The sequence below is a fragment of the Arachis hypogaea genome, chromosome 8, assembly GCF_003086295.3.
Source record: "Arachis hypogaea cultivar Tifrunner chromosome 8, arahy.Tifrunner.gnm2.J5K5, whole genome shotgun sequence".
Taxonomy (NCBI): Eukaryota; Viridiplantae; Streptophyta; class Magnoliopsida; order Fabales; family Fabaceae; genus Arachis; species Arachis hypogaea.
This window is the reverse complement of record NC_092043.1, coordinates 5870043-5941952: the sequence shown is the minus strand read 5'-3', so window position 1 is coordinate 5941952 and position 71910 is coordinate 5870043. Positions and strand designations below refer to the sequence as shown.

The following is a 71910-nucleotide window of genomic DNA, read 5'->3' as shown; positions in this document are numbered from 1 at the left end:
TTGTTTGTTTCTCCTCATCAATGGTTGGACACTGCTTGGTGCTCAACTTAAAATGTGGAGCAAAAGAACCAGCAACACATTTGGCATCATTCATGCCAAACCTTTGAAGCACCTTCTTTATGTACTTCTCCTGTGACAAATAAAGCTTCTTAGAATCTCTATCACGAGTAATAGTCATGCCCAAAATCTGTTTGGCAGGACCCAAGTCCTTCATAGCAAATAACTTGCTCAACTGATTCTTCAACTCATTAATCCTCAAAGCATTCTTGCCCACAATCAAAATATCATCCACATAAAGTAAAAGAGTGATAAAATCATCATCAAAAAATTTTTGCACAAATACACAATGATCTGAAGTTATCTTACGTTAACCATGCTTCCCCATAACAGATTCAAACTTCTTGTACCACTGTTTTGGAGTTTGCTTCAACCCATTAAGACTCTTCTTAAGCTTGCACACAAAATCTTCCTTTCCTTTAATAACAAAGCCATCCGGTTGCTCAATGTAGATCTCCTTATCTAAATCACCATGAGAAAAAGCTGTCTTCACATCCATTTGCTCAATCTCCAAATCAAGAGACGCTGCTAATCCAAGCACAGCACGAATGGATGACATCCTCACAACAGAAGAAAAGATCTCCTCGTAATCAATACCTTTTTTCTGGCTAAAGCCTCTAACAACCAATCTAGCTTTATACCGAGGCTTAGAACTGTATTCTTCATTCCTAATTCTGAATACCCATTTGTTCTTCAAAACTTGCATACCCTTTGGTAGCTTCACCAACTCATAGGTATCATTCTCAAGCAAGGACTTTATTTCTTCTTGCATAGCTTTAAGCCATTGAGCTTTGCTTTCATCTTCAACAGCCTCTCCAAAGCATTCAGGTTCTCCCCCATCAGTCAACAAAACAAACTCATGTGGAGAATACCTTTGTTGTAGACCTTCTGAGTGCATTTGCAGGAATTTTCAAAGCTGGTTGTTCATCTTGATCATCATCACCAACTTCATCAAGTATCGGATCAACTGTTCCATTTTCACCTGCACCTGTATCATGCTCATTATTTTGACCTTCAACTCTACCATCTTCTACCATAGGCATAGAGGAAGTAATATCCAAGTCAGAAAAATCATCACTAGGCTGAACCATTGGTTTCTCCACATTATCAATATCCTTCAATGTTTGGTCTTCAATAAAGACAACATCTCTACTTCGAATCACCTTCTTGCTAACAGGATCATAAAACCTGTAACCAAACTCATCTATGCCATAGCCAATAAAAATACATTACCTAGTCTTTACATCAAGCTTAGATCTCTCATCTTTGGGAATATGAACAAAAGCTTTACATCCGAAGACTCTTAAATGATCATAAGAAACATCTTTACCTGACCATACCTTTTCTGGCACTTCAAATTGCAAGGAAACACATGGTGTCCGGTTCAAGACATGAACAACAGTGCTCAAAGCTTCACCCTAAAAGGATTTTGCCAATCCAGACCGTAACAATAAGCACCTAACTCTTTCAACCAGTGTTCTGTTCATCCTTTTAGCCAAGCCATTTCAACTAAGGAGTCTTCGGATGTCTTATACCATGCTCTTTACAATAAGCATCAAATGGACCTGAGTACTCATCACCATTGTCAGTATGAATGCATTTCAACTTCTTCCCAGTTTCTCTTTCAACAGAAGTTTGAAATTGCTTCAACACATTCAAAACTTGATCTTTGGTCTTCAAAGTGTAAACCCATAATTTCCTAGAATGATCATCAATAAAAGTTACAAAATAGATAGACCCTCCAAGTGTTCTTGTCTTCATCGGCCCACATACATCAGAAAGCACCAAGTCAAGTATCTCCGACTTCCTTGAAGGTGGATGGCTTGATGAGCGGATAATTTATACGCTTTTTGGCATTGTTTTTAAGTAGTTTTTAGTATGTTCTAGCTACTTTTTATTATATTTTTATTAGTTTTTAAGAAAAATTCACATTTATGGATTTTACTATGAGTTTGTGTATTTATCTGTGATTTCAGGTATTTTTTGGCTGAAATTGAGGGACCTGAGCAAAAATCTGATTCAGAGGCTGAAAAAAGACTGCAGATGCTGTTGGATTCTGACCTCCCTGCACTCGAAATAGATTTTCTGGAGCTACAAAAGCCCAATTGGCGCGCTCTCAATTGCGTTGGAAAGTAGACATCTTGGGCTTTCCAGCAATATATAATAGTCTATACTTTACTCCAATTTTGATGACAAAAACTGGCGTTCAAACTCCAACTTTCTACCCTATTCTGGCGTTAAACGCCAGAAACAGGATAAAAGCCGGAGTTAAACGCCCAAACTGGCATAAAAGCTGGCATTTAACTCCAAGAAAAGTCTCTACACATGAAAGCTTCAATGCTCAGCCCAAGCACACACCAAGTGGGCCCGGAAGTGGATTTCTGCATCATTTACTTATTTTTGTAATCCTAGTAACTAGTTTAGTATAAATAGGACTTTTTACTATTATACTGATATCTTTTGGATCATCTTTGATCTGAGGATCAATCTTGGGAACGTTTTTCCTTAGACTTGGAGGCTGGCCACTCGGCCATGCCTAGACTATTTTTACTTGTGTATTTTCAACGGTGGAGTTTCTACACACCATAGATTAAGGTGTGGAGCTCTGCTATTCCTCGAGTATTAATGTAAAGTATTATTGTTCTTCTATTCAATACAAGATTATTCTTATTCTAAGATATTCATTCGCGCACAAGAACATGATGAATGTGATGATCAAGTGACAGTCATCACCATTCTCACTTATGAATGCGTGCCTGACAAACACTTCCGTTCTACATGAAAACAAGCTTGAATGCATATCTCTTGGGTCTCTAATCAACGATTCATATCGTTTCCCCTCTGACAATGGGGCATCTGAATCCGAGATTAGAATCTTCGTGATATATGCTAGAATCAATTGGCAGCATTCCTGAGATCCGGAAAGTCTAAACCTTGTCTGTGGTATTCCGAGTAGGATCTGAGAAGGGATGACTGTGACGAGCTTCAAACTCATGACTGTTGGGCGTAGTAATAGACGCAAAAGGATCATTGGATCCTATTCCAACACAAGTGAGAACCAACAGCTGATTAGCCATGCGGTAGCTATGCCTAGTATTTTTCATCCGAGACGAGAAATCTGACAGTTGATTAGCCGTACAGAAACCGTAGAGGACCATTTTCACTGAGAGGATGGGATGTAGCCATTGACAACGGTGATCCCCAACATACAGCTTGCCATGGAAAGGATTAGGAATGATTGAATGAAGACAGTAGAAAAGCAGAGATTCAGAAGGAATAACGTATCTCCATACGCTTATCTGAAATTCCCACCAATGAATTACATAAGTATCTCTATCTTTATTTTATGTTTATTTATCTTTTAATTATCAAAACTCTATAACCATTTGAATCTGCCTGACTGAGATTTACAAGATGACCATAGCTTGCTTCAAGCCGACAATCTCCGTAGGATCGACCCTTACTCACGTAAGGTATTACTTGGACGACCCAGTGCACTTGCTGGCCAGCTATGCGAAGTTGTGAAGAGACGTGTGAATCTTGGTATTGTGCACCAAGTTTTTGGAGTCATGCCAAGGGATAATAATTTCGTGCACCATGGCTCTTAAAAGAAACCCTGTTTTGTTTCCCAGCAAAGCAATGGTTGCACTTTTGTAAAGCAACCTTACAACCAGATAAAAGATTCCTCTTGGATAACATATTCATGCCCTTCTCACTCATATGACATAATCTCTTATGCCATAAATCAGTTTCATCAACAAAATCAGTAGCATAACAATATCTTTCACAATCTTTGCTTGAGTTAAATAAAGAGTAGAGTATCGAGTACCTCTAGCAACAACCATAGAATCCTTGGTGAGCTTCCAACTATCACGAGAGAAGGAGCTATCTAAGTCTTCATCACACAACTTACCAACAGAAAGTAAGTTCAACCGAATATCTGGAACATGCTTCACATGCTTCAAAGTCAACTTGGTACCGTTGTAGGTTTCTAGGAAAACCTGTCCAACACCAGCACATTTTGCAATACCTTGATGAGCCATTTTCACATCACTAAAATCACTAGGAGTATAAGATGTAAACAAATCCCTTCTAGATGTAACATGAATAGAAGCACCACTATCAATCACTCAACTAGTGCTATTATCAACAAGGTTAACAGATTCAAACTCTTCAACAACAAGAAAATCATCATGAGTTATATTAACCTTGTCTTTCTTGTTACCATCATCTTTATTTGTGCTCTTGTCTCTACTTGCCTTGGCTTTCTCCTTCTTTAGCTGCTAACAAAATTTCTTCACATGTCCCTTTTGACCAAAATGATGACACTCAATATTCTTATACTTTCCTCGAGACTTGCTTCTGTTTTGATCTCTACCTTTAGGACCTCGACTTTTGTTTCTCCCCTTAGACTCAGAAACAAGAACATCTGAATGTGTAGTTGATGTACCTTGTGACTTTCTTCTCATCTCTTCATTCAAAATACTGCTCTTGGCAAGATCCATAGAGATTACACCATCAGGAGTATAATTAGACAATGACATTCTGAGAATTTTCCACGAGTCTGGTAAGGAGCCAAGAAGTAACAATCTTTGAACCTCTTCATCAAACTTGATACCCATGGAAGATAACTGATTCATAATTGCTAAGAAATTATTCAAGTGATCTGTCATTGACGTCCCATCTGTATATTTCAAAGCCAACAACTGCTTGATAAAAATATCTTGTTATTTCCAGTTTTTCGAGCATACAACTATTTAAGCTTAATCCAAAGGGTCCAAGCATGTGTCTCTCCAATAATATGGTTCAACACATTATCGTCAACCCACTGCCTAATATATCCACAGACTTGTCTATGCAACAAAGTCCAATCATCATCAGATTTATCATTAGCCTTCTCTGTACCAAAAACTGGTTGATGAAAATTTTTGACATAAAGCAAATCTTCCATCTTTGACTTCCACAAATCATAACTAGGACCATTAAGAGTGATCATCCTACTAGTATTATTATTAACTTCCATTGTTAACAGAATTACTAGTCCAAAAAAATACCAACAAGCTCTGATGTCAGTATGAAAGAGTCTAGCAGCAGAAACGACACAAATGTCCAACACAAGAATAATATGAAAGCACTCACAATATAATATAGCAGCAGCTATCAACAAGCTAATATAGCAAGTAAAGCAATAATAAGAACACAGCAAGATTTTAACGTGGAAAACCCCCTCAATGTGAGAGGTAAAAACCACGGGTAAGCACAAAAATATGCATATAACCAGCCAAAACATCAAAGCACCAAAGCTCATAAATGAGAAGCAAGAAGATGAAATATACCCAAAAAATAGAGTTGCTGTCGATGCTAATTTCTCCCTTTTTATATCTCCAATTAAAATCTTCACCGTTCAGACTGAAGAACAAGATGTGACAAATCTATAGTCTAAAGTTCACATCGATCCAACGGTAAAACAATGAGAAATTGCCGCTCAAAGATTGCTGCTCTGTGTAAAAACAGAAAACCTAATTTGTCTCTTGCAAAGTCAATTTCTCCCACTCCAAACCTCCAATCAACATCTCCACCAACCTGAATGAAGAACAAGATGAGAGTAACTCACAGTTCAAATTTCAAGCCGATCTAACGGTGAACAAATGCAAAACTGCCATTTGAAATTTACTGCTTTAGACAAAAACAAAAATTCTGTTTTTCCTCTTCTCTTTCTCTTTAATGGCTACACTCTCTCTTAAAAAACCTCCAAAATCTGAATTAGAATTGTATACTAAAATACAAGAATACTTCCAAAAAATTAAACTTAGATCTCAAAAAAGAAAAAACACCCAACAAAAATTTGTTTTAATAAATAATACTAAAATTATTCATAATTTAATCATAAAAAATATTTAATTTTATTATTCTTTTGTATCGAAATATTTTAATATGTGCGTAATTTACATTAATATTACGGCACTGCAAGATTATATATACTCTGGATAAACACAATATTTTTTTACGGTCCTATCAATTATTGTTGCACGTATATAAGGTTGTATTTGTTTTTTAAAATATGATAAGATAAAATACTGAAAATAGAATAGGACAAGACATTGATAGATAGAGACACAAAATTTTGTATTTTTATATTCTATTTAGTAATAAATTAGAATAGATTATAAAAATTTAATTTATTCACATTTTTTTTATTCAAAAAATTTGAGATAAAAAATATAATAATAAAAAATATAATTATAAAAAATTAACAAAAATAATAAAAAAATAATAAATAAATTATATTTTTTGTTAGTATTTTTATATCTTTTTGTTAAAATGAACATAAAATATACTATTTTAATATCTCTGAATACATTATCTTTATTTATGTCTCTTTTATCAAACACAATTTTATATTTTTATGTCTATCTCAATATTCTATCTATGTAAACAAACACACCTGATGTAAATTTTCCTTTTGACGTCGTGGATGTCCTTTAGGTTGTAATTCTTCTATAATGTACTGTCACGGCTATATATACATATATTAATTAATCGTTTGGATTTATATACTGTTGCGTGCTTATAATGTAAGTTAAGCATGTTTTAGTTTTTTTTTCTTATATATACAATGATGCTCATAAATTAATTATTAGTATTATTCGATATGGTGTTATATACGTCTCCCTCTTTTGTTAAATAAAAGGGGTATTATTAAATTACAATTATTTTAGATTTAATTGTGTGAGCTATTAATTTAGTATAAAATTAATTAATTATTTCTTTTAGAATATAAAAATTATTGTGTATGTTATTTATGTGAATATAATCTACTTAAAAAAAATTATATTTAACCAAGTTATATATACACATTAATAATATTTAAATAATAAAAAATAATATTCATTATTTATGTAAATAATAATCGATCAAAGAAAATTTATTATTTGACTAAATAATAAATATTACACATTTTTATTTATTTTTTATTAATTATGCGGTTAATAATTGACCTAAAGAAAGGTTATTGTTTTGACTAATTAATAAAAAATATATACAATAATAAATAAGTTGAAAAGTTTAAGTTTTCATGTGCGCGTTTAATCGATCCAAAGAAAAGATTAATGTGTGATAGAAATTTTTGGCAATATTTAATTATTGTAACGAGAGTATCACTTACAGACTTATAGTTAATTTTTCTATCCAAAGATTGAAAATTAATGTTGTTCTAGATATCTTAATATGGACTTTTTTCATTATTTAAGTAATATTTACTGCATGTTTTTTATTCTAATCCAGTAAGTATGGGTTCAACTATTAATATTTCTACACAAGTTAGCAGTATTCCTATGATGAATGGTTCAAACTTTAAGGTTTGGAAGGATAATGTGGAGATTGTCCTTAGTTGTATAGATCTGAATATAACTCTTCGAGAAGAGAAACCCACCTCCACTTTAGAAAACCTCAATGAGGTTAAAATAGAGAAGTGGGAGAGATCCAATCGAATAAGCATTATGATTATGAAACGTTTAATTCCTGAGGCGTTTTGGGACTCAATTATTTAGGTAAAGATGCCAAAAAAATTCTACAAGATGTTGAAAAAATTCTTTGTTAAGAATGAAAAGGCGGAGGCAAGTAATCTTTTGAGTAAACTTGTCTCCATGTGGTATAAAAGTAAAGGGAATATAAGGGAGTACATTATGAAAATGTCTCATCTTGCTTCTAAATTGAAAGCACTAAAGTTAGAGTTGTCTGAGGATTACTCGTGCATTTCATTTTGATCTCTCTTCCTGCACACTTTAGGCAATTCAAAGTGAGTTATAACACTCTGAAAGACACTTGGTCCCTAAATAAACTTATATCTCACTGTGTACAAGAAGAAAAGAGGCTACAGCGAGATAAGACTGAAAGTGCTCATATGGTTTCATCTTTTGAGCATAAAAGAAAGCGTGATACTATTGCGGATACGCCTTCTCAGCAAAAAAAAAAAAAGGCTAAGAAACAGGATGAAGGTTCAACCTGTTTCTTCTGTAAGAAGGTGGGACACATAAAAAAGGATTGTACCAAATATGTCACTTGGCGTGTAAAGAAAGGTATGATTCTTATTTTTGCTTGTTCTGAAGCTAGTTTAAGTTATGCACCTATTGATAGTTGGTGGATAGATACTGCTGCTACTACTCATGTAAGTGTTACTATGTAGAGTTGCTTGTGGAGCTGGCCTCCAAGTGATGCTGAAAGATACATCTATGTGGCAGATGGTAATATAGTTGCAGTCGAAGTTATAGGAACATTTAGATTATGTTCCACGAGTGGATTTTACTTGGATTTATTTGAGATATTTTATGTACCGTCGTTTAGGCAGAATTTAGTTTCTGTTTCTTGTTTGAACAAATCAGGTTATTTTTTGTTCGTTTGGAAATAATAAAGTCAGTCTCTTTTATAATTTGAATAATATTTGCTCTGGTCATTTGATGGATAATCTATATAAGCTTGATTTAAATTCCTATAATAATAAAATACTGCAAATAGGTACAAAACGAAAACTAAATGAGAATTCGGCATCATTATGGCACAAACGCCTAGGTGATATCTCTAAACAGAGAATTCAGAGGCCCTTGTCGCATAGGATTCTTGGACCCCTAAATTTGGTGGGCTTTGAAATCTGCATTGAGTGCATAAAGGAAAAAAGGACGAACGAAAGAAAATTAAGTGCCGAAAGAGCTAAAGATGTCTTAGAACTGATACATATTGATATGTGTGGCCCATTCTCTATTGTCTCTTGGAATGGACAATGGCATTTATTATGTTCATAGATGATTACTCTCGATATGGGTATCTATATTTAATTCGTAAAAAGTTTCAAGCCTTGGATGTTTTCAAGTCTTTCAAAGCTATAGTTGAACTTTATCTTGAGAAGAAAATTAAAGCTATCAAATTTGATCCTCGTGATGAATACTATGAAAGATATGACGGTTCAGATGAGCAACATCTTGAGCCTTTTATACTTTTTCTAGAGGAGTGCAGTATTGTTCCACAATACACCATGCCAGCTAAACCTAGCATGAATGGTGTTGTCGAGCGAAAGAACTGAATTCTTAAGGACATGGTGAGAAGTATGATTAGTCATTCTTTCTTGCCTGAATCACTCTGGAGAGAAGTCTTAAAGACTGCAATGTACATCCTTAATAGAGTGCCAAGCAAAGTATTTAACAAAATTTCTTATGAAATTTGGACTGAAAAGTGACTCAGTATAAAGTATTTACACATTTGGGGATGTCCAGCTGAGCCGTGACATTATTGGCCGCATAAAAGAAAATTGGACTCAAGAACAATTAGTTGCTACTTTGTTGGTTATGCTGAACGTTCACCGGGGTACAAGTTTTACAATCTTGCATCAAAATCTATTTTTAAAACAAAATATGCAAAAAATTTTTAGGACATTAAGTTTGGGAGAAGAATATATTAGAAATGTTGCTTTTGATGAGGATTCTGTAACTGACAATGATCATATCTTTATACCTATTATTGTTCAAGATACAATTATAGTACAATAGAACAATAAAAATTCTACTGTGGATCTAGTTACAGTACAAAAAAAAACAATAAAAATATTGTTGTTGCTCAAGATACTACTATAATATAGGAGAATAATGAGAATCCTCCTCAACCCCGACTCATACAGCAAGCTCAACAACTTTAAGAAGTGTCATTAAGGAGATTTAACAAAGAAAGGAGAAATGCAATTTCAGATGAATATGTAGTCTATTTCCAAGAACACGAGGATAGCATTGATTTAACAGAAAATGATCCAACTAATTTTCTTGAAGCCATGCAAAGTTCTAACTCTTAAAAATGGATCGATTCCATGAAAAAATAGATAAAGTCTATGAAAGACAATGGCGTTTGAGATCTCATAGAATTAGCTGAAGGTGTGAAATCAATTGGTTGTAAATGGATATTTAAAACCAAAAGGGATTCTAAGGGTAATGTCGAGATATATAAAGTTCGTCTAGTCGCTAAAGGCTTTACTCAAAAGGAAGGCATAGACTATAAAGAGACTTTCTCTCTGATATCATTGAATGACTCTTTTAGAACCATAATGGCACTAGTAGCTCATTTTGACTTGGAGCTACATCAGATGGATGTAAAGACAATGTTTTTTATTGGTAAAATTGATAAAACGATATATATGGTACAATCAGAAAATTTTGTATCAGGCGATTCAAAATCTATGGTTTGTACATTAAAGAAATCCATCTATGATCTCAAACAAGTTTTTCGTCAATGGTATCACAAGTTTCATCAAGTCATTACCTCGTATGGTTTTAAAGTAAATATTATATATGAATGTATATACTACAAGTTTAGTGGGAGTAAATATGAAAAGTTGCAAACCAATGGATACATTCGTAACTAAGGGTGACAAGTTCAGTCTCAAACAATATCCAAAAAATGATCTTGATAGGACAATAATGCATGATAAACCTTATGCATTAGTACTAGGGAGCTTAATGTATGCTCAAATCTACACATATCCCGATATATCATTCATAGTGGGAGTATTGGGTAGATACTTGAGCAATCTTAGCATAGATCATTGGATAGCTATTAAACGCGTAATACGTTATCTAAAGAGAACAAAAGATTACATGTTTACTTATCGGAGATCATAAAATTTGGAGATCATTAGATATTCTGATTTCGATTTTGCAAGATGCCAAGACATTAGACGTTCTACTTTAGGCTGTGTCTTCATGTTGGCTGGAGGAGCTATTGCATGAAATTCTAACAAATAGACTCTTGTAGCTTCCTCAACAATGGAGGCAGAGTACGTTGCTTGCTTTGACGAATCCAAACATGGCATATGGTTGCGAAACTTTGTCATTGAGCTTCGTATAGTAGATGACATTGAAAGGCCATTGAAGATATTTTGTGACAATAAGTCAGCAGTACTATACTTCAACAACAATAAGAACTTGACAAAATCGAAGTACATAGACATCAAGTTCTTAGTTGTCAAGGAGAAAGTTCAAGAAAAACAAATTTTCATAGAACATATAGGAACAGAATATGTGCTAGCAGACCTATTAACCAAGGAATTGATCCCTAAAGTCTTTCATGAGCACTACTCAGATGAGTGTCAATATTTGTGATGCCTTTATTTAGTGGGAGTTTATTTTCTGCTATATGTTCTATGACAAATATTGAATTATCTTTCTGCAAAATTAAGTTGATAGTTGATTTTATGTTATGTGCAACGTATCTTACAATATTTATTTTGTATTTGATCTCAATAAGTTTTAAAGTTAGACCAGCTGGAAATAAACATGCACTAGATCACTTGGCATGTAATTTCCATATTACTCATTCAAATTTGATCTATGTCGTTAAATATATTAGTATGGTGAGCATCGTGGTTCAGTCATGACACTAATGTGATAAAAGTTACAGTAATTCCATAACTAATATATGAGACGAACCAGATTATTAAAGTAATAAGAGAAATAACATCCTGATGCGCGTATAAAGTTTATAAGATGTGATTGTCTCAGAAAATAATATATGTATAGTTCAAGTGGGAGATTGTTGGGAAATTATTTAATTATTTAATTTGTTTATGAGCAATAATACATATATTAATTATAATAACAAATTATACTATTTTAAATTAAATGACTTATATAATGATGATCTCATTTATTATTATAACTACTAAATTGAATAAGTAATAATTAATTTTGATTTGAAATTAAATGAGAATAAAACTAAATACTATCTTTTGACTTTATATACTATTTTTATTTGGACTTTAGAATTTAATAAATGCTATGCTCAAATATAAGTAGTAACTTCAAAATTTTGATCTTCAACACAGCAAAATTATCTCTGCAACTCTTTTTCTATCAGAGGAGTTACAATTTAACTCTATAAAAATATAAAAAATTTTAATTAAAAAAGACTGAGATAACTATTCAATCATTTTTATAAATACAAATATATTTTTATATTTTTTTAATAATTTAATATGAATGATCTGAATTATAAAATAATTTATTTTAACATATATATTATGAAAATGATTTTGATGTATTATAATATTTTACGCAATTATTTAAATGCTACTATTTATTCTGTTAAAAAAAATTGTTATATGAAAATACTAGAGCAAATATTATGTATAAATTAATAATCAACTGTGTTACATATATATAAATAATTAGCTACTAGATTAGTCATTTGAAAAAAATATAATATAAAATATATACATATATATAAATAATTAGCTACTAGATTAGTCATTTAAAAAAATATAATATAAAATATATATTAAAAATAAATTAAACAAAATATAGATATTTATATATAAATACATAATAATTAACTTTTTAAATAATATTTTTTGTTAGCAATAATAGTCATTTGCTTCATTCCTTTGTATGTAGTCAATAATCTTATTTTTATTTTTTCTAGGAGTGGAGCTAAATAAAATATTAAAGGAGAGTCAAAAATATTTACACAATAAAATAAAATTAAAATAAAATTTTAAGAGAGGACTAAACTGAAATTTACATATAATTTACATATAAAAAATTAAAATTAAGGGGGGCGATTACCCCTTTCTTTATAAGTAGTTCCGCTCTTGATTTTTTTTCTACAAAAATAAAAGAAAAATCATATATAATTAATTAATTTTTTTATTTTTGTTTACATTGACTACAAAACTGCCGGTTGTAGTCGTTTAGCATGCATGAGCTACTGAGTTAGTAATTATTTTGAAATAACCATCGCATCAAAGTTAAATGGTAAAATAACATAACATTCTGTATTTACTATTTAATTCATATGTAGATTACGCTTCTCAAATTGAATTGATGCAGCCGTCTCCTCTAATTCTGTCGTCGCACGTAAAATTCTACGCATTTGAGGTGGTTGCATTTTAGATCCATGTCCCCCAAACACGAACGTGGCGCTTCATTGTAATACGTTGCATTTTACAGATTTTTGTCACTTTTCACTATCTAAATTTTCAAAGGATATATAAAATATCTTTTTAAGCAGACAATAAATTATTCAGAAAAGCTATGCATACAAGTCCTAATGACTTATATGGTTTACAAGTTTATTAACAAATAAAATCTCAAAATGCGCTTCAAGAGTTACGTTGTATACACGCGTTATATAGAGATCCCGCGTATATCTAACTACCAAATTTAAAAGATTTGTTTCCTTTTTCGTTTTCGTTATTTGTAGATTTGCTCGTTCTTCTTCTCGCGAAACTTCTCCTGGTTTCTTCGATCGTTCTTTTCCTCTCCTTTCTCACTCGTTTTTTCTTCATCATTTACGTTAGTTCCTCTCTCTATAACTCCAGCTTCGTTTTCTATTTGATTTTTTGTTTTCTGAAATCAAAGTTTGAACTCGTTTTGAAGATAATGGATGATTCAACCTCAGATTGTCAGCTGAATCCAGGCGAAGTGGACTATGAATTTGAATCTAACGAAGTTCTTGAGGTTTGATTTACATAGGATTACTATGAATTTTGTTGCAGTAATTTGTATAGCATTGTGTAGGTGAATAATTCGTGAACATTGACTGTCAAAATAATGCATGAAGATAAATCTGTGGATTGAATGTAATGTATTAGTTTTGATTAATTTTCTGGAATTTATAGCAGACAATCAGGTGTAGATCAGAACTTTTTTGGGTGTATTTTTGAGGGAAGTGTGAGTTTATTTACAGTTTACTGGTTTTTCTATTATTTTAACTGAGTTGTTGTGGTTCGGGTGTATTATATCAGACACAATTGTGTGTGTTTCTAGTTTTTGACATGGTGTATTCTGCAGCCTGTGTATTTACAGTTTATGACTTTTATTGTCATTTTAGTTGAGTTGTTGCGGTTCGGGTATATTATATTAGATATGATTGGGTGTATTTTTTGTTTTTAACATGGTGTATTCTGCAGCCTCTCTCTGTTGTTGATGACCAGTTTGTTCTCAAGGTTGGAATGACCTTTACCACCCTTGAAGATGCTGAAAAAGTTTACAGGAACTACGCCAAGACTGCAGGGTTTTCTACAAAAGTTCGGAGCACAAATAGGAAGGGAAACGAGATTAAGAACCAATTGATTACATGTAGCAGAGAGGAAAAACGGAAATCTAAAATATCTCAAACAGCATAGGGAACTAAGCATGTCCATTCGTCGTACAATAGAGAATAACGAGGAGGCTGGTATTAGACTAAGCAAAACTTACCAATCATTTGTTGTGGCTGCCGGGGGTCATCGCGAGTTAAATTTTATTGAAAAGGATGTGAGGAATTACATTACGAGAGAAGTGCGAGAAGCGTGGGTGTGCTTAAAGACTCATTTGATAGGAATTGAAATGATTTTCTACTGAATTTTAGTCTTGTGGACAACAAGTGGCTTTCAGGTAATGTTTGTTTAAAATCTGCAGCAGAGGTGTAAATTTAATTTTTTTCGGGTGTATTTATAGTCTGTGTTTGGGTGTATTCTGTAGATCTCTATGAAGACCATCATATATGGGTTCCAATCTATCTGGATCACCACTTCTGGACAGGGATGAGAAGCATACAAAGGAGTGAGAACATGCATTCTTTTGGGTGTAAAAGCAGTGTTCTTTTGGGTGTATTTCTGAATTTTCTTGTATTTCACATTTTACATATATATACATATATATACTTCAGAATCTTGTTTTTATGTTATAAAATACTTTTTTTTTTTACAACGGCTTAAGGGTTTTAGGTATTAGGGTTTAGGGTTTTAGGGTTTACGATTTAGGTTTTAGGGTTTACGGGTTAGGGGTTAGGGTTTAGGTTTTAAGTGTTTAGGGTTCAGGATTTTAGGGATAAAGCATCAGAGGGATAGATTTTTTGGTGTATATTCAACTTTCTTTGGGTGTAAAAAATGGCAGGTTATGGGTGTATATTTGGTTTGATGTTTTCCTTCATATTATAGTACCTGTATTTCATACATTTTGAATACAACAGAGAGAGTGTAATTATTAAAAGAAATTTTATAATAAACTGGATTATAATTGGAAAATTTTTACAGCATGTGTTCAATTGTTACAGGACTATATAACATTTACATTAATCAGTGTCAATATCCTTAGAATTTATCTGACAATTTGGTGATGCACCCTTAGCGGCGGGATGTGCATCAAGCCACCAAATCCCAAATCCCTCACAATTATTTTCTTCTCCTCACTCATGTTTCTGAATTTATCACTTAAGAGATGTGTTGCACACTTAAAGTCTTTGGTTTGCTGTAAACAAAAAAAAATTATAGTCAGATATATTTCTATATATAAAACTGATTTCATGTAAGACATATATTTGTTCTTACATTTCTTTCAGGTTGGTTTCTCGCTGCCATTTTCTCTGAAATGAAAAATACACCCAAAGATATCAGTAAGATACACCCATATATATGAGTCAGATACACCCATTGATAACAGTAAGATACACCCATAGATATGATTCAAATACACCCATATATATAAGTCAGATACACCCATAGATATGATTCAGATACACCTATATATATCAGTCAGGTATCACTCAAACATGCATCAATATCAAACAACATTACAAGGTCAAGCAATATACACCCATGGACAAGCAAATATAAGCAAGTGCTGACTATTACAGTATATCAGTTCAGAAATATACACCCAACATTTTATGCCATATACACCCAACAAATTACTCCATATACACCCACCAAACTATGGAATATACCCCCAAAAATCAGTTACCAGGAGAACTAGAACAACAAGAACAATAACACCTACAAGAACGAAGAAGAACAGTCTAACATAGAAGCAAGAATAACAATAAAACCTAGAACATTATAAACTGTAAAATGAGACGTAGAGCAAGAAGAACAATAAAACGTACAACAACGTAGAAGAACAGTAAAACCTAGTTCGAAATCTGGAAAATATACAGGAATGGTAATGTAACGTACCTTGAGTATTATAGCTTTGTTTTCTCTGGAGATTCTTGATCGAGAGTTTTATGGTGTGTTTATGGAGTTTTCGAATGTTAGCGACGAGATGTATATCTTGAGTTTCGAATGTTGCTCGAAAATAGAAGGGTTGCGTTTTCTCTAAATGGCTTTGAGAAGTGGAAGAAGTGGAAGAGTCTGCCATCAAGGGGCGGTTTACGCGAAAAGAAGCGTAACAGTTTGAGTGGGAGCGCGTGAATGTTACGCTCCATTCAATATAATTAGTGCGCGTGTGGAATGTTTGTGGGCTGGGAACTTGTAACACTTGTAAGGCCTTATTACTTGTATTTGTAGCAGGCCCGTAAATTATTTATTGTTTAAATATTTATCTAAGTATATGAATTTGATTAACTAAGAGTTAAGATTTTTTTTAACTGGTCAAAATGTATCAAAATGAAATTCATTTTTAAATAATAAATAATAATAACGTTGATTTTTTATTTAAGATTTTTAATATTTTCCACATTAACAAAGGAAGAAAACATTCAATTCCCGTTCAACGTGTTCGTCTTCTAGAGAGTATATTATTCAAATAGAAGATTTTCAGTATCTAAAAATTCCAAAATTAATTTTATTGGCACACCTTACCTAATTTACCTTACCGCCTAGAAGGCTAAGAATAAGAAGTGAGAATCCTTCGCAAGCAACAATGAAAAATAAAAGAACGGTATTAAATGGCGGCCATGAGCATGACCCCCCTGCTGCCATTCGTCAACGAGCAATCCATACCCCCTTTCCCATCATCAATGCCCATCGTGCTATGTATCCATGGACTATATTTAACTATTTATTCGTTTTTTAGAATTTAATTCCTATTCCTATTTATAGCAAGTGATAAAAATAATTATTATATATTATTTAAATAGTAATTTGAATAAATAAATCTCCATTTGTAATCTCTAATAGCAGGCTAATATTTCTCTTTTCTTTTACTTTTCTTTTTAGTTTATGATAATGATTCACACTCTTAATTTTTATTCATTTATTATTTTATTGACTAATTTAATTGGTTTTGAATTTTTTTTTTAAAGGGTTATCTATTGAAAAGTTTTAAAATATTTCAATTTGTTTTATTTAATCATGTCATATATACACTTAAAATTAGTCACTAATTAACTATTACTTACAAAAATACGTATTGATTATTCAATTTTATTGTTCTAGTAACTGATTTTTATTAAAAGTATGTATAAATTAATATATATAATAATTAATTTAGTATCTGATTTTTAATTTACATAAATTATATTTGTTTTTTATTATATAGTAATTTTTAGTATTACAAAGAATTTATAATTGATATAAAAAGAAAATATTAATGGAAAAATCCAATTTTAATAAGGAGTGATGAGGCTTCCACCCACTTTCACAAGGCTTATCTGAAACGAGTATAAATTTCTTCCGTCTATATATATAAAGTTTACACAACAACCTCACAAAGCTAGAGCTCTTGCCTCTTGGTAGTTGGTATTGGTAGTAACAACCCCCAACCTCAAGACAGAAACGAAACGAAAGCGATAAAGAATTGAATCTCATCAATGGAAGTGGCAGTAGCAAGTCCCAGCCCTCCAGGGAGTCCATCAATGATGGATCACTTCGATTTCAATGGCGCAAGGATCTCACCATATCTCAGTGCTCCTTCTTCGCCCCGCCGTTTCGGTGAATACTATAACTTGAGTGCTCCAACCAGCCCTTCCAGGCTTCGCGAGTTTTACTCCGATTTCGATTACTTCACCTCCGCCGCGCCTTCTCCGAGTCTCAACGGCGGCGCTGCTGAGCACGACGACGGTTTTGCGTTTTTTGTTAGCGGTGAGTCGGTGAAGTCCCCTCGCTCGGCGGAAGAGCTCTTCCACGGCGGGAAAATCAAGCCTATGAGGGTGGATGAGTTATTGGAATCTTCTAGAAGCCCGCTCCTACAGCACCAACCGAAGCTGTCTCCGATTGCGCAAGGGAAGAAGGCGATCCGGGAGGCTCTGTCTCCTCGAAAGAAGAGGGATTCCGGCAACGGCAACGGCAACGAGGCGTTTGAGGAGAGAAGGGGAAGAGATCGGACACCCGCAGCGGTTTCTTCTTCGAGTCGGAGAGTGTCGCGGTCGCACTCTCCTTACAGAGTATCCCACTACACGTGGGAAGAAGAGCTCCACCATCATCAGCAATTACAACAAGTGCAGGGTAATAGCAACAAGGAGGATCTGAAATCGGCGGCTTCTCTTTCTTCTTCTTCTTCTTCCTCTTCTTCGAAGAGCTCGAAGAGGTGGAGGTTGAGGGATTTGTTGCTTTTCCGAAGCGCCTCGGAAGGGAGAGGTACCACCAAGGATCCTTTCAGGAAGTACCCTCTTTTCTTCAAGAAGCCCGAAGAAACAGCGAAAGCTTCTTCTTCTTCTTCTTCTTCTTCGAGCTTCAGAAATTCTGAGATGCCACCAAAGTCGAGAAGGAAAGAAGCAGTTTCGGCACATGAGTTGCACTACGCTAGAAAGAAGGCTGAGTCTCAGGATTTGAAGAAGAGAACCTTCTTGCCTTACAAACAGGGCATTTTGGGCAGGTTGGCTGGTTTCGGATCTCCAGCCAGATAGAGATAGATACATACATACATACATACATAGATGCATGCATCATGTTCTGAAAGAATTGAATTCTTTCTTTCTTTTTCTTCTTAGTATTCTTTTGTTTAAATTTTAATATATTGTTTTTTTTTTTGTATCTATGGTCGTGGCTTTCAAGCTTTGTAAACAGAATCGATCTTCTTTTCTTCTTTCAATTGTAATGAAAGACGAGCACAGCATCTTCAATGCTAATCATAACTTCTTCAAATGTATCAAACATTATTTCAACATTCGAATTACTACCGGTGAGTATTTTGTAGAGACAAGCTCATGTGCCACTAATAATGGCGAAGACAGGACAATATGTATGTAATTGCATATATGGGGGCCAGGGCCTAACGACATTATCTGTATTTTGAAAAACGATGCACCACATTCAATTTAAACATAATGACAATGCTTTGTTAGTTTAGACTTCGAGTTTCAAGAAAAGGACAATTCCAAATTACCAACACACCCTTCAAATTGTATGAAAATGGAATGAGATCAGATTAAGGGAATTTTTTGGATGTTGTTCAAGCTGGTTAGTTAAGGTTGTAGTTCTTACTACTAATGTTATAAAAAAAGTCTTTGCTCACCTGCCGCTTCCTACATAATGTCTATCTAATAAGTCATACTTTTAACACATGGGCGTGGCCTTCTCTCTTGGCATTTTCTTCTTTTTGGTCACAACTTGCAAGGCTTTGCCCTTTCTTATGTGCCAAATTCAATAATGCATCATCAAATATCTCTCTCTCCTCTCTCTTGAATCACATGACAAAAGAGAATAATGTTTGCAAAATAATTTGAACTTTCCTCGGAGCACTATATGTAGTATTGTAGTCTATCAATAAATCTTGCAAACGATTAAAAAGAAAATAGCTGATAAATGAAACAATAATTCTTTACTCTCTTTTCAGCTCTCTCTACTTTTTTTTTCCCTGTAATTTTCTTAGCAGGACTGGTATTTCTTACATGTGAAGGTAACTATATATTTAGTGCACGTGAAGTATTTTTTATATTTGATCTTATCCTCACTAGTACATGTGAATATGTTTATCCCCTTGTTCATGTATCGAATGATTTGAATCGAATACATATGGAAAAGGCGGAAATCCAACATTCAATTTGCAACTTTATTATAGAAGGTTAACATAAATCAATTCATACATTACTTATAATATTTGTGTTACGTTGGATAACCGGAAATTAGTGGGTTGAACTTGCTGGGTTGGCCCAATCGTCTGAAGGAGGAAGTCTAAGACTTGCTTGGCGTCAGGGAGCCTCCGTTCGACTACTGTATATGAAAGAAAGAGAGATGGTACCTGCAAAGACACTCCGATGCTTAAGTCAGTAGAGGCCTAGGCAGGTTTTTGAGAGTATTAGAATTTAGAGATACCTGAGAGGTGTCAGTGTATTTATACTGGTGAACCAATAACCACCGTTGAAGTAGTTCCACTTTTTAAGGAGGATAACCGTCCTTTTATCTTAGGAAAGTTGAGATATGGCTCCTGGAAGTGGATTGAGAGATTTTAGGGGCTGTTACTCATTTGAATAAGTATTATCTGCCAGCTAACCTTCGATCCCAACTTTCTCGGAGTGAAGTTTGTGTTAGATCCGACCTCCTTGGAGGAGGTCGGTTACGAGTGGAGGCCAACCTATGGGTTGGGCCCTTTATAATCTATTTGGACCTGGTCTTTAGTGTTGGACCAGGGTATGAACAGTGCCCCTACTCGAGTCCGATCTCTTTTGTTACTGAGTTGGATTCGAGTATTTGAACTCGGGCTTGTAGTCGATATGGTGAGGAACCGACGTGATTTTTCGAAACCGACGTGATTCAAGTTTCTCGACAGTCGCGCCTAATCAAACGTCGCGTCGTTAGAGGTTTTGTATTTACACGTGGGGAGCAGTTACATTGGTAACGGCACATCTCTTTAATGACCACGATGATTTACCATTATGCCCCCGGCGTGTTTATAAATACTTTTCCCTCTCTTTCATTGTTTCGTTTCTGAAAACTTTTTCACTTACACTCTCTGTTCGAAAGAAAGCTTCTTCCTTCTTCGAGTGCTTTAGTTGCGCCTGATCCTCTCCGAAAGTAAAGGTCTGTTCTTCTCCTCTTTTATTATCGAATGCTTTATTTCGCCATTTTTAGAGTAGTGTTCGTGGTGAGTCTAACTGTAAGTCTAGTGACTCTATTTCGAGGGGCTTGCTTTGATCTTTTTTTTAGGGACCCTGTGTTTGATCTTCTTTTATTTTTTCTTTGTAGGTCTCGTTGTCTTTTTACCTACTTCTTTTTCTACAAAAGATGTCTTCTCTCGAGTCCCTTTCACGGTGGGTGGATGTCACTGTCCTAGGAGAAGAACCTTCTGTAGACACTGACTACATTAATGATCTCCGTACCCATCATAAGATTTGTGTTTTTGTTGAAGATGAGCCAAAATACGAGTTGATTGTCTCAGATCCTGAAGACTGGGTTTGTTTTAGGAGGGCTACCAACGATGATCCCTATTTCTTTTTTATGTATGAGAGCCTTTTTACTCGTCTAGGGGTGTGTTTGCCTTTTTCTGATTTTGAGGTAGCGGTTTTGAACCACTGTCGGGTTGCTCCTACTCAACTTCACCCCAATTCTTGGGGTTTTATGAAAATTTATCAGTTTGTCAATCGAGAATTGGACTTCCTGACTTCTCTGAAGATCTTTTTCTATCTTTTTCATATGACTAAGCCCTTCGGTGGGCAAAATAAACAACAGTGAATTTTCTTCCGGGCCATTCAAGATCGAAAAATTTTCAACCTTTTTGATGAGTCTTTTCATAATTTTAAAAGTTTTTTCCTTAAAGTTAAGGCCGTAGCGGGTCACCATCCCTTTTTTCTGGACAGGAATTCTTTTCCTCGTTTTTCCCTTTATTGGTTAGAGGCCTCTCCTATGGATAAATATGGCTTGGATGACCTGGACGAGGTCGAGGAGGCTATTGTGGTGTTCCTCCGAGAAGTTTGCGGGAGGGCCCCTTATCTGGACACGAAGAAGTTCCTCCAAGGGTCTCTAAGATTTGTTCGGGCCCATTTGTTGTTGGCCTTTGATAATTCCCGACTTGGTTTTGGTTGCTTCCAATTTTGAGATCTCTTCGAGTTACTATTTTCGACTTCTTTTGATTTGTGGATTAATTCTTTATTTTCTTCTTTTTCAGAAATGGTGAATAAAGCTTCTAACTCCTCTAACCAGAAGGTCCAAGATGCCAGGAAGAGGTCTCGGGCTCGAGTTGACGGTGCCAGGGCTGCTGGTACTCTTCCTCCTCCTCCTCCTCCTCCTCCTCGTCGCAACTTGGGGACCTCCTCTCGTCCCCTTACGGTATCTTTTTCCTCTACCTCTTCTCTTCCTTCTCCTCCGCCCCGATCTTCTCCTGAACCCGAGAAAAAGAAGCGCAAGACTTCAAAGTTTGGTTCTTTTTCTGGGGAAGCCAATTTTGATGGCCCCAAGTTTGTTCAGAATCATGTCTATTCTTACACTCAGATTAATATGGATGATGCTTCCGTTTGAAACCATCTTAATTGCTTAGTTCAAGGGAGTATTCGTGCGGCGGGGGTATGTACGAAACTCCTTGATATTTTGGAGAAGACTCCCCTTAGCTCTTTGGGTTCTGCCCAAAAGATGGAAGAGCTTGAGGGGAGAATTTTCCTTTATCAAGAGAAGGAGAAGAGGCTGAAGGGGGAGGTCGCCGAGTTGAAGGAGGAGAAGGATCGACTTCGGGAGAGGGAGAAGAAATTGATGGGCCAGTGCGCCATGGCGGAAGGCCTTAAGGAGAAGGCAGAGCAGAACTATATCAGGCTCTTTGGGGAGAACCTTGACTTAAAGAAAAAGCTGGCAGGGTGTCGGGAGGCTTTCCAAGATTTGGAGGACTCAGTGGCTGAGGGTGCGGAGGAGGCCTGGAGGGTCTTTAAGGAACAAGTCGGAGTTATTGCTCCCGACTTGGACCTTTCTCCTTTAGACCTTGACAAGATTGTAGTGGATGAGGCTATTGTCTTTCCTCTCTGACCTGAGACTGATTCAAATTTGAAGACTAGGGGACAGAGAATAATGGAGTATCCTCCGCGACAAAGGGGTCTTCCGAGTTCTTCGGGGGTTCGCCCTCAAGGTCTTGAACAACCTACTCCGTCCTCCCTTGTTGTTGCTCCAACTTCTCTCCCTGCTGACCCTCTTTCTGGTGGCGATGGTCCTTCTTCTGGTGGTGTTGATCCTCCTTTCAATTGATATTTGGTTACTGGGGCCCGGCCTGTAGGCTCCTTGTTTTTTAAACAATTTTATATTTTGTTTGCTGTTGTGGTGGTTGGTTCCTGACATTTTCTGGCCTTTTATGGCCTTTAACAAAAAATGCCTTTAATTTTTGTTCCCCCCTTTTTTGGATAAGGGGTTTAAATTATCTCTGGTGTGTGTATGCTTTTTTGTTCTTGCTTTTAGGTTTTTTTCGAAAAATTAAAACCTTTTTGATCTTTTTGCTGAAAGCCTCTTATTTATGGACAGGCTGTGTCTAAGTTATCTTTGACTTTGTGAAGACTTGAGATAGTTTCTACCTTTTTTGATGGCTTTCTTTTATCCCTTTTTGTATTCCTTGTGAACTCAAATTTTCTTATTTGAATTGTGAGTAACTTAGGTTATTTTTGCGATGCATTTCATTTTTCTGGGTTTTACGACTTATTAGTCGTTATCCTTCCGAGTTATATGACCAGCTTTTATAGTCTATTTACACCGACTTGTACCTTGTCATTTTATCCTGACGACCAGTTAGGTCGGTCATGAGATTTTCACGTTTTGTCGAGCTTAAGTTGGCGCGTTTCGTAGGAAAAATAATAATAAAATTTATAAAGAGATATGAAAAAGGAAAGATCTTTTATTTATTTGTATAGGTACCTTTTGCTACTAAGGGGTTTAAGAATTGTTGCCCTTAGTTTCCACTTTGATGCCTCATTAAAATCCCCTTCAAGAAAACCTTTTTTTTTTTTTGGGAAAAAACCATAAAGTCGGGAAAAAAGAGTACACCAGGGAGTGGAGTTCGCTTTTAATTGTAGTACCTTTTCATATTACAAGCATGCCACGACCTAGGTAATTCGGTGCCGTTCAAGTCGGTCACCTTGTAGTAGCCTTTTCCTAGGACCTCACTAATTTTATATGGTCCTTTCCAGTTGGCAGCAAACTTTCCATCTCCAGATTTGTTAACTCCAATGTCGTTTCTGATTAGGATCAAATCATTTGGAGCAAAGCTTCTTCGAATGACTTTCTTGTTGTATCTGTTCGTCATTCTTTGCTTCAGCGCTGCTTCTTTTATCTGGGCCTGTTCTCGGATTTCAGGGAGTAGCTCAAATTCTTGTTTGTGTCCTTGTACGTTGCCAACTTCGTCGTAGAAGCTCACCCTTGGACTTTGCTCGTTGATTTCAACTGGTATCATGACTTCTATGCCATAAGCAAGTCAGAAGGGTGTTTCTCCTGTGGCAGACTGAGGTGTAGTCCGATAAGCCCATAGTACTTGAGGGAATTCTTCAGCCCATGCTCCCTTAGCTTCTTGTAATCTTTTCTTCAGTCCAGCCAGTATGACCTTGTTAGCCGCCTCGGCTTGCCCATTTGCATGTGGGTGTTCTACCGAGGTAAACTGGTGCTTGATCTTCAGGCTGGCTACCAGGTTTCTGAAGGTGGAGTCGGTGAACTGAGTCCCATTATCCATGGTGATGGAGTGGGGTACCCCATACCTAGTGATAATATTTTGTAGAGGAATTTCTAACTTCTCTGGGCTGTGATGGTGGCTAATGGTTCTGCTTCTATCCACTTCGTGAAGTAGTCTACTCCCACTATTAGATATTTCACTTGTCCAGGTGCCTGGGGAAAGGGTCCTAGTAGCTCCAATCCCCATTTTGCAAAGGGGCATGGAGAAGTTATGCTAATGAGATCCTCGAGGGGAGCAACGTGGAAGTTCGCATGCATCTGGCAAGGCTGACACCTTTTTACGAACTCGGTGGCATCTTTTTGCAAGGTCGGCCAGTAGAATCCTACTCAGATAACTTTCCTAGTTAATGACCTTGCTCCTAGATGATTTTCGCAGATACCATTATGGACCTCTTCTAAGACTTATGTTGTCCTTGAGGTCGGGACGCATTTTAACAATGGTGTGGATATCTCCCTTTTATAGAGGATATTTTTCACCAGAGTGTAGTGTTGTGCTTCCCTCTGAATTTTTTTGGCCTCTTTTTCCTCTTTGGGTAGGATGTCGAATTTCATGTATTCGATTAGTGGGTTCATCCATCCGAGGTCTAATCCAGATACTTCAAGGACGTCCTGTTTGGCCTCTATTTTTGAGATAGAGGGCTCCTGGAGAGTTTCTTGTATCAGGCTTCTATTGTTCCCTCCTGGCTTGGTACTAGCTAGGTTGGAGAGGGCGTCTGCTCTGCTATTGAGATCCCGAGTAATGTGTTTAACTTCGGTCTCTACAAAATGCCTAAGATGCTCCAAGATTTTGTCTAGGTACTGATGAGCGGATATTTTATACGCTTTTTGGAGGTAATTTCATGTAGATTTTAGTATGTTTTAGTTAGTTTTTAGTAGATTTTTATTATTTTTTAGGAAAAAGTCATATTTCTGGACTTTACTATGAGTTTGTGTGTTTTTCTATGATTTCAAGTATTTTCTGGCTGAAATTGAGGGAGCTGTGCAAAAATCTGATTCATGCTGAATAAGGACTGCTGATGTTGTTAGATTCTGACCTCCCTGCACTCGGAATGGATTTTTTGGAGCTACAGGAGTCCAATTGGCGAGCTCTCAATTGGGTTGGAAAGTCGACATCCAGGACTTTCCAGCAATATATAATAGTTCATACTTTGCGCAAAGATAGACGACGTAAACTGGCGTTCAACGCCAGTTCCATGTTGCAGTCTGGCGTTCAGCGCCAGAAACAGGTTACAAGTTGGAGTTCAACGCCAGAAATAGGTTACAACCTGGCGTTCGACTCCAGAAACAGCCCAGGCACGTGAGAAGATTAAGTCTCAGCCCCAACACACACCAAGTGGGCCCCAGAAATGGATTTCTGCACTATTCATCTTAGTTTACTTTCAATTGAGCTTCCGAGATCCTTTCAATTGAGATTGAGAAGTCGGAATTCTCACTGCGGTGACCAAACAGCTTCCAAGATCCTTTCAATTGAGCTTGACACCAATCCTTGCACCTCAAATTGAAGTGCGAAACCTCATTGAATCTTGCATACCAGCTCTGAGTGCGAGTCATTTCTCGTTTGCTTTTAAAGCCGCAAAGAGCTCTAAGCTGGCCATCTGTCTCAAGTAAACCATATTCAAGTGGAAAAGTAAAGATGAAAGTCAAGAATTTTACCCACTAGAAGTTCGTATTGGGTGGTAATGGCCGTGGGATAGGTGTTTCCGGTGGTTCTGCAAGACTTACTCCCTTGTGGTCTTCAGTGAATTCCTCCACTTCTTGGCAATTTTCTTCCACTTCAACTATGTCTTGATCAAGGTCACCGGTATCTTCTTCATCACTCGAGTCATAATTGGGAGGTTGAGAGAAGTCGACCTCTGTATCATCTTCATATTCACTTGGGGAAGATTCTTCTGTCGCAAAGAATTCACTTGCGGATGCAAGAGCATTACTAGAAGAACTTGAGTGGTGACTATCATCATCAAGAAAACATGAGTCTTGGGTCATTCCATCCAGTTCCTCATAAGATACCTGCCTTGCGGATTGTACACTATCCTTCTTAGCATTAATTGTAACGTCCTTGACGGAATTCTCCACAACTCTGGCTTCCTGCGGAGGTTCAGCATCTCCTAAATCTTCAACTAACTCTTCTTCTTCTACAATGACAGCGTCCTCTACTTGTTTCAGTATGAAGTTATGCTCTATGTTATCCACTGGAGCTTCTTGTGTCTTCTTCACAATACATTCTTCATTAGATTCCCCACATGATGCCATGGGAGTCTGTTGAGTGTCCAAACGTCTGGAAGATAATTGATTTATCGCTTGCTCCAATTGATGAAAGGTTGCATTGAACTGGTTTACTGATTCCTCGAAGCGAACCTGTGATTCTTGGCTTGATGGATATGGACATGGTGCATAAGGGAGTGGTGGTTCTTGGGAGTAATTGGATTGGCGTTGGGGTGAATAAGGATCATGTGGTAGTGAATGGTGAAAAGAAGCTTGTGAGTGTAGTGGTTCGAAGTTATGTCGAGAGGATGGTCTCTAAGCACAGGGTGGGGCTTGTTGGTAGTTACAAGGCGGTCCACCAAATCTATCAATTGGGCATGCATTGTAAAATGGTCTTTGTCCATGATATCTAGGAGGACGTTGTTGCCTAAAGGGGTGATCAGATCCTCTTGGCTCCATCCATCTTTGATTGCTTAGACCTTGATGCATAGTCCTGTTATAGCTTCCATTCCTTGCAAAAAAATTAGAACCAAACTCAAAGCGAGATGCGTGAGAATTCATAGTAGCTATCAGAAATAAGAGGGAAGAGAGAAAACAAATAAACAAGTAAAAGAAAAATATTTACAATAACCAATAATAAGGCACACGTTTGCAATTCCCCGGCAACGGCGCCATTTTGACGTCAGGATTTTTGCTAGTAAAAAATTTTATAAAGTCGCGTTGTAAGTATAGATTCTGAACCAACAAAAATCCCTTTGTACAAACGTTTTGGTTGTCACAAGTAACAAACCCCTAAATAAATTGATAACCGAAGTATTTAAACCTCGGGTCGTCTTCTCAAGGAATTGCAGGGAGGTGTGTTCTTATTATTGGTTATGAGTTTTGTAAATTAGGGGTTTTGAGAATGAGGAACAAGTATGATAAATGACAAATAAAATAAATAAATGACTGTAAAATAAACTCTTGGCAAGGTATGAGAAATTGGAAGTCCTATTCTAGTTATCCTTATCAATGATGATGAAAATTGAATCTTAATTCCACTTAGTTAACCTTTGCTAGTGCGAAGGAAGGTCAAGTGGCTAATTAGTTTGATCTTCAAATCCTAGTTAATTCCTAGAAAAAGATTGGGATTATAGAAGTTCAAGCTAATTAGCAAAGATAGCGATTATCGATCACGTTGAGTTTGATAACTCAAGAGTTACTGATTTCTTAACCAAAGGCATGAATGTAGAAAGCTAAATTAAAATCATAAATATCTGGAATACCTCAAATAACATTAATTCAAAGCAGTCAAATCTAACATGGAAAATATTCATAAGCCAATTGGGCAATATAAATCAAACATAAATAAAAGCATTAAAGTATCTCAAAGTAGAAGAGAGGTCAAAATAAAGGAATATTGAACCTGATGTGAAGAGTTGAATTAAATCCTTAATTTCTAAAAAAAATCCTAATTTCTAAATACTAAGAGAGAGGAGAGAACCTCTCTCACTAAAACTACATCTAAACTATGAAAAGTAACTAATTGGCCAGCTCTCCCCTCCTTTCGGATGCATTCTCCCACTTCATAACCTCTGGTCTGTGTTTTCTAGACTTGGATTTAGGTCAAAAAGGGCTTCAGAAATCGCTGGGATCGCTTTCTATAATTTCTGGTGTGTGGCTTCTGTCACGTGTCCGCGTGGGTCACGCGGTCGCGTCATGTGGAATTTTTCTTGTCACGCGGTCGCTTCAGTCATGGGTCCGCGTCATATGCGTTTCGCTTGTGGCGCGCGATCACGTCAATCATGCGATCGCGTCATTGCCATTTCGCGCTGGCATGCGGCCGCGTCGCCCATGCGATCGCGTCGTTGCCAGTTTCTTTAAAAACTCCGTTTTATGCTTTCCTTCCATTTTCGCATGTTTCCTTTTCATCCTTTAAGTCATTCTTGCCTTAGAAGATCTGAAATTACTCAACACACGAATCACGGCATCGAATGGCAGTAAAAGATAATTAAAATTAATACTTTTAAAGTCTAGAAAACATGTTTTTCACATACATCTCATAATAAGGAAGGGAAGGTAAAACCATGCAATTTCACATGCATAAGTGGGTGAAGGATTGAATAAAACACTTAAATTCAGCACAAATTATATCATAAAATATGGGTTTATTAATGCCGTAAATAGTTTTTGGGTGAATTTTTTGCTTTCTACTACTTTGCTAAATAAAATTCCAACCTTTTTCACTCTGGTGTTATGATACAGGTACTGCCAAAATGGTTATGATCGTGTTTTGGAGCTATATGAGGTGATGAAGAGCTTTGGTGTGGAACCAGATAGTGTGATTTTCTGTACTGTGCTTTCTGCTTGTGGTCATGCTGGGAATTTAAGCTATGGAAAAGCAATCCATGAGCTAATTCGGAAAAGAGATCTGGTTCTTGACTCTCACTTACAGAGGGCCTTAATTAACATGTATGCAAACTGTGGTGCAATGGATTTGGCTCGAAAGTTGTATGATGAATTCTCCACAAAACACTTGGTCGTTTCTACTGCAATGCTTTCAGGATATGCAAAGCTTGGAATGGATAAAGAGGCTCGTATGATATTTGACGAGATGATTGAAAAGGACTTGGTGTGTTGGAGTGCAATGATATCTGGTTATGCTGAGAGTGATCAGCCTCACGAGGCTCTTAAATTGTTTGATGAAATACAGCTGCGCAGAATAGTTCCTGATCAGATAACAATGTTGAGTGTCATTTCTGCTTGTGCTCATGTTGGTGCGCTTGAAAAAGCAAAATGGGTTCATACATATGTAGATAAAAATGGGTTTGGAAGAGCTCTGTCTGTCAACAATGCTCTAATTGATATGTATGCCAAGTGTGGGAGCTTGGACAGAGCAAGAGAGGTATTTAAGAACATGCCAAGAAAAAATGTGATATCTTGGTCCAGTATGATCAATGCTTTTGCCATGCATGGGGATGCGCATAGTGCCATAAACCTCTTCCATAGGATGAAAGAAGAACATGTTACGCCCAACGGTGTTACATTTATTGGTGTACTTTACGCATGCAGTCATGCGGGTTTGGTTGAAGAGGGCCAGAACTTCTTTTCATCCATGATTGATGAGCATGGCATCTCTCCCAAGCTTGAGCACTATGGTTGCATGATCAACCTGTATTGTAGAGCCAGCCTCTTGAGGAAAGCAATTGAGTTTATTGAGACAATGTCTTTCGCTCCAAATGTTATCATTTGGAAATCCCTTATGTCTGCTTGTCAAGTGCACGGTGAGGTTGAATTAGGTGAATTTGCAGCCAAACGACTTCTTGAGATAGAACCTGATCATGATGGAGCCCTTGTAGTTTTGTCAAACATTTATGCTAAAGAAAGAAGATGGGATGATGTTGGATTGATAAGGAAATCGATGAGTCACAGAGGCATCTCCAAGGAGAGGGCATGCAGTAGGATTGAAATGAATAATGAGGTGCACGAGTTCATGATGGCCGATAAAATATATATGAGAAATTAGGTGAAGTAGTGAGTGAATTGAAGCTAATTGGCTACACACCAAGTACCTCAGGAATTTTGGTTGATATAGAAGAGGAAGAGAAGAAAGAACTAGTTCTTTGGCATAGTGAGAAATTAGCATTATGTTATGGGCTAATAAGTGGGAGGAAAGAGTCATCATGTATTCGCATAGTTAAAAATCTCAGAATATGTGAGGATTGTCATATCTTCATGAAGTTGGTTTCGAAAGTGTATCAAATAAAGATGATTGTGAGAGATAGAACTAGGTTTCACCATTGCAAAGGTGGTGTCTGTTCTTGTAGAGACTATTGGTGACTTTTATATCATTTTTTTTTCTTTGTAAATTAAACTATAGTATCATATATTTTCATCTTCATTGGTAGACCTACCTTGCAAATACAACAGCATACATTGGTTGTTTGAGTCAAAACCATCACACACTGATTTTGATATATTCCGATGCGTGTTATATTATTTTTTCAAGAAAGTATTGTTGAAATAATATTTTATTCTTTATAAATATGAGGGCCGTTTAAATATTGGTTATTTGAAGGCAACCGGTGACGGAAGTAGAAAATTATAATAGTGGGATAAAAATAATATATTAGGAATATATTAGTTAGTCAAATTTTTAATAAATATAATTAACACATTAAAAATATATTAATTTATGTTAAAAGTATTTTTTTTATTTCAATGTTTGGCATTGTTGTGTGATACGTTTATTATTAATACCAGTGTCTTATTAAGTATTCTATATCTATCAAATTATATTTTTATTGATTATTTTTTATACAATACAACAAAAAAGTATAGTTCAATAACTAAAGAATTTATAAGAAATATAACTCGAATTAACTAATTTTAAATTTATACGAAAATTGTGTGAGAGACAAAAAATTTGTGAAAAAAAATAAAAATTTAAATCAAACAACCACAATTCTCTTCATATATATATATAGGTATAGATAAAATAATTTCTCTTTTTATATTATGCAAATATTTAAATAATTTGTTAGCATTTAATTGTAAAATTGACATTTTTTTAATATTTATGGTAAAAACTTTTCGACAAAAATAATTATTATATGTTCGACTAAAACTAAATTAAATAAAACAATAAAACATAAATAAGTAATTAATATATATATTATATTTAAAAGAGGAGTGTTAGGGAGCTAGCAACTTTTGTATTTTCTAACTATTAATTGGCCATTAATAGTATTTTTAATGGTGTGAGATTATATTCAATGGTAAAAGATCATTCAATTTTTTTTGATGGTTAAGTACTGATTACAAAACAAAAAAGTTACTGACCATGTAGACTATTTCTATTTAAAAAGCTATTAAATACTAATAATCTTATTTATATTTGAAAAGTTATATTTGACTTTAGAGAATTAGCTAATTGAATTATTATTTTTTTTGGTATTATTTGTTTTTAAATATATATGATATAATAATTTTTATCATTGTATTAATATTTAATAACAACTTAGGCCTTAGCTAACCTTCCATTCGAAGTCAAATAAAACCGAAAAGAAAAAGAAAGCCGAGACTTTGAATGTTGGGGAGGGGGCTTGGAAGACTTAGGGATTTTTTTATAAATATAAAAGAATGATAAAAGGATGATGAAACTAACCAAGTTGGGTTGGTCTAGTAGTTAGCTCACTAGTCCGCTTAAGTAAGTGTCGGGGGTTCGAATCCCTGTCGGGTTGGGGGATACAGTGAAACTTGTTTGGCTATCTGTGTCATCTGACAAAATTTTAAGAATGTTTTTGTGTATTAATTATTTTTTGCAAACTAAAGTGTTCGTTTTTAAATTTTGTAGAGACTAATTTAAATAATTATTCTAAAAGTTTTCATGTATTGCATAGTATTTATACTAAAAAAGTTTTAAAAATATAAAAATAAAACGCCATCTTTATAATTCTTTGTATACAATAAGTCTAAGTCAATTAATATCATTTTTAACATATATCTTGTACTTATATATACCTATTATAAATTTATCGTAAAATTTTCTTAAATTTTTCTTGGCAATATTTTTTCTGTTTACGTATTTTTTATTTTATTATAAGTATGTGTTAGATAAAAAAAATATTATTTAGGAAAGAAAAAATTTTATTTAAAGAAATTATTATAGATTAATTTATGCTATGTTATTTATTTTTAATTAATTTTAGTTTAAATTATTTTACAGTTCAATTGTTTCTGAAATTTTCAATTGACAGTAAATAAAAGAAAAGGCGTGACAACAATTGCTAAAACTATTAACTCATTTTCAATTCTCCAAAATAAATTATATTTGGAAAAGTGATGAAAAAGTCTTTTTATCTTTCTAAAAAATAAAAATAAATAAATAAAAGATGATAATTATTATAAAAAAATTAAAAATTAATATTTAATTTTTAAAATATAAAAATAAATCATTATTAAATATTTAAAATTTATCATAAAAATTAAATTAAACAAAAATTATAAACACGATAAAAATCGCCATAAAAGATTGCCGTCCCTTCTCGCTCTGCACTCGTCGCTTGGTCTAGTGCCCTATCCAAGCCAAAGACCCCCAAAGTCTCAATTCCATTAACCAAAATCTCCAGTTCGTAAACCCTAATTGTCACCAAATCAAGAAGATCAATGTGGGCAGCTTCCTGCCTTGCGTCATGCTGTGCCGCGTGCGCATGCGACGCGTGCCGGACTGTCGTTTCGGGAATCAGCCGCCGTTCAGCGAGGATCGCCTACTGCGGCCTGTTCGCCTTCTCCCTCGTCGTCGCATGGATCCTCCGCGAAGTCGCTGCTCCTTTGATGGAGTCTCTTCCTTGTAACTCTTCGCTTCTTCAATTTCACTTTTTTCCCCTCTTTTCTTTATTTCTTTCCAGTCGTGTTCGTGTTTTACAATTTATTTGTTTTATGTTTTTTTTTTCGCTTCTCGAATGTACCAAAGATTTGGCAAAATTTGAATTAATCCTGATTTTGGCAATTTCTGTTGGACATTATGTTTTGTTTGATCACATTACTGATATGTGTATTACTTTTTGGGATTTGAATGAAATTTTATTGTGTTTCATTTTTAGTTTTATTGTTTGTTGTGGCAATTGCATGTGCAATTTTTGGGCAGTACGTATAGTTGGAAACAAGATATACTCACTTGATTGGTAACTGATGAAGTGAGAAATTGAGGGTTTAAATCACCTTGAATTTATAACTTCCATCATATCTGACCCCAATATCTTTCAAGGTGATTAGAGTAACTTTTTCACCTTGCCAACCTCCTCACTTGGAGCTTGATCTTTTGATCATTATAAGTGTTAAAACTTAAAAGGTTTATTTATGAATTCTGAGATTGATTACTGTCAAAGTCAAATAGTTTGGAAAGTATTTAGTTGGATCATTTTGAAAAAAATTATAAATTTATCTCTCAGATGGATTTTGAATCTATGTATTTCTTTTGTTAGTAATTCTTTAGAAATTAGCTTTTGTCAATGATCTGTTATTTTATAGAACCCAAATGCTTACTTTTTCGGGCTTCCTTTTTCATCTCCTGGCGTGTTATTGCTAGCAGATAAGTGGTTACTGGGTTGATGATTTTGCTTAGGTTAACTGGATGGTCAGATATGATGATGACGATGTCCTAACTCCTTATTATGTGATGAGGAAACTAATGTACTTGGTACTTGTTGTAGGGATCAATCACTTTAAACATACCCCTAGCAGAGAATGGTTTGAAACAGATGCAGTTTTGCGAGTTAGCTTGGGGAACTTTCTCTTTTTCACTATTCTAGCAGTTCTAATGATTGGCGTCAAGAACCAGAAGGATCCTCGTGATGGTTTGCATCACGGAGGTTGGATGATGAAAATAATTTGTTGGTTCCTTCTGGTAATCTTTATGTTTTTCCTTCCAAATGAGCTCATCAGCTTTTATGGTAAGTGTTTCTTCTAAAATTTTTTTATCTATGTAGTTGAGCTGATTCCTTATACTTAAGTAACTTGACTACCAGGCGACACTAATTTTCTTGATTGATATCATATATGAGGGCTTATCACACACTTAAAAGTGTTGGTTTGAAGAGCCTGAGGTTATTGGAAAATGGACATTGCATCTTGAATGAAAAGTGGAAAATGTAGATAAAGATTTTCTAAGTTGTTTAGCAAACTGGAATACTATCAATTTATTGCTTTGAGTCCTGAATATTTTTTTCCCGTAACTAATATATGAATGTTTAAATCATCCTATGACTTTCTTTAATTTCCCAGTTTAGTGATTCCTTCTTTGATCCATGTAAAGATAACTCAATTTTTAAATTTGCTGTTGACAATGTCACACCGGCCCCCCCTTTTTAACCCCACCTTGAGACTGCTTATGTAAGCTTTTGAATAAATCTTAACTTGATTGGTAAAAGCAAACAAGAGAATATGATAAATGTTGCAAATGAGGTTGTTGAAATGGATTAGTGGGAAGACAACTAGATAGGATTATGAATGAGTACACCATACAAAGTGGGACAATGCCAATTTTAGGGATGGAAAAGTCTCTTCTCAAGTAGTTTTCATCTATTTGGAGAAGACCTTTAGAGGTCATACTCCTAGTAAGGTGATTGGACTAGACAAAGGAGTTCTATAGCTAGAGAGACCCAAAAAAGTATAGGAGGATTATTAAATATTTATATGCTAATTATTTAAGCATGGATATGATTCTTAATAGAGCCTTATGGCCTCATTTGATCTAACCTTCTGGGGCAAGGCGTAGCTGTTGCCTAGTTTGACAAGCTTTTTTCCTATAGGTTTTGCATGTAATTTATTTCATTGTTTATGATTATCTTGAAGTATGTTCTCTTTGCAGAAACCATATCGAAGTTTGGCTCGGGTATGTTTCTTCTAGTTCAAGTTGTGCTCTTGTTAGATTTTGTTCATCGATGGAATGACACCTGGGTTGGATATGATGAACAATTCTGGTTAGTTTTAGACGTTGTTTGACATCTGTGATAGCTGTGGCTTTTCTTGACATTATATATTTACATGAGGATTTTCAGTATTTAAATGTTCTTTTTCATACAGGTATGTTGCTCTGTTTGTGGTTTCACTTGTTTGTTATGTGTCTTCATTTGTGTTCTCGGGAGTTCTTAAACTTCTTCACACCATCTGGACAAGACTGTGGAATCAATACCTTCTTTATTACAATGACCCTCCTTCTTGCATTTGTTTTTGCTATTGTTGCTTTGCACCCTGCGGTAAGTTATTGACTTTGCATTGCACTTAACCACTTCTAATTTGGTTTCCTTTTAATATATATTGAATGCTTGTTTGTCAGTTGTCTTTTCCTATGATATTTGATATCACATCTTGAAACTTGGGAGGTTCTAAAGGTTACTGTTTCCGTTTTCACTTTTAACTTCAAAACAGGGAAAAATATTATCCTGTGCAAGTTCATATGTAATCTGTTATTCTGTTATGGTGTTATGTTCTAAACCTGGTCTTATCTGCTGTTTTTATCATATCGATTCAATTCAATGTTTTTTATGGATTGAGAATTTCATGAAGATGACATACGTTCCTTCCTGTTGGCTTAGGATGCTATTGAAGTTTTAGATTTGGTTGAAGGATTAATTAGTGGATCATAATCTTGTATGCAAAAATAGTTTTATGCTATATAACAAATATGCATAAGTATTCATGATTGTAGATGTAAATGTGTCTGCAATTGAGGTCTTTGAATTATTTTTGTATACAGGTAAATGGGAGCATTCTGCCTGCTTCAGTAATTTCATTATACTGTACTTATCTCTGCTATAGTGCATTGTCTAGTGAACCCCGAGATTACGAGTGCAATGGCCTTCACAAACACTCAAAAGCCGTTTCAACTGGCACCCTTACTTTGGGCTTGCTTACGACAGTTCTATCTGTTGTGTATTCTGCTGTGCGTGCTGGATCTTCTGCCACAGTGCTTTCCCCACCAAGCTCTCCTCGTGCTGGTAAATTCTCAAAATCTAATATTTTTCATGATATGCCATACTCATATTCATAAGTATATATCTGAACATGGAATCCAATCATATGGATATATGATAGCCGTGGAGCTGAATTTTATTTTTTTGATGTTGATGCCATGAAGAACGTAACTATTTATAATATTGTACTTGATGAGCATCAATTCCCCACGATATTAAATATCTGCCGCCATTATGGTGATTATGCAGGGAAGCCTTTGCTTCCGCTGGATGGAAAGGAGGAAGTTGAGAATGAGAAAGCAAAGCCGGTTACATATTCATATGCCTTTTTCCACTTGATTTTCTCTCTTGCGAGCATGTATTCTGCAATGCTTCTGACAGGTTGGTCAACTTCTGTTGGAGAGACTAGGAAGTTGGTTGATGTCGGGTGGCCTTCTGTGTGGGTTCGGATTGTCACTTGCTGGGCTACTGCTCTTCTCTACTTATGGTCACTTATGGCACCAATTATGTTCCCAGAAAGGGAGTTTTAACTCTAAATGCCATTCTCCCCAGTTTCAAGGTTTATGGGGAAAGGTTATGTAACTTAACATACTTGCTGCAGATGTGTTGCCTCCATTATCTGTAATTAAATAATATGTATGGTATGCATCTACGTCAACATAACGGGAGAAACGTGTGTAATGAATGACAACTTTGAATGGGGTGTGTATGGTGAAAATATTGTGGCGAATACTATGGTGTCTAAAAGTGGTGCCTATTTACTAAAAATGTTAAAAAATAATATTTAATGTAAAAGATATAACAATAAATAATTTTTAAAATATCAAAACTTATTACAAAAGGTAAGTTAGGCAAAATTTAAGCATTAACTTATAGGCACCATACTATTAGGCACCATACTATTGGCTAATATTTGTATCCCGAAAAAGTATTAACTTTGTGGTTTGACTTAACTTATGAACCATTGGGAAGATACACCAGTATGAAATGATTACTTTGGAGAGGGATGAGAAAATTTTTAATTTAGAAAAGAGTAAAGTGATAAATAAATTTTTGAAGATTTATATTTGGAACATATTAATTCCTAAAGAAAAAAAGGTACTTATGAAATCTTTTATGATAGTATGTGTGGACAAGTTAGTATATTCGAATTATAGGAGTTAATTTGAAGATAATGGGTTTACATTTGTTATTCTAGAGAATTTTATTGGTATTTTTTCTTTTTCAGAGATTTATCTGTTTTATGTAAATTTTCAGGAGTTTATTTGTCACTTTAACTTTTAAAAAATTATTAACAAAATTGGAAAAAGGAAGCAATATGGTAGCCGGTTTACAAGTAACAAAAATTATTTGAGGTTTACAAGTAACAAAAATTATCTGAGATAACTAATTAATCTGGAGAGCTTCATCAATTGAGCTGCCATGAAAATTTGGATGGAATAATTTGATTTGTTTATCAACTTCAACATTAGCACCAAATTCATCAACAAATGTAATTGCCTCAATTCTACAAAGTTTCATCTTTTTGAGAAAAACCTGTTACTAATAACTAGATTCGAATTTTGAGGAGAAGCTATTAGTATTTTAAAAAATAATCAAAAAAAATTTTGGTATCATAACAGGACTAGAGATGCCCAAAGACTACTAATTATAAACTTAACGGGATAAGGTAATCCCTTGTTCATCATCAGTTAAAATTCTAGTAACCTCTCAAAAAGGTGTTTCCAACAAACGATATCTTATCTTAAGATCTAAACTAATTTAAACTAGGTAGTCAACACATCTATTTCGTTTTCAGTATATATTTACGAAAAGAACATCCAAAGTTTTCTTTTTCGAACAACTAATACTTCTCAAAAGGGCATTAGAATGTTTGCTAAAATTTTCTTCCCCATTAATTTTGCTAATAACCACTTGAGAGTCACACTACACTACCAATTTCTTAATACCCATAGTCCATGTAAGTTCAAGCCAAGTCCTTTCTCGATGTCCCAAAGTTCTGTCTTGTACACCAAACAACTCCTAAAATGAGAAAACTTTGCTGTCCATCTTTTGTTTGCGTCTTGCAGCAGCCCTCTGTAGCCAGCTTTGGCTGCGTTTTCGCCCCTTGAGTCGTCTGTGTTTAGCACTGTCTACCCTGGTGATAGTGGAGTCCAACTAATGTGGATCTCCTCTCTTTTCTTTGTGGTAATTTTTCTCCTCCTCTTATTGAATGCTTCTTTTGATTCTTCCATACTTTTAGGATTAATTGTGGGTTGAGAGGGGGGATCTTTGATAATTTTGTTCATTTACTTCTCTTTCTCCATGTCCACATTTTTCAGCAAGTAAAGATGAAGATATCTGGCTAATTGTGTCTTTGGCTTTGACCCAATTGGTTATCTAAATTGAGAGTCATCCATTGTTGCAGGTTATTATTGTTGAAGAAATCCATTGCACTTTCGGATTTGATAAGCTGCATCCACGTTGTTGAAACCTTTGGGCAGTCTCTGATGGTATGGATAATGTCCCCGCTCATTTTCATTGCAAATTGGACAAATTTCAGTAACCCCAAATAGACGAGCTCTTCGTTGGTAAGTTAAAATTCTCCCATGCATAATTCTACAGGTGACCGTTTTGGATTTTTGGGTTTCCTCCCACTTCCAAATTTTTGTTGAATGGTTTTGATTGAGTTTTGTCCAATGTTGCAGAGTTTTATATGCAAGTATTAGATTTTCAATTGTATTGTTCTAATTTCTGTTCTTAATTAGTTGATTGTTGTTAACTGTCTGAGTTAATATTAATTTGTTTATTTTCTGAGTTAATTATTGACTTATTATTTATTGTTATTAATTTTCTAAATTTATTATTATAGAGTTAATTTTTTTTAGTTAAATAGTTGATTGTTGTTAATTGTCAGAGTTAATCTTAATTTGTTTATTTTCTGAGTTAATTATTGATTTAAGTTATATTTCTGGTTTAAATTATGTTTCTGGTTTAATGATGGTTGAATGTCAATTACTGTTTGATGTGGCTAGTTGATTGAATTTGTATATGGTTGTATTTGGCTGAGGTTGTGAAATTTAGATTTAGTGAATAGATCTGCAAAGTTTTTATGATTTGGGTGCTTTTGGTGTTTGTTTGGTTTTAATTCTTGTATGGTTTGTGAACTTATTTAATAATGACGATGCATATTTTTTGTTTTAAGTTTTTTATTTGACTCTCTTTACTGATTGTAAATTTCTACAAAATAATAACTTGACAGGTCAAGTTCCATCAAACTTAATTGAAGAACCAAAACTGAATCTTGGGTAACTAAAAAAATTTATTTACTTTTTAACTTTTAAAATTGTCTCAAATGATTAATATTAATAATAGTTGATAACGAAATTTTTATTGGTTATTAATTGGTGTTTAATTTTGCTATTCTATTGGCTTAATTTGACAATGTATAGTTGATATTGTGGACGATAAATTAGTTAATTATTAATATCATAAATAATTTGGTATGGTTGATTTTTTATTTAATGTAATAGTATTAGTATAGCCTAATCTCTAATCCTTGTCAGTATTGCTCTTTCGATTTTTAATTTAATTTTGTTCAATTTTTGTAATTGAGGGTTTGGTGTATTTCAAATCTAATTTTTCTGCTTAATTGATTTTTTTTTTGTTTTAATAATAAATTTTGATATTAAAATTTGTTTGTGAGATTTTAACTAAAAATTATTAAATTGTTAGTTTCAAAATTATTAGATTTAAATATTTAAAATGATATATTAAATTTTTAAATAAATATTTTTAAAAAAATTAAAATTTAAGTTTATTTTCGATTAAGTCTGCCAATAACTATTAATTTAATTATTAATAATAAATAATATATTACTGTCAGGATTTTGCAATTAAAAGTTTATATCTACGATAATTAGTGGTGGACGACAAAATCCGATAGTAAACAGTTACCGGTGAGGTTTGTACCTTCGAATTTATTCCGCTGCTAAATTCGACGGTAAATAGTTTACTGGTGGATTTTTTTGGTAAATCCGACAGTACTCAACGTTTTTCTTGTAGTTTTATTTTTCTCATTTTGTTTTCTCACAAATATCCATCTATATCCAACAGGTTTTATATCTTCTAGTATACGGACTATAGGTCCAAAGACTTCAATTTTTACAAGTGAGTCTAATTCAACTTTCATATCTTCTTTCCATTTTGGCCAATAATTCTTTTGTTGACATTTTTCGACTGTTCTTAGTTCAAGATCCTTGCTTTCATGCATGATGTGTAATGCCACATTATATGCAAATATTTCATTCACAATTGTTTTATTTTGGTTCTATTTTTCTCCTGTAAAAATATAATTTATCGAGATCTCATTATTTTCATAATTCTCTGAGTTTTCAGGTACCTAACATCTTTTTGACATTAAAATTATATTAAAGTTTTAGATAATTGCAAGAGTCTTTACTAAATACTAAGTCTTTATCTTTTTCGAGAATTTTTATCTTTGGAACCGAACCACGCTTATGGCATGAATTTGTTTTTGTGGTCATTTGTTCAACTGAAACATCAATTCGAATTGAAACTTTTTCAGTTGGTATATAAGATTTAGTTATCGTTTTCATATCAGAAAATTCATTTGTTATTTTTTGCAAATATATAATCTTTTGAATTTTTAGTTCACATTTTTCTGATCATAGGTCTAGATGCATTAACGATGATGCACTCCAATTAAGTTCTTTCTCAAGTGGCTGATTCTCTCCCCCTCCCCATTGCTGGAAACATTGAGTCATTAAAATGACAATCTACAAATCGAACTTTAAATACATCTCCTAATTATATCTCAAGATACCTCACTATAAAGGGAGAATTATATCTCACATAAATTCCTAATTTTCTTTGGAGTCTCATTTTGGTGCGAGAAGGTGAGATAATTGAAACATATATCACACACCTAAATATTCTCAAATGGAAAACATTTGACTGCTGGCCAAAAGCTAATTGCAGGAGAGAGAATTGATGATAACTTGTTGGCCTCAAATATTCTCCTATTTTTAGTTTGGTATCTTTTCGTGTTTTTCTTTTCTTAAATTTTTGAAAAGTGTTCTTGAGTGTTCTTCATTGTGTTCTTCATTGTTCTTGGTATTTTTCTTGGTTTGATCTTAAAAATTTTAAATTTGGTGTCTTTTAGTGTTTTTCTTTGTCAAAATTTCGAAAATTGTGTTTTTAATTTCAAAAAAGTTTTAAGTTTGGTGTCTTTTAGTGGTTGTCTTTTTAATTTTTCAAATTTCAAAAAAATTCAAAATTCAAATTTTAAACTTTCTTATCATCTTTTCAAATCTTTGTCTTATCTTTTTCTTTAACTTCAAAATTTTATCTTATATTATTTTAAATTCAAATTTTAAAATTCAAATTCCAAATTCTTATCTTATCTTAATTCAAATTCAATTTTCAAGCATCAATATTTCAAAATTCAAAATTTTAAAATTCAAGTTTTCAAATTTCAAATTTCAAATCTCAAAATTCAAATTTCAAAATTCAAAATTCAAAATTCAAATTTTAAAATAAAATCTTTTCAAATCTTTATCATATCTCATCTTTTCAAATCTTCATCTTATCTTTTTCTTTAAATTTAAAATCTTATCTTATCTTATTTTAAATTCAAATTTTAAAATTTAAATTCAAAATTTAAAATTCAAATTTCAAAATCTTATCTTCTCCTAATTCAATTTCAAATTTTAAAATTCTAAATTTTCAAAATTCAATCTTCAAATTTTAAAATCAAATCTTTCAAATCTTATCTTTCTTTGTTTGACTTCTTTCCAACTTTAAATTTTTAAAATAAAATCTTATCTTTCAAATCTTTTGTTTGACTTTCTCTTTTTAAATTCAAAACTTTTCAAAATCAAATCTCTTATCTTAATTTTAAATCTTCTTTCAAATTTGGATTTCAAAATCTTTAAATTTTTAAATCTTATCTTATTTTGCTTCTCCCTCTTGATTCTTTCTTTTTAATTTAAAATTTCAAAATCTTTATTTGACTTTTTTCTTTCCACTTTTTGAAAATTAGCTCTTTAAATTTAAATCTTGTTAGTTAATTGGTTGTTCATATCTTTCCTAATCTTTTATTTTCTTTTTTTTTTCAAAATTTTTAACTTATTATTTTCTTTATTTTCGAATTAGTTTTCCATCTTTTATTTTATTTATTTATTTAATTTTTTTAAAAAAATTAATTCTTGTCTCTTTTCTTCTTTTTGGTATCTCACAAGAAGTTCTTTATACTCTGACATAGAGACTCCCACTTTTTTTTTGTCTCTTGTTTGTGAATGCAGGAATAGAAAGAGTGCATTATGGACCTAGAGGGAGAGGCACAACCAAGAAGAACCTTGAGGTCTTATATAGCCCCCACTCCTGACTTCTATGGAAGCACCATTAGTATACCTCCTATTGGAGTAGCTCATTTTGAGCTCAACCCATGGTTAATCACTCTAGTGCAGTAAAACTGCCAGTTTCAGGAAATTCTTCTAGAGGAGCCCACAGAATTCCTTGCTGAATTCCTGTAGTATGCTGACATAGTGTACACTGACGGAGTAGACCAGGATGTCTACAAGTTGCTGCTTTTTCCTTTGCTGTTAAAGACCAGGCAAATAGGTGGTTAGACAACCAACCCAAGTCTAGTTTAAAAACATGGAGTCCGCTGGTGGATAAGTTCTTGAATCAATACTTTCCACCAAAGAAGCTAACTCAGTTAAAACTGGACATTCAAGGCTTCAAACAAGGAGATAATGAATCCATTTATGATGCTTGGGTGAGGTACAAGATGATGCTACGAAAATACACTACTGAAATATTTTTAGAATGGGTAAAGTTAGACATCTCCTATTACGGACTCATAGATATGGCTAAGATGTCCTTAGACCATTCTGCTGGTGGTTCAATCCACATAAAAAAAAGATAATTGAGGAAGCTCATGAGCTCATTGAGACAGTTGCCAACAATCAGCATCTGTACTCATCTAGTGAATCTTCAATGAAAGGAGAGGTCAAGACAGTGTCCACTAAATCAGACCCTTTTGAGCAAAGTGAGTCATTGACCCAACAACTGCACTTTCTCACAAAATAAGTACTAAGCTTGGAAGAAGCAGTGCAAAAGACCCGAGCCTCCAGCAAGAATATGGAAGCACGGTTGAAGGTTAGGAGCTCTACTGATTCTTATGAATTAATAATATCACTATTTTACTTCAATCTATGCTTGATTCTATTCTAAGATGTATCTTCGTTCTTCATCCTAATGGATTGGGAGTGTAACTTGACCGTCATCCCAATTCCACATGGGTTCTTGCAAGTCATTGATGGGATAGTATTGAAATACTAGCTTGATTATACATCTCTTAAACGGCTAATCCACGGCTTCGTTAGGTACTTCTCGAGACATCAGTGCAGCCGACATGCTGGGCGATTAGGGCCTTTGTGGTATAGGCTAGAACAAAGGGAGCAGCGTTCTTTGATCCGGAAGATCTGAGCTTGTCTGTGGCGTTTTGAGTAGGATCACCAAGGGAATGGACTGCTAGAGCTTCACCCCCGTTCAGATTGGATGACCGCTAACCCGTCGTTAATCATATACAGCTTGGCATGGAATGAATCAATCAGACGTTGGAGTAGATGGTGAGAAAAGTTGATTAGAAGGGAAAAGTTTCTCCGAAGCCTCAACCGTTCTCATACTATTGATCTCATACCTATCTAGTAACATTTTATTTATTTATCTACTTTATGCATTTTCTCGTGACAACTATATTTTTTATCCGCCTAACTAAGTTTTGTAAGGTATCCACTGTTTGCTCAAAACAACGATCTCCGTAGGATCGACACTCACTCACCTGAGGTATTACTTGGACGACCTGGTTTACTTGCCGATCTATCTGTGCGAAACGTGCGGAGTCAGTTTCGTGCACCACCTATACCAAGTTATGAGATGAGATTGAAAAATTCTGGCCAATTTCGTGACCAAAGTTGGAGTGTTGATGGTGCAAGAATTCTATGCCAACGCCTGGGTCACAAAGAAGCATGATACAAGCATAAACCAAGAGCCAAAAAACTGGCGCACCATGGGCAGAGGGCATATCAAAGACTTCAGCCCCAAGAGTGCAAGGATAGCGTTACAATTGCCAAAGCCACGAGCTAACCCTCAGTCATACACTCGAAGGAGCAACACTGACCAAAGGCTAGATCAAGTTCTTGCTGATATCTGCGTGTCTGGAGCTCAGTGGAGGAGGGATGCTCAAGCTAAGCCTTACCAACTGGGTAGGCTTGATCTTAAGCCAGTGGCTAGAGGATGGTTGGAGTTCATCCAATGTTCTATCATCTATACAAGTAACCATTTTGAGGTTACAATCGAGAGAGCAGTGATGATCCACTGTATTATGCTCGGCAGTGAGGTGGGGGTACATGAGGTGATCTCTCAAGAGATTTACAGAGTAGTTGACAAGCCCTCCACTCAAGCAAGGCAGACATTCTCTCATCTCATTCACTGCTTATGTGCATCAGATAGAGCTCACATGGAGGGAGATACCCTGATTGACAAGGAGAGACCCATCACAAGAAAGGGTATGGAGCATGTTAGGGAGCCCGCACAAGGACCGCAGCAAGAGCCAGTTCCACCACCTCCACAGGATATTCTGGAGATGCATCAAGGAATGTACTTCCCTCCCCGTGACTATTGGGATTAGCTGACCACATCTTTAGGGGAGCTGACATCATCAATTGATCAGCTAAGGCTGGAGCATTAGGAGCAGTCTGCTATCCTCCATCAGATGATGAAAGATCAAAGGAGACTGATGGAGGAGTAAAGGAGGCAGGGGCATGACATTGAGGAGCTTAAACGCTCCAAAGGATTCCCCGGAGGGAGCAGTAGCCGCCATCACTGAGGTGGTCTAGTTTCATTCTCCCTATTTTTATTTTATCACTGTTTTCCTTGTATTTTATTTTGTTATTTGTTTTCTATTCTAGTCGCATGATCACCCTTAGAATTTTTTTGCTTTCTAGCTTAGTAGTTTATTTTTCGTTTTATTTAAAGATGTCTTATGCATTCCTCATCAAGCTTAAAAGAAAAATCTATTGAAAAAGAAGCAGTAAAATGCATAAGGTCTTGAGTTATATTATGAGTTATTCTATTTACTTTGATGCGGTGGCCTTATCTCTATTATGTGAATGTATGAATTAACTATGCATAATTGATATTGAAGTTGAGTATATTCGGTCTTAAGGAACAGGAATTTAGAGAAATATTATTGATTCTCTGAAATAAGAAAAAGATTGATTCTTGAAGCAAAACAAATAGCAAAATGAAAAGAAAATAAAAAGAAAAATCAAAAGAAAAAGGTCCAAGGTTTTGAGCATCAATGGTTAGGAGGGTCAAAATTGATCTAAAAGCTCAAAAGAGTGGTTTTCCCTAACTATATGCTTGTGGTGTGGAAGTGTCAAGTAATTCTTGAGACTGAATGCTTAAAGTCATGACCCAATGCTATTAAAGAGTACGCTTAAGGCTCTGAGGACCACTGTCTGGGAATAAAAGCAAAAAAAAGTCGAACCCAAAGGGTTCCCCCAGTTAAGTGCTTGTGGTATTTATGTATCAAGTTAAACTTGAAAACAAAATACTTAGAGTCACGGCCAGGCTCAAAGGTGCAAAGCACCAAAAGAGAATAAAAGTTGTGTTCAAAAATCAATTAGAACCTAAAGAAGAGAATCAATAATATCATCCGAGTTCTAGTTCTAAGGGACACCAATATTCCTGAGCTTCAAAGAATAGTGAGATATCAAAGCTATTCAGAAATAGAGTGTTAATAGCTCCATTCAGTAATTAGATTTGAGCTTGAATGACAACTCTAATCTTATATTTTTTTTCTCTTCCATTGGGCTTATATTCAGTTTAAGTTTGGTGTTGTGATACGTGAGCATCTTATACCATTTTTCTAGTTGTTTTTATATTGTTTTTAGTTGGATTTTATTAAGTTTTACTATATTTTAGTGCAAAATTCACATTTGGATGCTACTTTGAGTTTTTCTTGTGTTTTTATGGTTTTAGGTGAAGTTCGGAGCAGTTTGGAGAAGTTTGGAGCAAGAAACAAAAATGTTGTCAGCTCTCCCCTGGGCGCTGAACGCTCAACCTGGCGTTCAACGCCAACAGAGGGCATGAAGTCAGAAGCGCAACTCCCTTCTCGGCGTTCAACGCCCAATCCTGGTGTTGAACGACAGCCTACTGTCCGAGCCACTCACCTATTGGGCCTCCAAGTGGATTTTAGCACTTATTAGGTTTATTTTATTTTATCTTTGTAATTTTTAATTTAAAATGATATCTTTTTGGTTTAGCATTTATTATTAGATTAGTATTTAAGGAGGAGATCTTCTTCCTTCCGCATCTTTTTAGAACTCTGTTTTCTTTGTAAGTCATGAGCAACTAAACCTCCTAGTTAAGGTTAGCAGCACTGTTTATTTCTATGAATTAATATTATTACTTTTCTATTTTAATTTATGTTTGATTCCATTTTGAAGTGTGACTCGTTCTTAATCTACTGAAACTGGGTGGAACGGAAGTATAACCATTTTTCTACATGAGTTAATGTGATACTTGGCCAAGGTCGCTTGAACTACAGCTTGAGAACCCACCTCCTAAACGGCTTATCCACAACTCGTTGGGGACATGGGAACATCTGTTCAGCCGGGATCTAGGGTGATTAGGGCCTTTGTGGTATAAACTAGAATACTGAACTTCACTCTCTGATTCGAAATAACTAACCTTGTCTGTGGCGTTTTAGTAGGATCAGAGGAGATTAATCACTAAGAAATTAGGGTTAATCACTTACAGTTTGCCATGGAATGAATAATTCATTGTTAAAATAGTTATTAAAGAAGTATTAATTTGAAAAGATAAACATCTTCGAGACCTTAACTATGTTCACATATTGAATTTACACCAACCTTTTATTGCTTTTCCAATTTAATTGTTTTATGCGTTTTCAACAATAATCACCTTTCACTATTTTCCTGACTAAGTCTAGTAAGATAGCTATTACTTGTTCAATCCGACAATCGTCGTGGGATTGACCCTCACTCAACTGAGATATTACTTGGACGACTTGGTGCACTTGGCGGTTCAGTTGTGCGAGTTCTAATTCCGCGCATCAAGTTTTTGACACCGTTGTCAGAGATTGTTCATGATTGACAACTATCGGTTGTATTGTTTCTTAGATTAGGTACTTTTATTAGTTTTATTTAATTATTTTTCTTTTAATTTTCGATTCCTATTTTTGTCTATTTTCTAAATTTTCAATTTTTTTCTTAGTTATTTTTTTCCTTTCTTTTCAAATTTTGTTTTCATTTAATTTCAAATTCTAAGTTTGGTGTCTTTTTAGTATTTCCTTTTCCTTTTTTTGATTTTCGAATTTATTTAGTTGGTTTTTTCTTAATTTTCGATCATTATCTTAGCTATCTTTTTCTTATTTTCGAATTTCTTTGTTTTAGTTATCTTATTTTATTTAATTTCAAATTTTAAGTTTAGTGTCCTTTAGTGATTTTCTTTTTGGTTCAATTAATTTTCTTTTTAATTTTCGAATCCTATCTTATTTATCTTTTTTTATTTTCGAACTTTATCTTATTTATCTTTTCCTTGATTTTTGAATTTTATGTTAGATATTTTTTATTTAATTTCAAATTTTAAGATTGGAGTTTCTTTAGTTTGTCTTTCTCTTTCTTTTTTAATTTCAAAATTTTTTAAAATATTTTTTTTCTAATTTTCAAAAATTTATAAATTAAATCCTCCATCTTTATTTTCGAATTTTTTAGTTAATTATTTACTTTATCTTGTTTTTAATTTTGGTGTTTCTTTAATTTTTCTTTTTTTAAAAAAAATTCGAAAACGTTTGAACCTTTTCTTTTTAATTTTCAAAAATATTCTTAGACTAAGTCTTCGATCTTTACTTTTGAATCTTTTTGTTAATTATTTACTTTATCTTTATTTTTTTATTAGGACATCTTATTGAGAATTCTTTATACTTTAATATAGAGGCTCTCACTTTTTTTTTTATTCTTGTTGTTTATGAGTAAGAACAGAGATAAAGAACAAGGATAAAATAAAAAAAATTATAAGAGAAGATAAACAAAGAGATTGTGAAAAACTGAAAATCATTATTGGTGTCTAGGGTAGGCACCAAAAGTGAATATATAACTACTAATATTTTTTTATTTTATTCAATAACTGAATTATCAGATCACTTTCCAGTTTCCACACTACTATTTACAATAAAAAACTTTACGTGAGATGCCTTTGATTCATTGCTCATCACTTCACTTTTGAGTGGATATTGCTTTTCCTTTTCTCGTTTTACATTGAATGCAAAACTATTATTGAGTTTTTAGCAAGTTCATCGTATACTTACCTATTTAGTCTACAAAGTTGGAGAAGGAATATATCATTTATTTATCACTTTGATCTCAGATAATTTAAAAAACAAACAAACAAATAAATAAATAAATAAAATACATTTTGGGTTATATCTGGATAAAATGATGATTGGAAGAAACATTCTCCTGTGAAGGAGAGAACACATGGTGATTTAAAATTTCAATGTTGGCATGCTGATATTATGAATGTGACATGGAGCTTGTCCTCTTATTAAGCCTCTGGCTTTCTCGGTTTCTCCAGATACCCTCCAAAAATGTCCACCACCAATCTGTCACATACTACGAACTCAAAAAAAAGTATATAGAAAAATGATATAAATATATAAAGCAGTGTACAATCAGCAATCTCATCACACACCTCCAATAATTCTAGCATGACAAGGAGTCTCTGATTTGATCATCATACTAATACTAATAGTAATGTCAAAACAAATCACAAGAAAGATTATTAGCCTAATAAACATTGATTATGGGAAGTCAGAGTTGGAGATGAAGTACTAATTAATAAACATTGCACACTTGTGGTGTGGGTGGTAAGCAGTCACTAGTCTTCAACATTAAAACAGAGTTTTTTAGTAGTTTTAATGTTAACAAATCCAAACACGCCGTAATATTAGCTAGCTGGCTCCAAACTACAATAGCAACAGACAATTACACTTGTCTTGATGCCTACTTTTGATATCTACTTCCACTCAAACTCAAACCCTATACATCATTACCAGAACAAGAACAATTTCTTTCCACAGTTACCCTACCCCTACCACTTGTTCCAATTTCTTGATTTTGATATGACATGATATGTGTGAACTTAATTAGTTAATTATATTGGAAATTCCTATTCTTTAGCTCATATATGATTCAATCCAACAGAAGCACATGAGGGGGAAGAAAAAGAAAAAGAAAAATTAGGAGTGCCTAAAATCATAATGCTATCAAGTATGAACCATACGTAAAAAGGAACTTTAATACTTTATTTTTGCAATGCAAAGTTGTCAACATTTCATTGTACCAGTCTGATACCGACTTTGCTTCTTCTTCCTTTTTTCCATTAGTCGCGTGTAAGGTCCCCACCTTATACAGAAAACTAACCCGATTTGTTAATCTTGGACCATATTATTAAACATGTACTGGTTTATTAAGGGATGGCGTGTTCTTTGAAGCTACCTAGCTATATAGTATATACTATCAATTAATTAAGCTAATTATTTGTTTGTTCATTGATTATATGGATAAAAGATTCACTTTTGAATTATCATGACTTTCACATATGTAATCCGTTTTTTAGCACAAATTAACGAGATGATATTGGCTTGTAGTCTAATATGGGGTTAAAAAATTTCAATGTGTATCACATATGTTTGACAATATTAATATCACCATTTTAGATATCATGTAAAAAATAATTAGTGGTAGTATTTAGTATGGGGTACACATTGAGAAAATTGAGATAGATATAATAATATGAGAAAAAGTTGGAAAGGGAAAGAAAGAGGCCTATAATTCGTACTAGGGGGCCTCCCCTCTTGATAATTTCCATTGCCTAACACACCTTTGGTGAATATGACCTATGGTCTGACACGTTAAAAAAAGAAAGCAAGAAAGAGAGAGTCACTTAGAAGCAAAAGCAAAAAATTCATGTACACTCACAGCAGAAATAATGTCATTAGGGAGGGGGGGGGGGGGGATGGAAATTGGAAAGAATCAAAGCATGAAGCTTCATCATCTCAATAATATAAGTGAAGGTTTGAGAGATGGGGTTTGGAAAAAAAAAAATAAAAGAAAGAAAGAAAATAATTAATAGAAAAAAGGCATAAAGCATGTGATGTTGATACTCTAATGTAATGATCAGAGAGGCACATGCCATATCTATCCAACATTACCACAATCCTTTCCTCCATTCTTTTTAACCTTTTTCATTCGATATTTTTGCTTTAATTTTTTCTTCCTGAATAACCCCACAGGCTGTGGTCCAGCATGCCCTTATCTTATCACATTTCATTCATTCAATCCCCTATCTATTTCACAAACTTGGTCACATCAAGCTTTAATCTCAGTTCTTTTTTAATTGTTTTCAAATCACTGAAGCAATTTGAAAGGATCTCTATCTCTATCTCACATACACTTCCCAAATCGCACTACAAAGATTCCAATGACCAACTAACTTGCTAAGTCTCCTTTTTCCCATCTTAATAAGCATAATAGGTAGCTAGGTAGACCCAACAGCCCAATAGCAATAGTTAAGTTTTAGCTTTCTTTCTTTATATGTATCCCCCATACTCTTAGCTGTAATACCCCATCACCATTCTCCATTCTTCATTTTCCAACACCAAACATACCCCTTCTCTTAATAAGTTCTCAATTGCTTATTAACAATAATAATATGCGATAATGCCATCGGTGCATTCAAGCCCATGTTACCCAATGGAAAACCCAGCACTAGCATCCCTTCTCCGCCACACGACGGGCGCGGCGGAGAAGCGGAACAAATTCTCCACCGGGGGGCTCTTAAAGATGTTCAAGCTCTTCCCGATGCTGACGTCAGGTTGCAAAATGGTGGCACTGTTGGGAAGACCCCGTAAGCCTATGCTAAAGGACAGCGCAACGACGGGGACAATTTTCGGTTACCGGAAAGGGAGGGTGAGCCTTGCAATACAAGAGGACACGCGGCAAATGCCCATGTTCTTGATCGAGCTTCCCATGCTTACGAGCGCTCTCAACAAGGAGATGGCTTCCGACATAGTTCGCATCGCGCTGGAGAGCGAGACCAAGACCAACAAGAAGAAGCTTCTGGAAGAGTTTGTGTGGGCGGTGTACTGCAATGGAAGGAAAGTAGGGTACTCTATCAGGAGGAAGCAGCTCAGCGATGATGAGTTGCATGTTATGCAGCATCTTCGAGGAGTTTCCATGGGTGCAGGGGTTCTTCCTTCCTCTAATAACAATGACAAGGATAATAGTTTGGATGGTGAAATGACTTATATGAGAGCCCGCTTTGAGAGAGTCGTTGGTTCTAAGGATTCTGAAGCTTTGTATATGATTAATCCAGATGGTGCTCAAGGACCTGAGTTTAGTATCTTCTTTGTTAGAGCTCACTAATCATACTTATTATTATTATTTAATTTCCTTATAATATAATAATAACTTGTATGTATGTATGTATCAATTTCCCTTACTCTATATATGTTATTACTTCTTATTGCTTTCACTATGCACTCCCTGTCTTCCTCTGCGAATTATTTCGTCTCCTTTCACTATATGTATTTTTGTGTTTGTTTTGTTATGACTCCATGAAGACTCTAGATAGAGGTTATCTTTGAGATTACCCTAAAAGACTTTAACGGCTGTGTTACACTTATAGTATCTGGCCCAATCATGTAATATTTACAAACAGTGAGTAACAGATAAGTTATTCAAAATAGCCGTCTCTGGCTCTCCTTCCCCAAAGTTCTGAAGAAAGAAGAAGAAGCTAGGGTACATATAGTAAACAGTAAACATACGTCATTGTCGTACAACTCAACAGCGCACATTAATCATGGGGACAAAGGTAGGTATTTGATGTATTCTTTTGTGTATCCTGCAATCTGAGGGTACAAGAAACTGACGCACCGTTTCCACAATTAGTATTGCTGTTGCTGACTTGCTGGTGCTACGGATAAGCGGGTGAAAATCACATCAAACCAATACTCTCTCTCTCCAACTAAGCAATTCTATACAGCTAGAAAATTCTAATGAAAATCATGGGGTGCTTCAATGATGCCAAGTGATCATTGTAATCGAAATCATTTCTTTTTTAGGTAAAACAAATTAATTTCCTAAAAAGTAACATAAATTTTTGTAACGAATTAAATCACTTGAAAAAAAAATTGTTTCTATGGTATTTTTTACTCAAACACAATAGGTCAAAAATTAATGCACAAATTGAAATTTAATTTAAAAATTTATTGTTAGTTAATAAATTGTTACGTATACGAAATTTGAACTCTGACACTTATTTAAATAAATTAGTGAATTAATTATATAAAATAATATATGACATATTTTATTGGATATATATCACGATAATTAGGCCTATTCCTATAGAAGAAATATTTAGTAAAGTAATTAATAGAAATGAGACAAACTTTTTTTTTGTTATGGCTAGGGCCAGGCGGTCCCAGCTCAAACACAAACAAGAGAAGAAAGAGCATTACAGACAATCTCTAACAAAGTAGAACCCGTCTTGCTCTCATAATCTCTCAGTCAAACCTACACCTATCTTACAGCTGAGACTTGGGTCAGATAGAAACTTTATTTACCTCACTTGGAGCTGCATTGGGTTCAAATCCTCATGGAGGAATATAGAATCATGCTAATAGAGTAATAATAGAGGTGGGTGTGTGAGCTGGTATGTGTTATGTAAGACAAAAAAAAATACCTACACCTATCTTGCTTTATTGGAGGCGATAGGGCGATTGAATAGGAACTGGAGCATCAGCCCTCCTCCAGAGATTATCGTGGAGATGAGGAAGGACTAATGCAAGATCAAGATCAAGAATCGACATGCAGGAGCGGCAGGCAGTATACACCAACAACAGAGTCGCGGGGAGAGACAACATGAAGACCGTGAAAGGTAGTGACCGGGGCTCGCCCATCTGTTGGGGATTCGGTGGCAGAAGATTGTCTCCAACAAAAGATTGTCTCTAGTATCATTAATCAATTAATTATGGAAGATCAACAAGGCAAATGAGCAAATTTGCATAGCCATATGGAGGAGTTTGAGGTGGAATTCTCGTGTTGGTTAGTTCGAGTCGGACTGAAAATACAAAGTGGTGCGTCGTAGAGATTCGTCTGTCTCCGGCCAGCATTCTACTTGTCACTGATCCGTCTGCTTCAGAGCCTCAGTGCCCATCTGATTCAGGGTCTCTCCACTCAAGTTCGGGAGGGGCTACAACAATCCACCGACGTCTTCATGGAATGCGAGCGACGCCGCTAACCCCTGATACAACTCCGCAATGGAAGATGTAGGATGTTGGCAAATTCATTTTTTTCATTGTAACATTTCATCGTTAGTGGGGGGGAGTACAACATAGCGGACGTAGCGTGTGAGAGCCATCCCTTCCTGAAGAGGGCATCTCCTGTTTTCAGTCTTTGCCATCTTCGATAGGTAGTAGAGACTTGAGAGATTAGGTGAGAGAGAGTTGTTTTGAATTTCATTGCAGGAAAGTTGGAGCATGGAAATTAAAATCATAGAGAGAACAAGGGAGGATTAAATGTGTTCTGGAGTTCGGGTCGGGCTTGTCTAACGCATACCTAGTCCAAAAAAAACCACACATACCGCAGCTAGTAGCTACCTCTAATTCAGACTGTGATTTCGTGAAACCTTTCAACGACTTTGGGTATGTTTGGTAAATACGTCGTCTTAGAAGAAAAAAAGCACGTTTCAGTTTCTTGAAAGTTTCAATTTTTTATTTGCCTAATTTTTCTCTTTATAAACGCATAAGTGATTTCACACTTGAAACCACATTTACAAGAAGTAACAATTTTTAGCTTCTGTGTTTCATTAACGGGTTTTAGCCATTGACATTTAACATTTATTTTTTTTACCAACTTTATCCTTTTATACATATTATTGTATTATTTATGGAATTTTTATTATTTCTCTATTTTTATTTTTTATTAACTTTTTGTTTGATATTATACATTTTTATAATTGTGATTTTTATGTATTATATTTATTATTATCTTTTTTATAATATGATTTATTGATCCTATTTGGTAAAATAAATTAAAAAACAATAAACTATAAATAATAATAATAGTAAAAAATTATAACGTATTAAAAAGAGTACTAAAAGTACTAAAAATATACTATATAAAAAATATCAAAAAATATAAAAATTAAACATGCATAAAAAATAACATTATAATTTAATGTCATGTCTTTTTTAGTAATTATTTATCTAAAAGTGATTTTAACTAATATTATCCAAATAATATTTATTTTATCAAAATCAATTTTGGTATAGAGATGTCAAACATAAATCATATTGACACAAACTTACTTCTATCCAAAATCAATTCTATAAACTTACTTTCATTCAAACTCTAGTTTGATAAACGACAATCCAAACACACACTTTCAAGTTCAACAGTCTACAACTTCTCCCTCCAATAGAGGCGTACACTTTCGCCCCCAATCCACACAATTCTATTTTGCTATGAGGGTTACCTAAAACGTTGGTTTGGACCTGAACGTGAGGTCCAGATCCTTTTGTATGGCAGCATCTGACTTGTTGATGTTGAGGTACCACCTATCTGAGTTTCTCGTGAGGAGGTGGGGGTGGTACCTGCAAGAGACTCTAATGCTTAAGTTAGCAAGGGATTTAGGTAGGTTTTCAGTAGACTAGAACGTAAATTATACCTCGGGGTGTCAGTGTATTTATAGTAGAGTCGATAACCACCTTTGTTGTGGTAGTTCCATCTTCATTGATGGCTAATCGTTCTCTTTTATCTTGAAAGTTTGTTGGGACCTATCTGTTAGGTGAGATAGAGATAACAGGAGAAATCTACGGAGGTAGTTACCTGTTTAGGCAGGAAGAACTAGGCTCCTTCATGGTGTTTAACCTCTTTAAAGAGGTCGGGTATGTTGTAGAGGCTGCCTCTTTTGGTGGACCTTTCCTCGTTATTAGGTCTGATTTTATTTGTTGAGCCATGATATGAACAGTGCCCCTGCTTGAGTCCCGAGCTTTCAAGAAGTTGAACTCAAGCAATTTGTAGCCCTTTGTTTTTGTCATCAGGTATTCTGCTTCCTGAAGGTCAGATTCCCGACATGATTTCAAAAGTTTAAACATTGCCTCTTTTAATGCTGGGCGAATGTTGTGTGGCAATATTTCTTGGGATCCGCACATGTTTTAAAGAGGAGTTAAGGAGTCATTATGCCCCTTGTTTCTTTAAAAAGGCTTCTTCTCTTCTTCTCTTCCTTTTTTATATTTTCTAAAAGCTTTCCATTGTTTGCAGAGAACCTTTCCCTTTCTCTTTGTTATTGAGAAAAAGTTCTTTCTTTTTCTTCTGCTATTTACTTTGTGACTCCCTTTTCTCAAGATTTTTCTTGTCTTGTTCTGCTTGAGAGAGCTTCTTTGATGAAGAGGATCGTTCGAGGTATTGCTGTTTGACATGCCCTTTTTCCTTTTTCATCAAGGTTGGTGCCTTTCTTTCTGATGTCCTTGCATTTGGTCTTCACGAAACTGTTATAGCAGTGTTGATAATGGATGTTTTGTTATTGATGCTTGGTTTTTAGTGTTTCTTTGTTGCTTCTTCGAAACTTTTCTTCTACTTATCTTTGTATGAAAGCCTCTTTCTAAAATGCTTTTGCTGTTGATTGGTTTCTTGGCTTACGTTTCTGAAAACTGTTTTGTTCGTTGTGTTGGTATTGCTCCTAATGGTGTCGTCACTATACAATGGTGCCGCCCCTAATAGTATAGTAGGGACACCATTTTGATGCACACTGTGTGTAGAAGATTTTTTAAAGTTGCCCTATTTGGTTTTGCCGGCATTTGTCCGGCTTCTTTTGACGATGTTCGAGCTCTTTTAGTAACAATCTCTTCATTTCTATTTGTAGGTTTAGCCTTTATATCGTGTTCTATTATCCTCAACATGTCGACCAAATTTCACCCTAGCCTTTTAACTTGGATAGATATCTCCGTCCTTTCTTGTGTTGTAGACTTACAGTATTTGATAGGGAATACTGTGATGCATTCCGCATGCATCATAAAATATGTGAGAATAGGGAGGATGAGAAGAATTACGAGTTAGTGGTGTCCGATCTTGAAGAGAGAATTTTCTTTCCCCCTTTGAACGAGTCGGAGTGCCCCCTTTTTTTATGCCTATGATGATTTTTCACCAAGTTAGGCATTTTTCTCCCTTTTATCGACTTTGAGACAAACATCTTTTGGTCTTGCAACGTTTTCCCTTCCTAACTTTACCCGAACTCCTAGGTTTTCTTAAAAATTTTCTGACTTTTATGTCGAAAACTCGATGTCCAACCTTTCAGTAAGCTTTTCTTTTACTTGTTTGTTTTGATAAAACCCGGAACATTGAAAGGGAAGGCTTCTTGGTTTTCTTTCCGCACCGTCCAGGGTAGGAAAGTCTTTTCCATTTTTGACGAATCCTTTCAAGACTTCAAAAATTATTTCCTTAAAATTTAAGCCGTGGAGGGTGCCTGCCCTTTCTTTTTAGATGAGAATGATGAGCCTGCCTTTCCCCTATATTGGCAAGAAGAACTTGTAGTAGCTAAATATAGTGTAGATAATCTAAATGAGGTTGAAAAGTGTTTCGTGAATGTGTTGCAAGAGTGCTGGGGCCGAGTTCCTCACTTGGACACAAAAAGGTACTTAGGGGACCCCGGTCAACTCCGGTCCAAGCTAGGTAGTTTCCCGACCTCTTGGCTTTTATGACTTCTCAGTTTGTATTTCTGTTGTTTTAATGTCTTTTGTGTTTTTTTTTCAGAGACTATGGCTTCAAAGACCTCCCGGAGGTGCATCCTCCCATCCTTCTCCAAAGAAAACGGACTCTGGTCCTACTACTCAGAAGAACCTCATTCCCACCCCATCTGTTCACCTAATTCCTTCCGACTCGACTTTGGAGAGTTTGGGTACCCCGTCTTCAACATCGCCTTCAAGACCTCCTCCCAAAAAAAACCAAAAAACTACTGGGGGGCCAAGCATCAATGATAAAGACTTTGACAGGTTCACGTGGAGCAAGAAGAATATTTTGCCCCATAGCGAAATAGCCATGGATGACGTGGGTATTCAAAATCATCTCAGCTACATGACTCGTAATGGCATGCAGATTGTGGGGGTGTGCACCGCTTTAGCTAAGGAACTGAGAAAAACTTCTATCCATACCACTCAGGCTTTCCTTGACTCCTCCCGAGCTGAAGTGGAAAGGTTGAAGGGTTTGAAGGAGGAGCTAGAGGAGGAGAACGCCAAACTGAAATTCGACTTGGAGAAAATCACATCAAACCAATACTCTCGCTCTCCAACTAAGCAATTCTATACCACTAGAAAATTCTAATGAAAATCATGGTGTGCTTCAATGATGCCAAGTCATCATTGTAATCGAAATCATATATTTTTAGGTAAACCAAATTAATTTCCTAAAAAGTAACATAAATTTTTGTAACAAATTAAATCACTTGAAAAAATATATTTTTTTGTACGCCATTTTTTACTCGAACCCGATAGGTTAAAAACTAATTTATCACAGATCGAAAATCTATTTAAAAGTTTGTCGTTAGTCAATAAATTACTACATATACGAAATTTAAACTCTGATACTTATTCAAGTGGATTACTGAGCTAATTACATAAAATAATAGAGAAGTGCTACACATACAAGTCATTTTGGTTTACAAGTCATATAAGTTAGGTCAAACCCAACAAAAAGGACACTCATCCATACGAGTGTGTCAACACGTGCGCTACTCAATGGTTTTCATAGCGCGCTCCGTGTTCCTGCTCCTCCTCCTCTTCTTCCTTCTTCTTCTCCTTCTTCTTTGCGTTTCTCCTCCTTTTTCTTCACGTGTTTCATCTTCATCGTCGTGGTTTTACTACTGTTGTTGTTTCTGTATTTTTTTCCTCCTTCTCTTTCTATTGATTTTGCAACATTATGTATTTTTTTCCTCCTAAGAAGAATTATGAGAATATGAAATAAGAAGATGAAGAAGAAGCAACAGTAGAAGATGAGAAGGAGGAAGAGAAAGAATTTTGAATTATACAGAACTTATCAGAATAAAACTACACCCAAATATCTTCGTGTTACATCCAAATATCTTCGTGTTACATCAAAATCTGCTGCAAATACAGAAAAATATTTCCTCTAATGCTGCATTTTTTTCTTCTTTTTTTTTCTTATTTCTTTCTTTCTTTTAGTTAAATGAATGTAAGTTCATCCTCTTCCAAGTAATTTTGCAGTAGTATGTGTTTGTTCTTCTTCTTTGTTTGATTTTTTTATTCTTATTAAGAGAGTGAAACAAGAAGAAACTTGAAAAAGTAAGATAAAAAGTAAAAGATAAATAAGAAAAAAAAAGAAGATGGTGATGATGATGAAAAAGAAAAGAAGAAGCAGCAGAAGATGAGGATGAAGAAGAGGAAGAGTTTTGAATTATGCAGAACTTATCAAAATAAAAATACACCCAAAATTCTTAAAATACACTCAAATATCTTCGTGTTACACCCAAATTTGCTTCAAATATAGAAAAATGTTTCCTCTAATACTGCATTTTTTCTTCTTCTTTTTTTCCTTATTTCTTTCTTTCTTTTAGTTAAATGAATGTAAGTCCATCATCTTCTAAGTAATTTTGTATCATATGTGTTTCTTCTTCTTTTTGTTTGATTTTTTTATTTTTATTCATGTTAAGAGAGTAAAACAAGAAAAAACTTGAGAAGGTGAAACAAAATAGAAAAGATGAATAAGAAATAAAAACAGCAGAAGATGAGAAGGAAGAAGAGGAAGAGTTTTGAATTATGCAGAACTTATCAGAATAAAAATACACCCAAATATCTTCGTGTTACACCCAAATTCGCTATAAATACAGAAAAATGTTTCCTCTAATGCTACATTTTTTCTTCTGGATTGAACCACACCTCAGCCACTTGATTGGATTCAAAATAATAAACAATTTCATTATGGTTCAATTGATAATTTAAACTTGAATTATTCATTATCTTCAAAAATGAGATAACTAATGATAAAGGAGAAAGAGAAAAAGAAAGAAGGAGAAGAAATTCCAATAAAAGAAGAACGTGCAATAACGATATGAAGTACGTGAATATAAATGAGTTGTAAATACTTGTATGGGAAAAATACTTGTATATGGAGAATAATTCAAAATTATATATGATATACCTTATTAGATATATATCACAGTAATTAAGCCCATTTCCATAGAACAAATGTTTAGTAGATTAATTAATAGAAATTGGACAAACTTTTTTTTTGGGTTATGGTTAGGGCAGGTGGACCAGCCCAAATACAAACAGGAGAAAAGATTAATAGAGGAGCATTACAGCTAGCAACAACAATGAAGAAGTCCCTCAGCTCTTTATCGGAGACTTTAATGACATTTAAGTCAGGAAGAGAAAGTTGGACTACACCCGAAACCGCAGAACCAAATACGAGAATTCAAAAAGTTTGTAGATTCTAACTCTTTGATGGACCTTGATCTATAAGGAGAAAAATTTACCTGGTTCAGCAATCCAAAGAATGGATTTTTGACCGGAGAAAAAATAGATAGAGCATTGGCAAACTGGGAATAGATGTCTATGTATCATTATCGTTAATGCCAGTTGTTAGTTTAGATCATTGTCCTCTTATTTTGGATGTGATTCCGGTTCGTAGAGTAGGAAAACACTTCAAGTTTAAAGCCTATTGGACTGATCACAAAGATTGTTTTAATGTGGTCAAGAGGAGTTGGTGTAAAAAAGAGCAAAACGGTGATGAATGGGACAAAATTAGTAGAAAGATCAACAATTGCAAGGAGGAATTAAAGAAGTGGAGTAAAATTATCTTTAAAAGAGATGATAGAGAGATCCAGAGAATGAAAGAGGAATTAAAAAGACTATAGGGTTTGGACTTCACAGAGGAGAACCAAAGAAGGATGCAACTTCTGAAGGAGAACATAGCAACATTATGGAAATAAGAGGAGAAATTTTGGGGACAGCAGTCTAGATTAAAATGGCTGAGATAGGGGGACAAAAATACGGCTTTCTCCACCAATATTCACAGAAGACAAAGAAACAGAATAAAAAGGATAAAGAATACCTTTGGTCAATGGTTAAATAACACAAACGAGATTATGGAGCATATTGAAGAACATTTTCAAAAACTATTTACTTCTTCTACTAGACATGGATTTGAAAGCACAATTAATAAGATTCCACAGCGAGTTACAGAAGAGATTAACAAAGATCTGCTCATGGACATTACGGATGAAGAGGTAAGAAAGGCAGTGTTCAGTATGGGTAGCCTTAAAGCTCCAGGATCTGATGAATTGAATGAGCTATTCTACCAGAAGCATTGAGAGGTAATTATTAAGAAAGTTTGTGCAGTAGTAAGAACTTTTTAGTAGCAGACATATACCTGAAGAGATAAATGAGACCACAGTGGTTCTTATCCCGAAAACAAAGAATCCAGAAAGTTTAAATGAGCTTAGGCCAATTAGCTGCTGCAATTTCATCTATAAAATAATCTCAAGAATAATTGTGCTAAGACTGAAGAAGTGGTTATTGTCCCACCAACGCAGAGCGCGTTTATGGGAGGAAGACTCATTCAAGATAACGTTGTTATTGTTCAAGAAGTTTACCATAGCCTGAATAGGAAAGGAAATGGAGGATCGAATAGCTTGGCAATCAAACTTGACATGAATAAAGCATATGATAGGCTAGAGTGGAATTTTCTGGAAAAGGTTCTTTTGGCTTTTGAATTCCAAACAAGATGGGTAAAGTTAGTAATAGAATGTGTTAGAGGAACAAACTATAGGTTTAAAATTAACGGAAAGCTGTTAAGGAAGATAAAGCCTCAACGAGGTCTTCGGCAGGGTGACCCGCTTTCGCCTTACCTATTTATCTTAGCAGCAGAAGTGTTTACTATCCTTATGGATGAAGCAAGAAGAGAGGGAAGAATCTCCGGGTTCAGGATTGTCCCTACAGTCCCAAATGTCACTCATCTACTATTTGCAGATGATTGCATCATCTTTTCAGAGGCAAGCGAGAAAGAAGTTTTTCAAATCGTCACAATTCTTAATGAATACACAGAGGCTTCGGGTCAACGAATAAATCTTAATAAATCAGGCATCACCATTGGTAATCAAGTATCCATTCAAAAGAGAGTTAATATTGAAGAAATACTAGGGATTTCGGTGTGGGAATCACTTGAAAAATACTTTGGCCTACCTGCTATATGGGGGATATCTCTATACAAAACTCTAGCATGGATTGAAGATAAGATTATGAATAAGTTGGAGGGTTGAAAAGAGAAACTCCTTAACCAGACAGGCAAGGAAACACTCATTAAAGCAGTAGTTCAAGTGGTGCCTACTTATGCTATGAATGTCATCAACTTCCCAAGAGTCTTTTGGAGGCAAATTAATTCTAAGGTAGCTAGATTTTGGTGGGCTTCAGCAGAAAAAGAACGAGGTATACATTAGAAGAATTGGGAATCAGTCACAATAAGTAAATGAGATGGTGGTTTGGGGGTTTAAAGATTTAGAATTTCAAAACACTGCGTATCTGGCAAAACAAGCTTGGAGAGCCTTGAAGAACCCGAACTTTATTTGGGTTTAAATTCTAAAGGCAATATATTTTTCAGATGGTAATTTTTAGGAGGCTAGAATCAAGAAGGGGTCATCATGGGTTTGGAAGAGTTTAGTACATGGACGAGAACTTCTTAGAAAAAAAGGTAAATGGAGTGTAGGAAATGGATCACAAATAAGTTTTTGGAGGGACACTTGGATCGAGGGAGCTAGCCGACCATTGAAGGGAGAAAGTCAAGGTGCATCCAAAGTTAAAGAGCTTATTGAAGAGGGTGTGGGATGGAATAAGAGCAAAATTTTTAACATGTTTCCACAACAAACAAGTGAAGCCATCATCAGAACTCCAATCAGTGTAGTGAATAAGAAAGACTGTATATATTGGCCACGAAACGAAGATGGAATTTATTCGATTAGAACAGGCTATTATGCTGCGAAAAAGGATTATCTAGCTAGAAATAAACGGAATCCATCTACCAGTACAGATAAGAGGGATATATGGAGAGAAATTTAGAAAATGGAGGTTCTGCCAAAAATTAAGATGCATTTATGGAAGGCCAGCCAAAATATTTTGCCAGTGTATACTATTCTATGAAAAAAAAAAGATTCTAGACAGTCCTTTATACAAAATTTGCTTAATGAAAACGAATCAGTAGAGCATGCCCTCTTACTTTGTAAGAGGATAAGGGCTGTTTAGTTTGGTGCAGAATGTCAATGCATTCCAACAACAGAAACAGTCTAATCATTAGAAAATTGGCTAATGAACAATATTAAGAAAATTAAAGTTGAAGGCGGAGAAAACCAGGGAAGAAGAATTAGTAGAATAGGATTCTTACTATGGAAAATATGGATATCTAGGAATGACAAATTATTTCAACAGAAAGAGATTAATCCTAGCTAGACAATTAAGAAAGCTAAACTATTGGAATACACTTATTGGAGTGCTGCAGAAAAAAGAGCAGAGACTAGGATTGGAGAAATAAGAAGAAATGCTAACTTGGCCCATTGGAGACCGCCTCCAAATAATTGGCTAAAAACAAATATGGACGCTACCTTCAAGAAGGAATCGGGCAACGAAACTATTTCTGTTATAGTTAAAGACAAAGAATGGAAGGTCTTATTAGGATTCACTGGTAAAATTCAAGCTAACTCAAGTATTATAGCTGAAGCCATGGCAATAAGACAGGCCCTAATCATCGTAAATAATTTATAATTGGGAAGGACATTAATTGAATTAGATAATAAAAAATTGGTGCAAACTATCAAATCCAAAAGTTCTATTGGCAGAGCATGGGCGATAATTCAAGATATCTAGATACTTTTAGAAGCTTTACTTGAAAAGGGTCTAACTTGGACTCCTAGGGATGGCAACCTCCTAGCACACGCAGTGGCTAAAGCAGCAGAAACGGGAACTCTATATCCAAATTGGAGCCTTCAACCACCTGCAGAAATTCGTAATATAATACGAAAAGAAAGTTTGAAAACACAATCTTGAAGAAAAACAAAGTATTCAATGCAACGAATTTTGAGGTGAAAAAAGACAATGTTAAAAAAAATGCAGTTAACTGAATTTCAAGCGGAAGGGACGCGTCAACAATGCAACCCTTCTCAGTAGGAATTCCTGTCCTCTCTCCTACATAGAGGCACGGCGAAGTTCTGTTCATGGAGGAGACCAAATTTGACGTCTTGGAGCGACCTTGAAAGACCCACCTTGTCGTCTCTGTTATTGGCCCCCGTTAATGATCGTTGCACTGAAGAGCTGCTCGTCGTCTTCGTCGCTTACCTTGCTGGAACTTGCTGCACAGAGGAGCTGCCCGTCGTCTTCTTTACTGGCCTCGTCGGAGCATATTGCGCATCGGAGTTTATCTTGGTCATCGTCATTAGCTTTGTCGGAGTTCGCTAAAAAGAGGAGCTCATTGAGCCGCGTAGAGGACGTCATCCGCAACAATAAAATAGTTTAATTCATGGCTATAGAGTTTATTCACAGTAACAGCCGCAAGAAACAATACCACCGCAACATTTAGTTTAGGGAGTGGGTTATTAGGTTGTTTTTGGAGTCAGGTTTGGGTTATTAGGCATAGCCCAAATCCAAAAAAAAAAAAAATCCCACACCTATCACAGCTAGCAGCTACCTTATGTGATCTCGTGAAAGCTTTCAACGACTTTCAAGTTCAACAGTCTACAGCTTCTCCCTCCAATAGAGGCGTACACCTTCGCCCCCAATCCACACAATTCTATTTTGCTATCATTATTGGTTTTTTTTTTTTTGGGGGGGACATGGCTATCATTATTGGTTTAATGACAAACTTTTTTGTATTTTTGGTGAAGAAATGACAATCTTTTCCAAGTAAAACAATAAATTTCAATAGTCCAGTCCCTAACTCTATAGTTGGGCCAATAAATAACGGGCTACTTGTTGGGTCAATTACGTTTCATGTAAAATGGAATGAAATACGATGGGCTACAACCTAAGCAGTTTATGGTCTTTATAAATGAATTTAGCTGATTTTACTTGTAAACCGGAAACAAAAAATTACAATTCACTCATGCTTACATTTAACTACACTAACAGTATCTGGGGTCATAACTACACTAACAGTATATGTTTACATCATAATTTTATGACTATGTAAAACAAAAAATAACTTACATTTATAATAAATTTAGAATTGGAATATAGAATAAGCTTCTTACAACAATGTCATTCAAGAATCATATCATATCATATATGGAGTAAACAAAACAAAGCACATAAGTTAAAATATTGCTTTTATTCCACCCTGTAAACTTTGAATCTGAGTGGACTTCTGTTATCCAATTAAAGAAAGAGACAATTGTTTCAAAGTGCAGCAGAGACGGAAATACAAACAAGTTGTGCATATCATGTTAATTATAAACCGACACAGTATTTAGTATAGAATTTAATTTTAAATGTTTATAGCTCAGACCTTAGAGAAGTTATATTAGCAGACAAAAGAATTTGTAAGAGCAAAAATAAGACAATGGAAGAGTCAAGAATACGATATAAAAAAATTGAGACTTGAAATTAAAAAAAAATAAATTAAGCATATAAAAATAATTATAATAAAATTTAAATTGCAAAATATTGAAAATTTAGTATAATTTTTTGTAAAATTAAATAATTTATTTAAAATTATAATATTAAAAAATTTTAAAAGTTAAATTAAAATTAAAATTTTTTATTATTTATGATATTTTTTAATCTAACGAATTAAAAATTAATTTTTTAAAAATTTAAATTTTATTTAATAATTTATTGTTGATTAATAGATTACTAGGTAAACAATATAGATTTTAATAAGGGTGTTTAAATCCAAACTGATCCAAATTAAACCGCTCATCCAATTTAATCCAAACCAAAAATTGATTAAAACCGCACTAATTCGGATTTGATTGGATTCTATTTTTTACAAATCGCTGGATCGGATCGGATTTCGGATCTACTTTTCATAACCGATCCAATCCAATACAAACCGCACAATGTGATATAATATTATTATTTTATTATTATATTTACAATTATACTTATAGCATATTCAATTTATTATATATTTTTATATTATTCAAGTATTATTATTATTTAATAAATATTTTATGTTCAAAATATTATTTATTTAATTATTTTAACTAACTTATAATTTTATTTCTTTATGTTATTGTTGGCTTTTTAAAAATATTGTTGAGACTTGTTATGTCATTGTTGATTATTTAAAATTTGATGTTGAAACTTATTATATGTATTTAATTTTTTTAATTTATAAAACCGTAAATCAAATCCAATCCAAACCGCTTGAAATTGGATCAGATCATATCAAATCTTTTTTAAAAGATCATTCAATCTAAACCACACTACAAATAAAATTAATACTCAAATTGGATGAATTTTTGACTCAAAACCAATCCAAATCGAATTACAAACATCCCTAAATTTTAAGGATCAACATTTATTTAAACAGACTCGCCTAACCAAGTTAGTGATAAATAGAGCAGCAAGGTTGACCGTCTCAGGAGGACACGCGGAATGGAGTAGGACCCAAATGGACCGGCAAATAGGTTGGAGGGGGGCACAGTGGGACCCACCATTTGCTACCTATCACTCTCACACGCCTCACACGAGTTTTAAATCTGCATGAATGAAATCCATTCACTCTACGATTCCAGGTCCCACCATGCAACTGCCTCTCTCTACCCCGAATTATTGTAGTCCGAACCGTCTTCTGTCTTCATTTATTTATATAGATAGTAGTACTAATAAGTAATAAGTAATCACCTATGCAATCACACATAGACACACTATATATGGTGTGGTCTGGTTTGTTAGCATTGGTTGAGTCACTTGAGGGTTATGTTGCAACCATATAGTGCAGGAACGGATTAATATTCCATTTGCAACTGAAAATTGAGAACAAGAACAAGAGAAAGTCGGTGCATTGGAGTTTGGTGCCAGCTGGCTACTATCAACTGCCCAACTGCTTCCCTTCTTTACACCTCTCCCCCACAACACTCCAAAATACCATTTATTTTTGCCACGTGGGCGGCTACCCCTGCCATCATGTCTCCCTCCCTCATCATCATACTCATATTTTAGGCGCGTGTTTTACCTGCTTCAAATTTGTTTTTCAAATCAAACTATTCCCAACAATAATATTACTCCTGCTTGTAAAGATTGTATTAACTCAACGGAATATAATTTGACGAATGTAACAAGACAGGATACCCGTAACAAATGCTATTTTGTTTGGTTGTTTTTCATTTTGTAGAATTAATGGAATGACGTGGTAATGGATGAGATGCAGTGGGGTTGGAGTGTGAGGTCACGCTCCAGGAGAAAGTGTGGGACCGGATAAACGCTACATTAGAGCAAAAAGTCAAAGGGATTCAACTTGAATCACGTGAGATTCTTACAGCCTGGTAGTGGGCCCTTCCTACGTGGAGGACGTTGAAGTAGTATTTCCAAGCTGCTTAATTCTTTTATGCCTTTTCTTCCACTCTTTCACTTTCAAATGTTTTCGGCCGATCAGTATTTTAAAATGCTTAATCTTTCTATTACTTCAACGTAAACCTCTTAATTAATAGATATTTCAAATACTATAACAGCAGAGGCTAAGCTTTTTATTGTAACATATTGCCGCAGAACACTCCACTTTTTTTTTCCTTTTGATAATTGGTTGCTTATAGATAGAGTTGGGAGATATGTTTTTACATTACAGCTGTATAGGATCTCAAGCAAACAAAAGCAGTCAAAAAGGTTTTAGACACTGCTTTCTACCTTTTCTCTCAATCTTTTAATTCTATAGTACTAAATTAAAAATCTAAAAAACGTTTGTTTTGTGTTCAACAGCTCGACTTCTCCTGTCATGTTTTAAATGTTTCCCTAAAAAAAAATATCTTATTAAGTGGATCAAATTTTTTTTTAAAATAAAAACATAAATATTTAATTATTTTTAAATTAAAATAATAACACTTATATGTGTTAAAAATTAGAAATTTAATAGTAATTATATATTTTTTTATTTTATCAATTTCTTTATTTAACCCCTCTCTGCCCACGTGTAATAAATAATAATAATAATATAGTAATAAAAGATTTACTTATCAATATTATCTTGTCTTAAGAACATTGATTAAAATAATTATTATTTTTTAGTTTCTTAATAAAATAAATACATAAAGATATTATTTATTCTCTTTGTACAAAATTTTATTTCAAAATGATTTTAGAAAGTATTTTAAGAAAACTAAAAAAATTGAGTTACCATCCGAATTTTGATAGCCTAGTTATTAGTACGAGAATGATTTTATTTTATGCTGCTCATTTAATGTTATCCTCTTGTCCCTACATAGCTTCATCCCTAAATAAATAGTATCTGTCTACTCTATACTATACAGCTGTTGATTTTCCATACTAGGGTCTTTTCTTGGTTTATTAATTTAGACTAAATATATGCGAACTTGATTAGTCCAAATCCAGAAACCCAATCCTTACCGGAGTGGGAGTGTGCCCAAAATAATGCTATGCTAACTGTGATCATCAATGATTCAAGGTGCAAAAGAAGGCAACAAACAGAAAATGACGAATTAATAACTGTAATGACAATATTAAATATGAATAGATTTTCTCTATATAACATGCAATGCATTGCAAGCAACATACAAAAGCAAAATAAATTAAAAGAAAAGAATGAAGATGTTGAGGAAATTTCAAAGAGGACAAAATGGTCAAAGAGCATGCCAGCCAGAAAGAAAAAAAAAAGAAGGATATATATGAAGAGAGTAGTGGAGAGTCATTGTAGTTAGACCCTCCAGTATTGAAGCCTCCACAGTCCACACCCACCAACTGTACAAAAACCAAAGCCACTTTCCTGGAAGTACCCTTAATCCCTTTTTCCCCTTCTTCCAAGTCGCACACGCACATTTCTTAATTACTATTATAATATTATTCCAACCTGCATGCACCTTCACATCACACATACACACGCCAATCTCTATCTCTCTCTCTCTCCATATATAATCTTTGCCCATTGCACTTCCTAATCCCAGAACCATTCTCGCTCTACACAATCACTCATAAGTCATAACTGAATAGTAGTTTCAGTGGAGTCGATATAATGGAAGCATTGAATAATAGAAGCTCATCGTGCACGGCGTCTTCTTCGGACTCTTCGTCTTCGGAGTCAACGCAAAGGAATCCCAACAGGCCCGAGAGGATCAAAGGTCCATGGAGCGCAGAAGAAGACCGGATCCTGACCCGCTTGGTGGAGAGATACGGGGCACGAAACTGGTCTCTCATTAGTCGCTACATAAAGGGGAGGTCGGGCAAGTCCTGCAGACTAAGGTGGTGCAACCAGCTAAGCCCAACGGTGGAGCACCGTCCCTTCTCCTCCCACGAGGACGACACCATCATCGCCGCCCATGCCCAGTACGGTAACAGATGGGCCACCATTGCCAGGTTATTGCCGGGCCGAACCGATAACGCCGTAAAGAACCACTGGAACTCCACTCTCAAGCGGAGGGCCAGAGACCAACGTCGCGGTGGTAGTGCTACCGGAGTTCACGCTACTTGCGCTTCTCTTGCTGCGGCGCCAACAAACGAGAGAGCCTCGTGTTCTTCAGGGGCCCTGCCCCTTGCACGTTGCCCTTGGAGGATGACCCGTTGACTGCGTTGACTCTTGCCCCGCCTGGGATTGATCGTGGTAGCGGTGCGATGGAGGCGGAGCAACAGCGAGCCTCGCCGGAGACTAGTGTGGGTTCAGGGTTTTGGGATGTGATGAGGGATGTGATTGCCAGGGAAGTGAGGGAATATGTATCTTCAAATTTCTCTGACCACTCTAATTTTCATTGAGACTTGTCTATGAACTATATGATGAATCACAATAGTTTTCGCTTTCTTTTTTGGTTCTTACTAATGAATGTGGTGTTGTTGTTTTTAAAGTATATTCTGCACTTCAATTAATTTTTACTTATGGTGTATGTAAATAATAATCTTCTTCTTTCTTGGATGGCTTATTATTTTACTTCTGCCTATGCATAATTAGTCTTTATTTGCTTTTTCTATTTTAATTTGATCATTATATCAGCTTGTAATACAGGGAGATACTTCCTTTAAGGTGTGAAGACGTTGTAGATAATTTAAAAATAATATTTGTATACTAAAATTAGTTACTAAAATTAATTATTAATATATATTTGTGTATAAATATATATATAATTTTATTTTTAATATATATTTATATTTAATATATATTTTATATTGATAATTAATTTTAGTGGCTAATTTTAATATACACGTAACATAATATATTCAATCAAATATATTAAATCATCTACCAATTTATAATGCTATTTTATACAAAGATATCAACATGAGAGTATTCCATGTATAATACTATTTGGGTTCAAATTTAAATATGCTAGGCATATCTGTTCACAGCTGGATGGAAACTGACTAAGAACCCTATCTTAGGTGATTGAATCTTTATAAAAACGATAGGACAAAGAGTACGTGAAGTAGTAGTGTTGAAATAATGGAAAGCTTGAATGAGATTTCTGTAGCTGAATGTGATATTAAAATGGAAAAGAGGAGCTGAGAGTTCGTAATTCTTGTTACCAATGCAAAACGCGTTAGTTTAGTTGTACTACTACTTGGCCTTTAATTTATTCCGATTCCAATTAATAGAAATTAAAGGCTCGACCGCGTCGCCTTTAAATCATTTGAGCCAACGGTCGTCGCTGTTTATTAGTGCCTTCTCAGTCGGAAACTTTACGTTCCCTAATACATTAGAAAAGAGAGATCTATTTTAATCTCCATTATGACCATATAGTCCAACCAATGCAATGATGCATATTCAACTACCAATCGGAGTGTTTATTTTGATGCGCTTATGATCAAGTACGATGTTTAAACTACAGCAATGCAAGTTTCCAATATTCTATACATAAAAGTCAAACCAGCATTTAAGAGAGAGGCCAGGGAAAAATTAGTGGTGAAACAAACCAAGCACCAGTATAGGTATAAGGTATAAATGGATTCCAAAACATTGTTCCATGTATATATAGCAAGTTTAAAACTCTCATTTGGTAGCGTTTAATTGATCACCGTGATACGTGACGTAGCATTAGCATAGAATCTGGTACATACATATTGGATGAACTGGACTGTTTAAATAATATAACTATGTCAAGCCATCAATACTTAGCAAATTTAATCTTATTATTTCCCATTTAAGAAATCTTATTTGAAACGCTTCTGTTTCTGTGTTAGGTACTTTAATTTTTCTAGGCAAGAATTCAAACTACGGTTCACTGTATCTAGTATATATGAAGGATCAACATCATCTCTTAAACCTAATCTTTGTTGGTTGTTGCTGATTTCTGTTATATAGCAGATATATATAATTCCTTGTTAATCCTGCATAAAACTATTAAGATAATGCATGCGTCTGTTGTTACACAATATTGCGCTCAAACTATATAGGTATAAACGTACGATATATATATGACAAGCTTCCTACCATATGCAGCCAAAAACTTAGGTATAAGGTCATATATGTTATTTGAATATGGAAGATGGACCGAACCCTATAGTTCTGTCCAAGAGCCAAAATAGACACAAAATCAAAATGCATTAAACAAGCTACCGTAGCTAGGGGCCACGCTGGTTCACACATATATTATATTGAAGAGAGAGCAAATAGGAATAATTATTGTTCTATTCTATTCATATATTATGATATAGTTTTAAATAATTTAGAGCCAGCACTATTATTGAAATTTATTGAAATCTAACCAGTATTTAATTATAAAAAAATGATTAATCATATATTAGATATTATCTCATATCATGAAAAATATTAATAATACTTAATTGATAGCTAAACATCACAAATTCTACTACCCCTAACACTCTTCATAATAAAAAGGATTAATATATCAAAACAGAAATGACATAGTCACATAGAGTAACAATATACTCATTTTGCTCTTACAATGCCTAAGAATTTTTTTATAATGAGTAATGAAAAAAAAACAATAATATAAAACTTCAATAAGCGAGATTTCAATCAAATATTTAACTATGGTGTGTTCTTACTTCTTATGTGATATGTTTTCATCATAAAACCATTTAGCTAAATATAAATAGAAAACACTTATCTTACTCGCTGATACTAATGCAGTTTGAAAAAAAAAAATGCAATAATACTCCTTAAATAATAATTATAATATATATAATAATTATTTAAATTTTAAACTATAACTATTTTTTTTTAAAAAAGTATACTTCAAATTTATATTTAAGCTCTAAATTATTTTATGGCGACCACTCTGATAAAGACATCAGAAATATCTTTTTTTAAAGACTTTATGTGTCATATTGTTATTGGACGAATTATTAAACCGGTCAATAAAATATTTTGAATAAACCAGAATAAAATCGATTTATTATAATTATTAAATCTGATTCGATCCGATCGGTTTACACAATCTAAACCAAATCATATTTAAATTTTTTATTAAAATAACAAATATATCCCTAACTTTTTATTACATTTAAATCCATAAAATTTTAAAATTGACAATTAAGTCCTTGAAAAAATAATCTAACCTTAAACCTTTACTAACCCAAGCCCAAGCCAAGCCAAGCCCAATCTAAATATCTCATCA

General features: G+C 34.6%; 4 protein-coding genes, 2 long non-coding RNA genes and 1 pseudogene across 6 annotated transcripts; 6 read left to right on the top strand and 1 right to left on the bottom strand.

Moving 5' to 3' along the window:
- The first annotated feature begins 17348 nt into the window (after positions 1–17348).
- Positions 17349–18861, top strand: LOC112705818 (uncharacterized). The gene has a single exon (XM_025756779.3). It carries the CDS (start codon positions 17605–17607, stop codon positions 18637–18639), a length of 1035 nt encoding a protein of 344 aa, XP_025612564.1. The 5' UTR covers positions 17349–17604; the 3' UTR covers positions 18640–18861.
- A 9941-nt stretch (positions 18862–28802) lies between these two features.
- On the top strand, positions 28803–30444 carry LOC112704925 (pentatricopeptide repeat-containing protein At4g14820-like; the record flags this gene model as incomplete). Its single annotated transcript, XM_072200443.1, is given in 2 exon segments — positions 28803–30048; positions 30051–30444. Coding segments are annotated over 2 exon segments (1578 nt in total), but the record flags the coding sequence as incomplete, so codon positions are not given.
- A 2139-nt stretch (positions 30445–32583) lies between these two features.
- Positions 32584–36716, top strand: LOC112705816 (uncharacterized). The gene is given in 7 exon segments (XM_072200446.1): positions 32584–32894; positions 33757–33996; positions 34914–35025; positions 35129–35200; positions 35202–35301; positions 35802–36042; positions 36268–36716. Coding segments are annotated over 7 exon segments (1230 nt in total). The 5' UTR covers positions 32584–32710; the 3' UTR covers positions 36549–36716.
- Positions 36717–37887: 1171 nt separating this feature from the next.
- Positions 37888–45143, top strand: LOC112705815 (uncharacterized). The gene is made up of 5 exons (XR_011864473.1): positions 37888–38205; positions 38426–38588; positions 40114–40167; positions 42324–43182; positions 43410–45143. It is a non-coding gene; the product is annotated as an uncharacterized lncRNA (long non-coding RNA).
- A 5002-nt stretch (positions 45144–50145) lies between these two features.
- On the top strand, positions 50146–51648 carry LOC112705814 (protein MIZU-KUSSEI 1). The gene has a single exon (XM_025756778.3). It carries the CDS (start codon positions 50835–50837, stop codon positions 51537–51539), a length of 705 nt encoding a protein of 234 aa, XP_025612563.1. The 5' UTR covers positions 50146–50834; the 3' UTR covers positions 51540–51648.
- Positions 51649–62816: 11168 nt separating this feature from the next.
- LOC140174790 (uncharacterized) lies at positions 62817–63741 on the bottom strand. Its single transcript, XR_011864472.1, has 2 exons — positions 63295–63741; positions 62817–63170 (listed from the first exon to the last, which is right to left on the bottom strand). It is a non-coding gene; the product is annotated as an uncharacterized lncRNA (long non-coding RNA).
- A 4309-nt stretch (positions 63742–68050) lies between these two features.
- LOC112705813 (uncharacterized) lies at positions 68051–69244 on the top strand (annotated as a pseudogene).
- Positions 69245–71910: the final 2666 nt, after the last annotated feature.

Excerpts from the sequence above, each read along its gene's own strand:
- LOC112705818 (XM_025756779.3), top strand. The coding sequence starts at position 17,605 with ATGGAAGTGGCAGTAGCAAGTCCCAGCCCTCCAGGGAGTCCATCAATG.
- LOC112705814 (XM_025756778.3), top strand. The coding sequence starts at position 50,835 with ATGCCATCGGTGCATTCAAGCCCATGTTACCCAATGGAAAACCCAGCA.